General features: G+C 34.7%; 4 protein-coding genes, 1 long non-coding RNA gene, 1 other non-coding gene and 1 pseudogene across 11 annotated transcripts in view; 3 read left to right on the forward strand and 4 right to left on the reverse strand.

The window, feature by feature from the left end:
- Positions 1-2,088: 2,088 nt before the first annotated feature.
- Positions 2,089-4,005, reverse strand: LOC115966302 (putative disease resistance protein RGA3). The gene has a single exon (XM_031085556.1). It carries the CDS (start codon positions 3,964-3,966, stop codon positions 2,089-2,091), a length of 1,878 nt encoding a protein of 625 aa, XP_030941416.1. The 5' UTR covers positions 3,967-4,005.
- A 3,755-nt stretch (positions 4,006-7,760) lies between these two features.
- Positions 7,761-12,144, reverse strand: LOC115969563 (disease resistance protein RGA2-like). Its single transcript, XM_031089239.1, has 2 exons — positions 8,460-12,144; positions 7,761-8,039 (listed from the first exon to the last, which is right to left on the reverse strand). Exon 1 carries the CDS (start codon positions 11,912-11,914, stop codon positions 8,507-8,509), a length of 3,408 nt encoding a protein of 1,135 aa, XP_030945099.1. The 5' UTR covers positions 11,915-12,144; the 3' UTR covers positions 7,761-8,039; positions 8,460-8,506.
- A 22,684-nt stretch (positions 12,145-34,828) lies between these two features.
- LOC115969564 lies at positions 34,829-50,738 on the forward strand (annotated as a pseudogene). The gene is made up of 16 exons (XR_004087004.1): positions 34,829-35,493; positions 36,220-36,366; positions 36,452-36,534; positions 36,645-36,702; positions 38,764-38,823; positions 39,976-40,105; positions 41,832-42,055; positions 42,151-42,243; positions 42,320-42,391; positions 43,732-43,764; positions 45,800-45,940; positions 46,275-46,331; positions 47,853-47,948; positions 48,032-49,625; positions 49,812-49,912; positions 50,344-50,738. The product of XR_004087004.1 is annotated as a protein AAR2 homolog (transcript).
- A 3,102-nt stretch (positions 50,739-53,840) lies between these two features.
- LOC115966303 (ubiquitin fusion degradation protein 1 homolog) lies at positions 53,841-54,807 on the forward strand. The gene has a single exon (XM_031085558.1). The coding sequence runs from the start codon at positions 53,887-53,889 to the stop codon at positions 54,805-54,807; it is 921 nt and encodes a 306-aa protein (XP_030941418.1). The 5' UTR covers positions 53,841-53,886.
- Positions 54,808-56,049: 1,242 nt separating this feature from the next.
- Positions 56,050-59,765, reverse strand: LOC115967990. 5 transcript variants are annotated; one of them, XR_004086619.1, is made up of 9 exons: positions 59,162-59,765; positions 58,956-59,069; positions 58,648-58,730; positions 58,129-58,175; positions 57,990-58,023; positions 57,711-57,745; positions 56,930-56,996; positions 56,387-56,536; positions 56,050-56,226 (listed from the first exon to the last, which is right to left on the reverse strand). It is a non-coding gene; the product is annotated as an uncharacterized LOC115967990 (long non-coding RNA). The 5 variants fall into 5 exon arrangements; XR_004086621.1 differs by having other exon boundaries at positions 57,683-57,745; XR_004086618.1 differs by lacking the exon at positions 56,930-56,996.
- Positions 59,766-69,720: 9,955 nt separating this feature from the next.
- The window catches only part of LOC115966304, a 2,858-nt gene continuing 489 nt past the window's right edge, over positions 69,721-72,089 (forward strand). Inside the window, exons 1-3 of the mRNA XM_031085559.1 lie at positions 69,721-69,900; positions 69,994-70,731; positions 70,815-72,089. The exon at positions 70,815-72,089 is cut by the window's right edge and continues 271 nt beyond it. Coding sequence (XP_030941419.1) covers positions 69,721-69,900; positions 69,994-70,731; positions 70,815-72,089 — 2,193 coding nt within the window. The remainder of the gene's footprint in view (positions 69,901-69,993; positions 70,732-70,814) is intronic.
- On the reverse strand, positions 70,100-70,208 carry LOC115969710. Its single transcript, XR_004087059.1, has one exon. It is a non-coding gene; the product is annotated as a small nucleolar RNA R71 (small nucleolar RNA).

Genomic DNA, 72,089 nt, shown 5'->3' on the forward strand with positions numbered 1-72,089 from the left:
ATCAAGCAACAAAACAAATTTGCCCATCCCAAAACCAAACAACATAGGTCATAGATCTTTCTCTCTCTCTCTTTGATCTTAGTATCATGAATCTTATCTAATCTTATCTCTCTTCTTTATTCGACTATCTCAGTATTGTTGGTTTTAAGAGTTAAGAGTGAGTGTTTATGAGTTGTGAGTATCTTTTTATTATAAATTTATATTATGTATGTGTAAGTGTGTGTTTAATTCTGATTGTGATACTGATAGTGTGCATTATTTTTCTTTTTTCTTTTTTTATAATGTTGTTTGTGTGAATTTTGGTGTGTGTGAATGTGTGCGTTTATAGTATAAATATAATATAACTTTATATAATTTAATAATTAGAAAATACATATAACTATAATATAACTTTATATAATTTAATAATTAAGAAATACAGAGTGTTTGTTACATGTGTATGTATTGTTATTGTTATTATATTATAATAACTTTTTGTTATAAAGTTAGATTCAAGAAAAAGAATAGTAAAGTTAGTGATTGACGGATTGTTTAAGCATTTGATTGGTTAAGTAAAGAATTCGTGCATTTTTTTATGTATGGATGAGTGTAGCTGTGTGGATCAACAAAAAATAGAGTGCCAATGGTTTAGTTTTGTCATTTAGTCTAAAATATTTTTATAAAAACAATGACAAATAGATAATGACAATTGTATAAAATAAAAACATTATACAAACTTGCCATACCTACTCACATTAATAATAGATAATGGCAATTGAGATTGGACAAACAGGAAATCTCTAAGAACTCAAGCAAAAAAAAAAAATATCGGATTGTCCATAGCAATTTTAAAATACAATAAATATACAAATAGTAATGACAACTGACAAGTGTGTCACAAAATTGAATTGAACCTTTTTTTTTTTTTTGGAAAAAAAAAAAAGAGAGAAAAAAATCTGAACACTGACAGCAAATAAAGATTGAAGGTAAATGTACCATTGTATTGTCCACCGCAGGCATCATTAGTTTAGTTCACTGCAAGCATACATTAGAGTAATGCATATATTAATATCCATATTAAAATCCAAATACAATTTCATAAGATAAGGGGGGGAGAAAATTACCTTTATAAATAAACTTTTTTTGAAGCGTGTTAACATTGCCATTCCAGTTTTTGTAGCGATGCCCAACCCATCGATAATGGTATCGCTGAACGAGTGTAAACGTGGGGGATGTGAGATATTTTATGCCAATCCTCTCCACTGTCTTTCTTGCACCGCTTCTCCAGATGTGGACATCTTTCAATTACCAATGTTTTGAGTGCCGTAAGATTCTGTAGCTCGTCTGGTATAGACATTAGATTAGGGCACTCCCCAATTCCCAAATATGAAAGCGATGTGAGGCATCCAATCTGCTTAGGCAGAGAAGATAAGTCTTCACAGTTTGAGATTTCCAAACGACGGAGAGCAGTTAGATGTTGAATACCCTCTGGCAATGAAATTAACTTCGGACAACTGTTGATACATAAACCCTCTAGTGCAATTAAATATTGAATTCCCTCAGACAAAGAGCAGAATTTTTTGCAACTCACAATGAATAAACTCCGTAGTGAAGATAAGCCCTGCAAACCATTCATTGGCAAGGACAAAAGATTATTACATTCTATGTACAGTTTCCGTAATGAATGTAAGTTCTGGAGTCCTTCTGGAAGACTTTCGATCTTGTCACAATCTTCAAGATGAAATACATTCAACGCAGAAAGATTATCCAACTGATTAGTCAGTGACTTGAGATTGGGCATTTTGGAAATCTTCAACATTTTAAGCATCTTATGATTTTGCAACAGTCCATCTGGAAGAACTGTCAATTCATCATCCATATCTTCAATCACAAGGGAAGAAAGTGAAGTGAGATTCAGCACTGAACTAATTAACATTGCATTGTTTCTTCTTATAATCAAATCTGTAATGGAAGGAATGATAGGAATTTCAACTAACTTTGGGCACTCAGTGATTCTTAATGTGCTTACGCAGGGAAAATTTTCTCTTCCATTCATTGTTCTCCATTCCTCCAAATCACGCATATTATGGAGCCTAAATTTCACGCATATTACGCAAGGTTTAGCCCTTTCAACTCACTTACTTGATAACCTTTTTCCTTGCCAACAATGAAGAAGCTCAATGATTGGAGGGAAGTTAATTGTCCTATTCCTTCAGGCATACGAGTAAGAGAAATACATTCAGTGATCCCAAGATACATAAGGTTTTTCATGTGCTTCATTCCTTTGGGTAACTTACAAAGAGAGTAACAATAATCTAGTTTCAACGTTTGCAAGTTCAAGAGGCAGGTTGTTGATTCAGGTAAAACTTTGATCATAGACCCAGACATGTTAAGATACCTTAAATGTTTTAAATTGTTGATTGATCTTGGTACTTCCTGGACGAAAAATCTAAAACCCAATACCCGAAGATACTTTTGTTTCACGAAGAATGGCAGAGAAGCTGTACAATCAAATGCATCAATGCATGAGCGTAGAGATCGAACTTTATGTAGGTCCTCATTCAAATAATTGTCTTGTGATGAGATCATGCCAAAATACATATGAAAAATCCTGCCTTCAACTCTCACATCTTTACCGGATTCCAATGCAACGCATTCATGCCTCATAATAGATTGAGCAAGGTCATGCATAAGGTCATGCATTTTACACGTTATATAGCCGGGATACCCCTCCTTGACATCTTGAAAGAAAGACCTCCGTACTAATTCATTGAAGATATCAACACCAAAATCATACAACTCCGATGGTCCTTTGGAGGGGATAAAACCATTAGCCATCCACAGTTGTATCAAATCATCCATCTCAAGCTCACGATCTTTGGGAAATACACAGCAATAAGCAAAACATTGCCTTAGATGTGGGGATAGATGGTGATAGCTCAACATGAGGGCAGGCAGGATGGAATTCTCACTTTTCGGTAAATTCCAAATCTGACTTTCTTTCACAAATAACCATTCAAGTTTGCTTCTTTTTGGGTACACAAGGCTTCCAAGAGCTTTTATTGCTAGAGGTACGCCTCCACACTTCTTCACTATTTCCTTGCCAATTGATTCCAATTCTGATCTTTCTTCGGCCCTTTCCAACCCAAATGCACGTCCTTTAAATAAGGACCAAGAATCATCCTCTGACAAGCATCCAATGTGGTGTATAGGAAGTACTCTGGCCATCATCAGTGCAATTTTTTCAATCCGAGTTGTCACTATAAGCATACTACCTTTCTCTCCACACATCAACGTATGTTTTAGGCGGTCCCATTCCACTTGATTCTCATTCCAGACATCGCCCAAGACAAGCAAGAATTTTCTCCCACGTAATTTTTCTTGCAACTTTTGCTGTAGTGGATCTAACTCTAATAGATCGCATCCACTACCATCAATGGATTCTATGATTGCCCTCACCAACCTTCTTATCAGGAAATCATCTGATACACACACCCAAATTCCCAATTCAAAATGGCTCTTCACCCTTGCATCATTGTAGACTAATTGTGCAAGTGTTGTTTTACCCAAGCCCCCCATACCCCATATAGCATAAATGGCCAGATTATCTTGATCATCAGACACATTAGTGAGCAACACTCCAATGATCTTTTCTTTTTCCTCATCTCTTCCATAAATCTTACTTTCATTCACAAGTGAGCCAGTTTGTCTTTTTTCTACATCAAAAGCTTCCATGTTTTTATCTCCCTCTCCCAAGTGAAAAGATCTCTCCCTAGAAATGGCATCCAGTCTATTCCTCACATTCTTCAATTTATGTGCCATTTTCATGCGAAATATAAGTCTGTTTGGAAGAGAAAAGAATCTACTTACTTGGCTTGTCGCACCTTTCTCTCTCTCCACCATTCGCATTAGAGCTTCAGTTGCAAACTCATCCAGAACATTATCCGCATCACAAGCTACATCTTTGAGCTTTCCCAGCCAATCCATGATAACTTCATTGTTCCACTGCTTCTCCTCTGCATATTTGACAAAAATAAACTGAATAGTGAAATAATTTTCATTTTTTATTAGTATCTAAAAGGAGGGTATAGGGTCTCTCTTTATCCATAGAAAGTAGATTTCAGTTTTCCATACAATTAATTGCTAAAGCAACTAAAACTAAAAGATAATAGAACTGCTCCTTTGTTACTTTTTATAACCCAGTAATTTCTCCAAAGGATCAATCAACTACTCCACCAATTCTGTCACATTGGATCCATCCATTTTGATTTACGCAGAAGAATCAAGTTTGGAAAAGCATGATCAATTATTTGTTTATGAATTTGGGGTTGGTGACAGTAATGCGGTCATATTACTTTCTCTTTACCCCGTGACACTGTTGTAACTTTTGTCTTTGAGTTGTTATCCACATGCATATTAAGAGGAAGTAATGACTACTCCGATCTAAAAGAGTTTAATCAATTAGTAATTTGTTAATTGAATTGTTATTGTTGCTTTTCTTTGTTGATGCTAGCCCTTCCAAGATTTGGAATGCATAAAATTTATTTCCTCCTTTTCTACTTTGGTTTACAGTATATTCCTTCACTTAGCTTAGCCATAGTCTTTTATTTTGTGATAACCTTGTTAGTTTGTTATCTATACAATTTGTCATAGCTCTCTTTTTATTTTGTCTGAATTGCTTGGCTCTAAGATATGAAAAACAAAAACTTGATTCATCTAGTTGTGGAACCGCACTGTTGGTTTTGTCATGTATATGTGTGGAGCATCGAACAGATAGAACTTGATCCTTAGATATATAAAGAGAGGGCTAAGTAGCATTGATACGAACACTAGACATGGTTGAAACTTGCAATACAATACGATAAGGATATGGCAATATTACATTATTATTATTATTATTTTTTATTGAGAATATAAGCATATACTATAAAGTTTTAAAAAGCATTTCTAAAATTAATATTGTGGGGGTTGAGTCAACCTTGGTTGGACTAGACTAATGTTGCAATTAATTTTTATGTGGGAATGAAGGGATAGCTTACAATGAGAAATCCAAGGAGACCAAAGTTAGAAACAAGATGGTAGAGATGATATAAGACCCGAAAATACTAACATATAATACTACCTTAGTTGGTCTCTCCCTTAGAGTATGTTTATTTGAAGAGATTTTAGGGAGAATTGAAAATTGAGGAGAGAAAAGTGGATAGAAAGTAGTTTTAGTGGATGTTTGGTTAGGGGATTCAGATCATCTAGATTTCCTAGGGTACTCTATCAATAGATTTACTTAAATCTTAACCACTCTTTTATGATTTAAAGGTTTAGATTTTGTCATTTCAGCATTTCACTAATAATACTCTTAAAATAATAAAATAATGTTGCAAACAAAAAATTTAAGATAATTGTTAGTAGAATGATGACATGACAAATCCAAACCATTAAATCATTAAAGAATGGTTAAGATTTAAGAAAATTTATTTGATAGAGTACTCTAGGAAATCTAGAGGATTTGAATCCTTGGTTGGGAGGGAGAGAGAAAATAAAAGGTGGTGGACCCGGGTGTTTTCTCCTCGGGCCCACCAAAATTTTTTTCCCCAAAATGGGGAGAAAACTGAGGGGGAGGGGGGAGCTCAATGTATTGAGGTGACGAAAATGTTCATGTGCACTTGCACATGGATTTCGTCATTTCTTTGCCCATGTGCACTTTCTTTTCTTGTACTTCTCAATATTGGGTTTTTTTTTTCTTTTTTTTTTTTTTTTGTGCACTCATCTTCCTTTGGCTTGTGCTATTTATTAAAAAAAAAAAAAAAAAAATTTGAAGTGTCCATACACCAGAGTTAGACACTGATGCCAATTTATGAAGAACATAGATGAGAATCAATAGTGGACAATACCGCGGTGACACCATAATATATGTTGATTATAGTTAACACCATTAATCATGGTGCGATCAAGTGGGAGATGTTATATATAATAGTGATAGGTGATCACACGATAATATGGTGCACCCTCATTTATAAAATATCCCTCACTTGGTGGATTTTATATATATATATATATATATATATATTTTATATAGGATAAAATTATACTCTTGCTTAATCTAAGTGTATATGTATGTGAAACTCACTTCTGGAGACTTGAACGCTAGCTCTTGCTCTCCACACTTTACAAACACTTATACTTGTAGAGTGACCATCTTACCGAGGGTGTGTGGTAGTGTGGATGGTGTTACTTCACCAACATAGAGTAGAGAATTAATTAAGAGTTAGAGTTAGTTATTTATTGAAGAGTTGTGTCTCTTAGATAAGATACAACTCTTTGTAAAAAAACATATCTCTTCTCAAGAGATACGAAGGAGTCTATAAATACTAGGACTCCTCGTTCATTATTCTCATCAACTAATGCCATATTAGAATAGTAGTTCACAAACAAGAATTTCTGTTGAAATACATTTATTAAACATTAATTGAAAAACTGTTCAGTTCAAAAATACTTCATTGAAACTTTTCAACGTTTTAAATTAAATTTTTTTTAGAAAAAGTAGTTATATGATTAAAAAAACCTACTTCCTAAAACCAAATTACCCCAACAAGTGTTACTGTCAAACTTTGCTTTGCTAGCTATCTACCCAAAACCTCCCATTTGATAAAGGAGGAGATTAAGGGTACACTTTCTTTGGCATCCATTTGCAAAATAAAGTAGGTACTAATGCAAAACAAATAGAATTGGACGCGGTTTTAATTTGAGGAAAGAAATAAGAACAAAACAATGGGATAAGACATAGGAATCAATACCTTGTTTGACTTTTGTTATTTCCTATTTGCAACTTGAAAAATATTTTAGGGTCATGTTAACGGATACTTTTAGGGCAATTGTTAATGGGTTTGACTTACCTTTAATACTTTTCTTAACTGGAATCTCCTTTTATTTTAATGAGAAACTGTCATATAACCCACTAACTAAATAAAAAGTAAATATTAAAACTCACTACAACTTGCAATTGTTATTTAAAACAAAAAAAGATGTTCACTTAAAAAAAGTATTAAGGATAAACCAAACCCATTGTTAATACACCATTTTAGGTATTTTTTTTTATAACACTTTTATGGGAAGTTGGAAAGGTTATCAAAACATTAATTGCTTTTTTTCCTTTCCCATCAAATCTTTCCTAAAGTGGTTCATTAACAAATGCCCTTAAGGCATCCGTTAACTTTTTCCATATTCTTTTTCTTCATAACATTAATTAGCTTTTAGGTTCAAAAAATATACAATAGGAGAATGTGGTAGCACACGCCTTAGCTAGAAGAGCTAGATTTTATAGTGATTATGAAGTTTGGATAGAGAGTATTCCTTTGGACATTTCACACTTGTTATTAGCTGATTTACCAACCAATTGAATAAAAAGCAAATGTTTGATTCTCCAAAAAAAAAAAAAAAAAAGTTCAAAAAATACATGAAATATAATTAGATGATTATATGACTTTTATTAGATTGGTAAATTATGGGAAACCTAGCTATATATTGGTTTTTTCATTAAAAAAAATTGCAAATAATTCAAAAAGATGTTTTGTGTACTACAACTACAACTATTATAAGTTTTACTATATAGGATTTACAGACAGATGTATCAATTTTTAAACATAAAAGAAAAAAAAAATTAAGAAATTTATTTTCTATGTTGTTAATGTGGAACAAAATATTTTTTTTTTTTTTTGAGAAAGTAATGTGGAACAAATTAATCATACTAATTGTTACATTAGTTTGTAAACATTTTGTAGTTACCTTTGTATTATTTATTTATATATTATGTCATTAATGTGACACTAATCATATTCATTAACACTAGAAGTCTTATTGGGAAACACTCTTATCCAAACAAGAAGACTAGTGGCTGCACTTATGTTGGTGTTTATGACTGCTATTGAAGCGTCAACGTTTGCTGCGTAGGGTGCCCCACCACTGAAGCCCGACCAACCCATCCACAATAGCCCAGCACCAGCAAGCATAAGTAAAACATTGTTAGGAGGAAACCTCTCCCTATCACTCTTCAGCCTAGGCCCAACCTATACCAATTTAGCATTATATTAGTGTGACAGGAAAAACACGGTATCTCTTCTGATCAAATCTTGGAATTAATATCTTGTTTGATTTTATATTTTAATACTCGATTCTGTGGTAAAAAAATACATGTCACTTAAGAAAATAAGTATGATTTTGGATAGATTTAAATGACGAAAAAGAATAAATTTATCATTTTCTAATTAGTCTGTTGAGAATTAATAAATGATTCTAATTTTTTTTTTTTTTTTGATAAGGATTTGTTAAGATCTTGTGTGTGTGTGTGTAAGGATTAAGTCGATTTGGAGTATATAAGTGATCATGAAGATTGATTAATTGTATATGATTAGCTCTTAATTCTTTGGATGATCATTTTTTTCCCCTAAGAACTTAGTTAACTAAAGACAAAAGGAAAAGAATGGTACCCAATAAGCTGCAGTGGAACCAGAAATCCCAGAGGAAAGGTGAATTCTCAAGGACCCGTCGATGATGGTATCTCTGAATAAGAAATGATGTCAACGTGGGGGATGTGAGATATTTTATGCCAATCCTCTCCACTGTCTTTCTTGCACCGCTTCTCCAGATGTGGACATTCTCCAATTCTCAATGATTTAAGTGCCGTAAGATTCTGTATCTCGTCTGGTATAGACGTTAGATTAGGGCAGTTCAAAATTCCCAAAAATGAAAGCGATGTGAGGCATCCAATCTGCTTAGGCAGAGAAGATAAGTCTTCACAATTGACGATTTTCAGATAACGGAGAGCAGTTAGATGTTGAAGACCCTCTGGCAATGAAATTAACTTAGGACAGCTGTCAATATATAAATCCTCAAGTGCAATTAAATATTGAATTCCCTCAGACAAAGAGCAGAATTTGTTGCAGCTCCCAATGTGTAAACTCCGTAGTGAAGATAAGCCCTGCAAACCATTCATTGGTAAGGACAAAAGATTATTACACCCCTGTATGTGCAGTTCCCGTAATGAATGTAAGTTCTGGAGTCCTTCTGGAAGACTTTCGATCTTGTCACAACATACAAGATGAAATTCATTCAACGCAGAAAGATTATCCAACTGATTAGTCAGTGACTTGAGATTGGGCATATTGGAAATCTTCAACATTTCAAGCATCTTATGATTTTGCAACAGTCCATCTGGAAGAACTGTCAATTCATCATCCATGTCTTCAATCACAAGGGAAGAAAGCGAAGTGAGATTCATCACCGACCTAATTAACATTGCATTGTTTCTACTCATAGTCAAATCTGTAATGGAAGGAATAATAGGAATTTCAACTAACTTTGGGCAATCCGTGATATCTAATGTGCTTTGGCAGGGAAAATTTTCTCTTCCATTCATTGTTCTCCATTCCTCCAAATCACGCATCTTATGGAGCGTAAATTCCTTCAATGAGGGGAATGAAATTGCACCGTCTCCATGGAACTCATTGCCAATATATTTCACAGCATGCCAGCCAGTTATATGAAGAACCTTGAGGAAAGGTAGTTTGCCAAGAGGTGGCAAATGTTCACATCTTTCCCAACAATCTAGCGAAATTCGAACCAAATCACAAAGAATTGAATCTTGAATCCATGTTGGAATTTTTGAACCATGATAGTTGTTTATGGACAGTTCTTTCAGATTTGAATGAGGTTGGAGACCATCAAGAACATCTTCAACGTGGTCCGGTACATGGCTTTTATTGTCACTCCGCCAATCCAAACTTAGATAATGAAGATTTTTTTTTCCAATCAAATTTGCACTTTTGGCCTCCTCTGAATTTCTGACATTATCAAGTTCCTTTATTGTCAAATTGTTTCGAAGGTTTAGCCCTTTCAACTCACTTACTTGATAGCCATTTTTCTTGCCAGCAATGAAGAAGCTCAATGATTGGAGGAAAGTTAATTGTCCCATTCCTTCAGGCATACAAGTTAGAGAATTACAACCAATGATGCCAAGATACATTAGGCTTTTCATGTGCTTCATACCTTTGGGTAACTCACAAAGATCGTGACAGAAGTCTAGTTTCAGAGTTTGTAGGTTCAAGAGGCAGGTTGTTGATTTAGGTAAAACTTTGATATTAGACCCAGACATGTCTAGATACCTCAAATGTTTTAAATTGCTGATTGATCTCGGTACTTCCTGAACCACATATTTAAAATCCAATACCCGAAGATACTTTTGTCTTAAGAGGAATGGCCGAGAAACTTCACAATCAAATGCATCAATGCATGAGCGTAGAGATCGAACTTTACATATGTCCTCATTCAAAGAAATGTCTTGTGATGAGATCATGACAAAAAACATATGAAAAATCCTGCCTTCAACCTTCACATCTTTACCAGATTCCACTGCAACGCATTCATGCCTCATAATAGATTGAGCAAGGTCATGCATAAGGTCATGCATTTTACATGTCATACAGCCAGGATACTCCTTGACATCTTGAAAGAATGACCTCCGTACTAATTCATTGAAGATATCAACACCAAAATCATACAACTCCGATGGTCCTTTGGAGGGGATAAAACCATTAGCCATCCACAGTTGTATCAACTTATCCATCCTAAGCTCAAAATCTTTGGGAAATACACAGCAATAAGCAAAACATTGCCTTAGATGTGGGGATAGATGGTGATAGCTCAACATGAGGGCAGGCAGGATGGAATTCTCACTTTTCGGTAAATTCCAAATCTGACTATCTTTCACAATTAACCATTCACTTTTCGTTCTTTTTGAGCACACAAGGCTTCCAAGAGCATTTATTGCTAGAGGTACCCCTCCACATTTCTTCACTATTTCCTTGCCAATTGATTCCAATTCTGATCTTTCTTCTACCCTTTCCAACCCAAATGCACGTCCTTTAAATAAGGACCAAGATTCATCCTCTGACAAGCATCCAATGTGGTGTATAGGAAGTACTCTGGCCATCATCAGTGCAATTTTTTCAATCCGAGTTGTCACTATAAGCATACTACCTTTCGCTCCACACATCAACGTATGTTTTAGGCGGTCCCATTCCTCTTGGTTCTCGTTCCAGACATCGTCCAAGGCAAGCAAGAATTTTCTCCCACGCAATTTTTCTTGCAACTGTTTCTGTAGTGGATCCAACTCTGAAAGATTACATGCACTACCATCAATAGACTCTATGATCGCCCTTAGCAACCTTCTTATCTGGAAATCATCTGATACACACACCCAAATTCTCAATTCAAAATGGCTCTTCACCCTTGCATCATTGTAGACTAATTGTGCAAGTGTTGTTTTACCCAAGCCCCCCATACCCCATATAGCATAAATGGCCAGATTATCTTGATCATCAGACAAATTAGTGAGCAACATTTCAATGATCTTTTTTTTTTCCTCATCTCTTCCATAAATCACACTTTCATTCACAAGTGAGCTAGTTTGTCTTCCATCTAATTTTACATCAAAAACTTCCATGTTTATAGCTCCCTCTCTCAAGTGGAAATCAGATCTCTCCCTAGAAATGGCATCCAGTCTATCCCTCACATTCTTCAATTTATGTGCCATTTTCATGCGAAATATAAGTCTGTTTCGAAGAGAAAAGAAGCTACTTACTTGGCTTGTCGCACCTTTCTCTCCCTCCACCTTTCGCATTAGAGCTTCAGTTGCAAACTCGTCCAGAACATTATCGGCATCATAAGCTACATCTTTGAGCTTTCTAAGCCAATTCGTGATAGCTTCGCTGTTCCACTGCTTCTCCTCTGCATCTTGGAGAACGGATTGGATGGCAGACATCGTGCTCTTAAGTTTCTCAAGCTCAGCTCCCAAGCCCCAAGCAACTCCAAATTCTTGAAGTGCAGAAGTATTCAAGTTCCCCACCACAGTGCTCACCAAGGCAGAAAGAAGTAAGTCCGCCATATGATCTCTCTTTCACTCACTCTAGTAATAAATTTTCATAGGAATACAGGATAGTTGAAGAGAAGTGAATTGCCAAAAGGGAAATGCTTTATCAGCTAGTATTTTGCTTCAAGGCCTTTAATTTACCTGTAAGTCTTTCTACTTTTGGTTCCAAGGGCGTGGACTTGAGTTGACTATAGCATATTCTCTTTTGGATGGTATATTCCTAGTGGGATTTTAATTCATTTTTACATCTTTCTTTCCTTGTCACTTTAGCAAGCTTTTTCACATCTGGTTCCACACGGCTTTGACTACACTATTCATTAGTGGATTGAAGCAAAAAAAAAAAAAAAAAAAAACTATTCTGTTTCATATTCCATATCACTATTTGACCAATTATCATCTATATCTGTCATGCTATAACCTTCATCATAAACTATATCATCATAGTCCATGTTTCAAATTAGTGTGTGCCTAGCCTAAGTGTGAACAAGCAAACAGATGATGAACTGATAAATGTATTTATTCTCTTTCTAAGCAATTAATAATTACTGGCGGAACTATTACTAACCACTGGTATCCTTGCTATCGGGACCACCTCCTCGGGAAACTCCATTGCGGGACCACCCAAACAACGCCTGTCCGTCGGCTACAACAAAGGGGCTGACCAACGCGAAACTATGGTTTGCCAACGAGTCTCTAGGCTGACCAACGCTAACAAGGAGCAAGTAGTGGCTATGTAGTAATATGAGTTCCTAGTAACTTCTTAATTGCAAAGAAATAAAACTCATACACCTACCATCCATGGCTCTGATACCATTAACTACCCAGGAGTGAGCACAGCAGTAATATAGAAGCATAAACAATGATAAAATAGTTGATAAAGAAGAGAATAGCAAAATAGATATAGTCAAAATAGATTAAAATAGGGTATGGAATATGAAAACTGAAACAAATAAAATCTTACTTGAAAATACTTCTGTCTTTGATTAAACTTGAAAACAAACTGTCTTTCTTACAAGCTTTGAAAATAAGAGCTGTCTGAAGAGTTACAAGATTACAAAGTAAAATCTATAAAGGGTTACAAGGTTGTCTGTCTGGAGGAAGGTTACAAGATTACAAAAAGAAAGTAAAGTACAAAAGTCTTTCTAAGGGAGAATACAAAAGTCTTTCGGGGAAAGGGAAAAGGAAAGCTAAAAGTCTTTCTGAGGATTGGACCTTGGAATTGAAAAGGAAACTTAGACCTTAGAACTGGACCTTCGAAATGGACCTAAAATTTGAACCTGTAATTTTGGACCTAAAATCTGGACCTCAAATTTGAACCTGAAATTTGGACCTGTCTTCTGTCTTCGAAGTCTGTCTATTTATAGATAAAGTGAACCATGGTAAGTCTTCAAAAGTAACTTGAGTTAAGTGAAGTAAACTCAAGTTAATCTGTCGGTAGAGTCTTGAACAGTAAAAGTCTATCTTGAACAGTAATACTCTATCTGTCGGTAGAATCTTGAACAGTAAAAGTCTATCTGGCAGTCTGTCTGGGTACGCATGCTGGTGAATAGTAACTTTTCTATCTGTGAGAATCTGTGTACGAAAATATTCTGCTAAAATATCTTTCTGGTCTGTCTGCATTCTATCATTTTATCTTTTGGTCTGTCGGTCTGCCTTTTGTCTTCTTTTGCATCTCTCTGTCTTTTGTCTTATCTTTCACATGTCATAAGGGTCTTGGGAATCTTGAAATGCTTCTGGATGAGTTCTGTAGTTTGGAGAAGAGGATTCCATTACTGTGTCATCTTCATCATCTGATATTTGTGATGCAGCTTCAAGCAGTTGCTTTTTGAGCTGTCTTCTGTCTGAAACAGAGGCAAGCTGGCACTGAACTTGACTCTTTTCTAAAAAGAAATTAGAACTTTATGTCTGGGAGGAAGAGGTCTTTTTCTATAATTCTTGGCAAATATGATCAAAATTAAACTTATTGCACCATTTTAATTTAAACTTTCTGGCGAGCATAGGAAAAGGATACTGGGGATGCTTTTCTATCTTGTATTCCCATCTGATGATCCATGGGAGATCTGGAAACCTGTAAAAGAACTGTAAATGATGTGGGAAATCCCTAAGATGCAGTATGTTAGGTTCTTTCTTGAAAGTCTCATAGGCTTTTAAAAGATCAGGAGGAAGAATCATAGCTTCAGGACCATAGGAATTCCACCAGTCAATGAACCATCTTGGAATCATCATGTCTTTCTTTCTGTACATATCAAACCGGAAAAACCAAGTATGCCTGTTAATATTATTTTGGAATAAAAGGAATCTGTCCCAAGCTTCCATATAGTCATAATAATTATAAAACTGGGGCTCAAAAGGTACAGAAAAGTTCCTTGTGATCCAGGGTTGTGCTTTCCACTGAGAAGGGGTGAGAATCTGTTTTATAACAACTTTAGAATAACCAATTCTGTTTGGTTCCTGGGAACAAGGCATATGTGTAACTAAAATTGAGTCTGTATCTACTAAAATATGCTCATAAAATGTTTGGGTCTTAAAAGTTTCTGTCTTAGGATGTTCCCATCCTGGGGGTATGAGCTGTCGGACAAGGGAGAGGGTGTCTTTTATGTGCTGGTATTCTGGTTCAATCCACAAAATAAAATTCCATGAGTCTTTTGGGATTTCAATGCTGTGATCTTCTTTTGGGATTTGGGTCTGAGTTTCTGGAGAGGTAGAGTATCTGTATTTTGGCTGGTTGGAAGGAGAGGCCAAAGGAGGAAAAGAAGATGCAACTACATTAAATGGTTTCTTTAAAGGAGGGGTTGAGGAGGTTGAGGGTATGGCATAAGTCTGTTTGGATGTTGGATTGGGGCTGGGGGAGAGTGGTTGGAAAGGGTTTGGGCTACAGATTAATGGGGATCTGTCTAGAGATTTATTTGAAGAGAAAGTGGGTGAAGTGAAAGAGGGGCAAGGGAGGAATCTGCTAGGGGGACGAGGAATTGGGGGAGCAGCATAAGACTGTCTGGTTCTGGGTTTTGGGGATTTGCTCTTATCTGCAGGGGAGCTCATCTTCCCTGTAGAAATTCACGGGTTAAAAAATCAGGAATTGAATTAGTTTCTCCTTTAATATATTCAATGTCAAAGTCAAAAACACTTAAAATAGCCTGCCATCGAGCAAAACTCTGTTTGGAAACAAGATTTTGAACATCTTTCTGTAAAACTTCTTTAGCACTTTTACAATCAACTCTGATTAAAAACTTTTGATTAAAAAGATCATTTTGGAATTTTGAAATACATAGTATGATAGATAAAATTTCTTTCTTAATAGTGCTGTAATTCTGCTGGGTAGCTGACCAAGAGTCAGAATGAAATCTAACAATTTGTTCTTTAGCATCATTTGTTGCTACCTGTTTTAGGATTCCACCATAACCTATGTCAGAAGCATCTGTCTCAACAATTTTAAAAGTATTAGGAGAGGGAATAGCAATACAAGGAAGTTGCTTAACATATTTTTTTAATCTGTCTGACTATCATAGTATGTCTGTCTGTCCAAGGTGGAGGATTCTTTTCTAATCTCTTATACAAGGGTCTGCATATTTTTCTTAATCCTTGAAAATAATCTGAAACATAATTTAAACTGCCAAGAAATCTCTGTAATTGATTTTTATCTTTTATCTCATCTGGGAATTTATCTGCAAATTGAATAGCTCTGTCAATAGGGCTTAAAGTTCCCTTATAAATATTATAGCATAAAAATCGAATTTTATCTTGAAAAAGACTTATTTTAGAGGCTGAAACAACTAAACCATTTTGTTTGATTACTCTAACAAATATATTCAAATGTTTCCAATGGTCATCTATTGTTTTAGAAAAGATTAGAACATCATCTATATAAACAATGGAAAAGTCTGTGAAAGGTGTAAATATGTCATTCATTATATTTTGAAATTCACTGGGTGCATTCTTCAAACCAAAAGGCATAACATTCCATTCATAATGACCAAAAGGAACTGTAAAAGCAGTTTTATATCTATCTGTCTCATCTATCTGTATCTGCCAAAATCCACTTTTCATGTCAAATTTAGAAAATATGGTTGCTTCATGAAGTCTGTCAAGAAGATCTTTCTTATTGGGAATAGGATATCTTATCCATTGTAATGCTTTATTTAAAGGTTTATAGTTTATGACTAATCTTGGAACTCCTCGCTCCAATTCTGCCTGTTTATTAACATAAAAAGCAGCACAACTCCAAGGAGACTTGCTCTTTCTGATTAATCCTTTAGTTAACAGATCTTCAATTTCTTTCTTACAATGTTCTAATAATTCATTATTCATTTGTATTGGCCTAGCTTTAGTAGGTATCTGTCTTTCATTAAAATCTTTCTCATAAGGTAACTGTACTATATGTCGATGCCTGTGCCAAAAGGTAGTGGGTAGACTAGAACAAATCTCTGTCTCAATCTGTTGTCTAAATAAATTTATTTTATTATTTAGTATAGGGTCAGTTAATTGATCAGTTATTCTTTTGTATTTTATTTCTGTCTTTAAAGATTCCAAATGTCTATTCTTTCTGTCAATTCTTTCTCTATCAATTTCCTTTACTATGTTATTAAGTGAATAAATATCTTTTGGAATTGGTGGCAAGATAAATTTAAAAAGTATATCTTTCCCTAGGACATTAGTTTTAATACCTTCTTCTGTCGTTAAAAAGGGGTAAAGTAAAGTCATAAAGGGGTTTCCTAGAATGATTTTAGAAGAAAGGTCTTTAATTAAAACAAAAACTGTTTCAAAGCAAACTCCATCATTACATATGTGAACACTAGGTATTTTATAATTAATTATTAATTTTTCTCCATTAGCTTGAGCTAGTCTTTTAGATGATTTTTCATAATACTTTAAAGGTATTAATCCTTCTTGTATGCAGTTCATGTCAGCACCTGAATCTATTAAAGCAATTTCTGTCAAAGAAAACTCTTTATTAATTACCAAGGTAATTTTTGTATGCCATTTTTGGAAAATTACTCTGTCAATTAAACTTAAGAGATTCTGTCTATTGTTATTATCATCAAATTTTCTGTCTGGGGGATTAGAAAATTCTTTTAAGTTAATTAATTCTGCAATATTTCGCTCATTTATGTTTGTGGAGTTTTCTTCCTTAATCTCTTTAATTTCCTCTTTTACCATTTTTGCTTCTGTCATTAAGTCTTGTAGATTTACTTGTTTTATTTTCATTTTCATCTTTTCTTTCTTTCTATAATCCGTAACTTGGTGTCCATATTTTTTAGATTTATGACAAATAGTATTATTACTAACATGTCTGTCAATTTTTTCATTATTTGAAGACTTAGTTGTATTTAGAACTGTTATATATCTATTTCTGTCTGTCTGTAAGGGTGTATTTAAAATTTTCATTTTTTCAGTTAATTCTGTCAAACTGTCATTTTGGGTTTCTATTATAGATCTTTCAATTAATTTTAGTCTTTCATCTACCATTTCTTTTAAACCATTACACTTTTTGTCTACTTCCACTTTTACTACACTATCATTATTTTCTTTTAAATTACCATAACTATTTTTTCCACCATTGTTGACTTTTTCTTTTTGTCTTTCATGTTTCATCTTTTCCTCTATTTCTATCTTCCTACGTAGGGATTCTTCACTACTATTTGTTTTTGGTTTTTGCATGTCCTTTACTTTCCCTACATCTTTCCTATTTTGTTTTTCATGCAATTCTTTCAAACTATAATCATAATTTCTAGGACTATCATCTTTTCCTATTTCTTTTTCTAGCTTTCTACGTATAACATCTTCATCTTTATGTCTTTCAATTCTTTTTCTATCATTTGTCTTTATCACTTTCTCTACATCTTCACTATTCTGTCTTTCAAACATTTCTTTTATCTCTTTTACCATTCCTTTTTTTATTATTTCTTTCTCATTATCTATCAACTTCTCATGTAGAGATTCTTTCTTGTCTGTCTCTATTAGGCTCTTTTGTCTATCTGTGTCTAGTACCGAACTAGAAATTTCTTTTAGTCTGTCATTTTCTATAGTACTTCTATCTTTTGTAAGATCTTTTATTTTATCTTCTACACGTGTTACTCTTTCCTTAATTGGGTCAGTTTTTTCATCAACTAATCTGTCAGTTACTTTTAATGTCTGTAAATTCTTATCGACAACTTCTTTTAAGCTATTATTTAAATACCAATTATCTATCATAGTTTCTGTAAAAGATGATCTATGATGGGGTCCAAATTCTATATCTTTTTCAAAATGTGAATTTAAGGCTTTCATTCTTTCATAGAGGTCCAAAAAGCTATCATTTTTCTTTTCAACTTTAGTATATATAGCAAATCTGTCAATATTTTCCAAGGACTCCAATTTTCTATTAATTCTGTCTAAAAAACTATTATTGTGGTTATTAGTCTGTCGGTTGATTTTATCATTTGTGAAATTACACCAATTATTTGTGTTACCATTATAGTTATAATTATCCATTTTTCTGTCAGAATCAGAATCTGTTTCATATTCCATATCACTATTTGACCAATTATCATCTATATCTGTCATGCTATAACCTTCATCATAAACTATATCATCATAGTCCATGTTTCAATTAGTGTGTGCCTAGCCTAAGTGTGAACAAGCAAACAGATGATGAGCTGATAAATGTATTTATTCTCTTTCTAAGCAATTAATGATTACTGGCGGAACTATTACTAACCACTGGTATCCTTGCTATCGGGACCACCTCCTCGGGAAACTCCATTGCGGGACCACCCAAACAACGCCTGTCCGTCGGCTACAACAAAGGGGCTGACCAACGCGAAACTATGGTTTGCCAATGAGTCTCTAGGCTGACCAACGCTAACAAGGAGCAAGTAGTGGCTATGTAGTAATATAAGTTCCTAGTAACTTCTTAATTGCAAAGAAATAAAACTCATACACCTACCATCCATGGCTCTGATACCATTAACTACCCAGGAGAGATTTTAGGTAGGATGGAAAATTGAGGAGAGAAAAGTGGATAAAAAGTAGTTTTAGTGGATGTTTGGTTAGGAGGAGGAAAGAAAAAAAAAAAGGTGGTGGACCCGGGTGTTTTCTCCTCGGGCCTACCAAAATGTCCATACACAATTTTTTTTAATAAAAAAATTTGTTACTTTTTTATTTTATTTAATGGAGACATAATAGTAAATTTATACCAATTTTATTTTCCATCCTCTCATTTTTCTTCTCAACTAAACAAATAAGTTTTTCCCCTTATTTTCTATTTTCAAAAACAATTTTCTATTTTTGAGACTAAAAAACTTGTTTGGCAACCCAAAATTGATAGAAAACAAAAACTGTTATTAAAACTCAATTTGTGAAGGAAATTGAATACATGTAAGAGGTTGTTTTCAGTTTCTAATTTTTAAAAGTTAATGAAAACACACATTTGATTTAATAAATCTGTCTCATTTAATGAGTTAGCATTAGAGTTCAAATCCTAGGAATAACATATTTTAGTATTATTTATTTTTTTCTTCAAAAACTTATCTTTTTAATTTCAACTAATCAAATATCCAAACAGACCCTTAAGCACACACTTGTTGGTAGCTCTCTCTCTCTGAACCCCTTATACCATGGGGTTTTCCCCTATTTATACTAATGTAAGTAGTGAGCTTGTAATGATATGGGCCTTGCTCTATTAGACATCAGATTCACCTTTTGGAATCATATTGGGAGTACGTGTTTAACCCACTATTTATACTGGCCACTTCAAAAATTAATGCGTAGGCCACCATTGTCTCTTGCTAACACCACTATTGCAGCTATTCCTCGCAATTAGTGTTATATCTTGAATAATGTGCTTGTCTATGAAGCATCCCCAAGCATTGTAGTTCCTTGCCATATACCTCGAGCAAGTTCTTCTTGGCAAGTCAATTTTAGATGAAATTCTCCTCGACGAGTGACATTGAGCCAAACGAAGCTCCTTGGTATGATATGGGCTCCTGAGTGGACCCTCTTCATCAATTGGGCCTTCTCTATTTTTCATTGGACCTATGGCTAATGGCCCAATACCAAGTGGGCTATTTATTACCCCCACAAATATAAAACCATTAGATAAAATTTGTAGCTAGTGTTTGGGTTTGGCATTCATAAATATTGAAAACAGGCCATATTCATTGATATCCTAAAAGCAACATCAATTAATTTCAATTTCTCGTGGCTTTCAAATCTACTAACTATATAAAAAGCAAGCGTGAAGAGATTTATCTACAATAGTTTGGTTTGGTCAAATTTTGTCTATTGTTAAGCCAAAACAGGAAAAACTTTAATATTAAGAAATGTTATGTCCATAATATAAAACTTTCACAATAAATCTTAAGTAAAAGATTATTATCAACTACTATTGGTGGGAGAGAAGGTAATTTCAATGATAAGTTCAAATTAGAACCAGTAACAATTTACTGTTAGTACACAATTTACAGTAGAGTATTAATTAAGTGTTAGAATTTGTTAATTGCTGAAGAGTTGTATCTCTTATATAAGATACAACTCTTGGTGAACAGACATATCTCTTCCCAAGAGACATGAAGGAGTTTATAAATACTGGGACTCCTTATTCATTATGACATTACTTTTTATTATTCTCTCTCTGTCTATATTGGTGATTCCTAGTCTAATGCGTTACCATACACATTAAGGGTCCATTACTGGTATCAGAGCTAGATTTCGATCCTGGGACCTGTGGGTTATAAAGGAATGGGGATGCTCGGAGAACATGGATATGCAACTTCTGCTTTGGGGACACAATTGGTCAATATTAAGCAGAATAACATTGTATGAGAAGTTAGTGTATGAACGTAAAGTCTACTAGTGTGCATTATACATAACACAAGTTGTACAATGAAAAGTCATTGAAGTCATATGAGAAAACCTTTAGGATACTGGCTTAGAGGAAGTATCAAGCGATTTAGAGTAGGTTAACACATGTCTGGTGTGTATGGCTAAAGGACGTCGATCGGCAGTGCAGGTGTGGATTAAGATCCTTGGCTGCGTGTGGTGACAAACGTCCCACATGTTCGATGCCATTCATTTGAAATGCTAATATTTTACAACATAAAAAAATAAAATTCTAGATTATCATTATGAATACATGCTGTTATGAATTAACAAGGTGAATTTAAAACCTTAATAATTTTTTTGTTTATTGTTTACATTTTTTTACTGCTTCAATATCTCTTTGCTTAGTTTAATTGATTGGTAGTTTTATTTAATTTTAAAATAAATCATTTTTATTGAACTAGATTATGATTTATTAAATTAAGGTTTGATTAGTTTTCTTACGTTCAAACATGTCCCTTTCCATGAACTATATCCTCAACTAATAATATTATGACACATCATTAAATTTAATTTAGACTAAACATAAACCAATTAAATGTAAGAGTTCATAATCACATATGGTTGAGACATAATTCATGAAAATTTAATTTACCATTAAAACATGTTTTTTTTATTATATATATTTTTTAAAAATTCGATAGTCCGATTAAGACTCATGAACTATCATTTTGATTGTTATGAGTTCAATAGAAATCATATAGTCAAAATTACAATTATTCCTTGTTATGTGATATGCAATGGTATGCTAGATGCAATGCGAGTTAAGTTAAATGGAAATTACAAAATGGGTGAATACAAGAAATAAAGTAAAATTAGAGATTATTTTTATGAAAGAATTGAATGAATTACAAATCTAAATGATTATGGTTTTATTTTTTTGTTTTTAAATGGGCTTTATGTTGAATATTTTGTTCATTTTTATTGCTTGGTCTAATTTTGTTGTTGTTTGGGCCATTGTTGTTATTTGTGCTAATTTTTATTGTTGTTATTTGGACTTTTATGTTTTTGTTTAAGGGAATGAAGATTATGTTTGGGAAGCTAAGATTATTTTTGTGAGAAATACTACATCCACAACACCTTTACGACAATTTCTCAACAATTTGTCAGTGGTGGGCCTTGTTTAAAAGTACTAGTAAGTAGTAATATCTTGTCACTTAAGATTTTCTGTGAAAATGTTGTAAATATAATATAAATATATTTTTGTTAAACTAAAATTGTTGAGATTCTCAAGTCAAGGTGTTCATTTTCAAATACAAATATCTTGTAACATTTATTGTATTGCATTTTATATTTCACTGATCACAACTTACTATTATTCCATCATATATGAAAAATTTATTAATGAAATTATTAATTCACTGTAGTTATATTAATTTCTAGAGAAAGGATCTTTCACCTAACTGACCTAAGGTTATACATTTTTTTTTGAGAAGACACCTAAGGCTGTACATGATTTGTAGGAATCGACCAAAGCTATGGTGGATGTCCACAAAAGAATTTATCATGAACTTATTCATTTTAATAATTCACTAACCTAACGATATATATTTGATTTATTTTTTTCTTTAGGTAATTCTCTATCTGATTGTGGTTCTTTTTCCCCAGTATTATGGTTGTTAGGGAGATTCAATGCAAATGGAGGTGGTAGTGCCGACAAAAAAGTGTACACAGGTTCGGCTATAAAGATTTGAGGCATGGACTGATGTATTAAAGATGCATGTACATGTCTACTAATTAAGGCATAGGTGTCCATTGCTTCGTTATATAGAACTTAATAAAAGCTATACTTCTTTAATTTTTTGATAAAAAGTTTGAATGGGTTAAATTTAGGAAAAAAATTTATATAGAAGATGTTTAGTTAGAAGGGGACTCCCTTTCAATATATATATGAGGTCTAGGAAATACGTTTGTACATAATGACTAGTCTTTTCCATCCTTTTCCTACTACAAAGGGTTTAAACCCTTCTGTTTTCGTTGTACTATACTAATATTTACGCTAAAACTAGTATGAGACCATATGACTAACAAGTTGAGATAGAACGCGTTATACTAACCATTGCCAACACAATCACAGGCCTCATCTTTTTTGGGTCTCGCAAAGAGAGAGAGAGAGAGAGAGGAGAGAGAGAGAGAGAGAGAGAGAGTCCAATTAAAAAAATTTAATTGTAAGGATTTCTCTTTTTATTTGTAAGGACCTAATATATTTTTAAGGGAATATACTAAAGTTTAAGGGCAAATTTTGACTACAAACTTAGTTGTAGTTTAAGGTTAACACTCTCACTAAATAAATTAACATGGCAACATATTTTGAAAATATAAGTTGAATTGCATGTTCTTTATGTTCTTAAAACACATCAAATTTCATATCAATAAGATTTTATTTACTATTCGATCCATAAACTTATCTTTTATGTATAATTTTAAATTACAAAAACTCGAAATTTAAACATGACATAACTATTGATCTTTGATTTTCTTGAAATTTTGTAAGCATGGAAGATATAAAAAGAAAATGTAATCTAATTGCGGATTTATCAAAATTCATTTCCAATTAAAAAAATAATTAAGTGGAATAGTAGTCTTAGTCTACAACTAAGTTTCCTATCAAACTTTATACAAAGTTTAATTATGTTAGGCCTAAAAAAAAATGTAGGGTGAAAAAAAAAATTTTCTTGTAAGGGCAAAAAAATCATAAAATTTAAAAAATTTATATATACTAATAATTATTTTTTTCCACGTCAGGGTGGTCACAGGACCACCCTACCTTTAATGTGGAGCTGTACCTGTCTAGGAATACGAAATAATTTACGTTAATGGGAATTGTAAGGTCACGTTTTGCAACCCAAAGCCTAAGGTGTGTGGGATCTTGGCCTAGTGAGCCCAGTACAATAAATTTGTAGAGAGTGGGTTAATGAACTAGGCCCTAATGAGTTTAACAACAACTAATATCGAGTTAGATGACAATCAAACACGAATAAGAGACACTGATATGAATGTAATTGCAGTTCGAGGAGGTATCTTTTTATAATTTAATAATAGTTGGGTACAAATACAATTTTGATTGTTATAGTGTTCTTTCTCTATTTTTCTGATCCCCTTCTCATGGAGGGTTTCTTACACTATATAGGTCTCTTTGGACCATCCTAGTCTTACACTTGTCGATCATTTGAGTCTTTACTTGAGTGTTTGTCCCATCAGACACCCTCTTTGGCTTTCTATGAGTTGTGATAGCCAAGGTAGCATTGTTCAGGGGTCTTCTCCATATAAATGCGGTCAGAAAAGCAGTTGCAGTGCATTCAACGTGGTGGTAGCAGCTTTCCCTTAGATATTTCTGAGTTCCTTTAGATATTTCTGAATTCCCTTCAACCTTGTATTTTTATGATGCACGTCTCTGTCATTGGAGCTTCTTGGAAGGTCACCATAATTATCAGGATACACACTAGAGTTGTTCCCAATTTATCTGAGGAGGCATCCCTCCTTGGACTACCTTCCACTCATTCCTCACTTATGAGACTCTAAGCTGGAGTCACCTATAACTATTTGTTCCTCCTCGAACCATTCATGTTCTCAGCTTGGGCCTAAGGCCCAATGTATGATTTGGGCCCTTAACCCTACAATAGCCCCTCAAAACTTTGGTTTTCTCCTCTCGCCCGAGAAGAAGACTGGGGTTTTGATTTTTTAAGAGTTAATTCCACTTGATCTTTTGGCTTACACATGTGGGAGTGTCGTTTTATGTGCCTCATAATTGTTACTAACATTTCGAAGCCTACGAAGCATCATTAATTGCTCTAGGCGGCGTTTTGTCCCCCACATCTAATAGTGACGCGCAAATCTAATGGTGGATATTCCTCTTAGAATTTTGAGCGGGATAACTCCCACTCAATTCCATCCCCTATATAAAGCTTTGAGGGAAATCTCTTTCCCCTCATTTCACAAGTCTTCAAGCTTTCAGAGATTTCAAACACTTAAACTCACAACACTCTCTAAACTTCCAAACCTCACCACCCCCTTTTCTTCGAGAGATCTTTGAAAATCTTTTCAAAGATTTCAAGGACCAACACAAGTACTTATTCTCGTAAGTTTCCATTTCTTTAAATTCTTCTTCTTCTCCTCAGCTAACCTCCTCGACCTTCTTTCTTCCCAAAAAATTTCTTTCATTTCCCCTTAGTTTGTTTAAATGGGTAGATTTAAGCACCTAGTAGACCCCCCTACCAAAATAAAGGCCTTTAAGGATAAATACCACATACCACAGGGGGTTGCCCTTCAATACTATTCCCCAGAACAAATAGTGACACACAGAGAAGAGAGGGAAGTCGTCATCCCTATGATAGCTTTCATAGAAGGGGGAATGATTCTCCCTATGAGTAGGATAACGCGGGATTACCTCATCAACCACAGGATATGCCCCCACCAATGTGCACCCAAGCTATTTAGGGTCTTAGGTAGTGTTGATGCTCTCAACGAGCATCTGCACTTAGGGCTCACCTGGCATGATGTGGTCCACATGTACGAGTGCTACTCCCTTAAAAACATAGGATATTACCTCAAGTCCCGATCTGACATTGTCAAACTAGTATCATGTCTTCCCAAATTTAACAAGGGTATGAAAGACGACTATCTAATAGCTTTGGGTGCATGGCATGATGGCCTTCACTACCCTGTCCGAGAGGGAGAGCCAGGTGGGATACCTTAGAGATAGGTTCCTTAGCAAGAGTTTTAGATTCTTTAACCCTGACCATGTCATTATTTTCCTTTCACCTTGCTTTCTTTTGATGATGGATTTTAACTTTCTAACCATGTTTTGCTTCTTGGCTACTATTGCAGATAAGAGGCACGTGGCACCTAGGCTCAGTCTGACCAACGTTAAGGCTCTTAACTACTTGCTAAGGTCTGAGATCTTTGTAAGTGAAGACGGGCAGTTGAGAGCAATCCACTTAATTTTGGACTTCGAGCCTATCTCGGAAATATACCAGGAAATAGGCCGCGCCATAAAAGCCGGTGACCAGCTGCTGGCTCGGATTGACGTGTCACACCTAAATTTCCTAGCCCAAGATGATCTTCCACGGGTTTTGCCTGAGGTAGCAACACCAAGAGAGGAGATCGCCTCTTCACGCTCAACACTTGATAAAGAGATAGACAACTTTCGTTTCAAAGAGGAGGAAACTCTAAGGGCCCAAGTAGTCCACCTCTCGAATGCTAAGGACAAGCCTGACAGGCAGTCTGGTGTTCATGCCCCAATTTTAGTGATTGCCCACCCAGAGAGATCCTTTGAGGAAGAAGAAGACAAGATGGCATTGAACAAGAGGAATAAGAGCCTAAAAGACCTTATGGCTACAAGGAATAAGGGGTCAACTTCGCAAGAGGTTCCCAAGTCTCAAGTTCCTCCTGCTTTTCCCCCTCTTCCGCCTCCACTTCCTACTGATCTCGAACTACATGCCAACCCGAATCTGAAGAAGAAAAGGCCTGTGTAGGAGCTCGAGGAAGGAGAGGTGCTCGCTCAGAAGGGCACCAAACAACATAAAATGACCAAGGATCCCAAGGACAAGAGATCCACTTCTATGGACAGCCAAGAAGAACAGACCCTGGCCGAGGTGTGTCTTCAACAACGTACTTGGTCTCCTCGGCTGGAAGTGGAGAGGGTTCCTATCCCTTGGAACGCTACCGTCCAGGAATGCCAAAGAGGTCATTCCCAATACGCAGCTGAAGCCCTGAAGCAGCCACTCCTTTTACCCAAGGACATGGACTCTGTTAGGAAGCTGAAGCAACAAGACCTCTTTATGTCCCTAAAAAGGGACCTCGCCCTGGTAAGCCCTCAGCCATACATTTTATTTGTTGTATTACTAATAAGTTTTTTTTTTTTTTTTTTTTTTGTTCATATGGGGTTGTTATGTTGTTCTTGTGCAGATTACCCAGGAGGTCTATGTGGCCGAGGAATAGGTCAAGGATGCCTGCAATGAGGTGAAGAACGAGGTCCACCTCCGTGTCGAGACTGAAAAGGCCTTGGGGGCCGTGAAGGAGGAGAATAAGGGGCTACTCTCCAAATTAGTTGCAGAGGAGAGAGAAAGGAAATTTGCTCAGGTAGGGTTAAAGAATGCCGAGGCCCAAGCTAAGGATCAGCGCAAGTTGCTTTATCAAACAGAGATAGAGCTGGCCACTTCAAAACAACTTGTGCTGGATCTAAGGGTAGTGTTGCAACAAGCTAAGAAGACAGCTTAACTGGCTAAGGAGGCAGCAGAGGCTGAGAAGTAGGCGTCCTACCTTTTCGACGTGGAAGAAACGCAAATCAGGCTCACCGAGGAGCTATCCAAGGTGTGCAGGGATTATTGCGACGTGACATGGGCAGAAGCCCTCAACGTCGCAAAAGTCCTTGCAGACTCGGAGTGGAGGCAACTGGGAAGGACATATTACCATCCTGATATCCGTGCGGTCTCGGATGCCCTCCCTTCTTCCTCTGCCACAGTTCCAGAGTCTTCAGAGCAGCCTCCCACTACTCAGGCTGCTCTCACCCTCCCTGAGGCTGCGAAAGAACCTAGTTGAGCTAGTGATCAAAGCCAAGGGGTTGAGGGGGCAAAGGACAAAGGAAAGGGTGAGGAGACTAAGCCCCCTGCCGAAGCTAAGGACGCTGCTAAGGCCAAAACACAAGAGACTGAGGCCAAAAATAAAGAGATTGATCCCAAGGCCAAGGATGTCCCTCCCTTCGAGCCGAGCCAAAAGGAAGACCCCCCATGGCCAAGAAGTAGCTCTTAGGATTCATCCCGTAGTTTCCTTTGTTATTCTGTTTGTTGTTTTTGTTTCTATAATAACAATCTACCTTTGTATATAATGTACTTTTTATTTTACTTAATGAAAATAGTGCCCCCCTTTTTTTTTCTTTTTTTCTCGCACTTTTACTTTATGTGCCTGGAACCTTATTACCATGGATAGCCTTGAATAGTTGCCACTGTGTCTTTAATAACAACTAACTATAATACATTGCTAATACTTCAAGCAATTTAATCAAGTACCAGCAATAAAGCGGTTTACCATATATCTGCATTGAGAATGGAACCCTTCGTAATGAAAGTTGAGCATAATGGAGATACATAATATATTTTGTAAAACATAAAAGGGACAAACAACTATCATCCTGCTTACCACTCAGGTAAATAGCTAAGTATTTTAGCTTACTCAAAGCCACCAATCCGAGCAGTTGGTCATAATCTTAGATCTGTCTTGATACTTATTGAGAAACAAATAGATATCATAGAATAGTAATTTCCCAAAAGTATGTGGTCCGAGGATCCATACGTGACTAAGGTTATCTTTAATACTTACAAAGATGTCATTGAGTGTTAATTTTACCAAAGTATGTGGTTCGAGGGACTTGACATAACTTAGGTTCTGTTTAATCACTTACAAAGATGTTATAAGAGTGTTAATTTCCCTAAAGCATCTAGTCCGGGGACTCAGGCATGACTAAAGTTCTGTTTAAACACTTGTAGAGATGTCATAGAGTGTTAATTTCCCTAAAGCATCTAGTCCGAGAATTCAGGCGTGACTAAGGTTTTGTTTAAACACTTGTAAAGATGTCATAGAGTGTTAATCCCAAAGCATCTAATCTGAGGACTCAAGCATGACTAAGGTTCTGTTTAATCATTTACGAAGATGTCATAAGAGTGTTAATTTCCCCAAAGCATCTGGTCCGAGGACTCAGGCATGACTAAGGTTTCATTTAAACATTTGTAGAGATGTCATAAAGTGTTAATTTCCCCAAAGCATCTGGTCTGAGGACTCAAGCATGACTAAGGTTTTGTTTAATCACTTGTAGAGATATCATAGAGTGTTAATTTCCCCAAAGCATCTGGTCCAAGGACTCAGGCATGACTAAAGTTCTGTTTAAACACTTGTAGAGATGTCATAAAATGTTAATTTCCCTAAAGCATCTGGTCCAAGAATTCAAGCGTGACTAAGGTTTTGTTTAAACACTTGTAAAGATGTCATAGAGTGTTAATTTCCCCAAAACATCTGGTTCGAGGACTTAGGCATGACTAAGGTTTTGTTTAATCACTTACGAAGATGTCATAAGAGTGTTAATTTCCCTAAAGCATCTAGTCCGAGGACTCAGGCATGACTAAGGTTCTGTTTAAACACTTGTAGAGATGTCAACACGTATTAATTTGGCCAAAGCATGTGGTTTGAGGAGCCAGACATGACTAAGTTTTTGTTTAATACTTGGAAAGAATGAATGGATGTCATTAAGTGTTAATTTTACCAAAGTATGTGGTTCGAGGAGCCTGACATGACTTAAATTTTGTTTAACACATATAAAGAACAAGTAATGGGAAGTACAATGCCTTTATACAACAAATGAATATATTGACAAAGGAAACTTTCATTAATAATAATACATTTTCAGGTTGTTTACATTCCAAGGGCGTGGTATTACATGCTCATCTAAGTCCTCCAAAAAATATGCTCTTATGCCAGCCACCGAGGTGATACGATATGGTCCTTCCTAATTAGGCCCTAACTTTCCCCATGCCGAGTTCTTTGTCGTACCTAGAACTTTTCTCAATACCAAGTCATTAGGTACTAATGGCCTCAGCTTTACATTGGCATCGTAACCTTGCTTGAGTTTGTGTTGGTAATATGCCAATTGGACCATTGCACTTTCTCTTTTTTCTTCAATAAGGTCTAAGCTCTTTTCAAGCAACCCATTGTTATTGCTCAGATTAAAAGAACTTGTCCTCAACGTTGGGAATCTAGTCTCTAAAGGAATAACAGCTTCGACTTCATAAGTCATTGAAAAGGGGGTTTCTCCTGTTGACCTACGAGGTGTAGTTCTGTACGTCCAGAGGACATGTGGCAGCTCTTCTACCCATTTTCCCTTCGCATCATCCAGCCTCTTCTTCAGCCCATAGATGGTGCCGATTGTAAGATCACGTTTCGTAGCCCAAGCCCAAGGTGTGTGGGATTTTGGCCCAGTTAGCCCAGTACAATAAATTTGTAGAGAGTGAGTTAAAGAACTAGGCCACAATGAGTTGAACAACGGCTAATATCGAGTTAGATGACAATCAAACATGAATAAGAGATACTGATATGAATGTACTTGCAGTTCGAGAAGGTATCTTTTTTATAATTTAATAACAGTTGGGTACAAATACAATTTTGATTGCTACAGTGTTCTTTCTCTATTTTTTCGATCCCCTGCTCATGGAGGGTTTCTTACATTATATAGCTCCCTTTGGACCATCTTAGTCCTACACTTGTCGATCATTTGAGTCCTTACTTGAATGCCTATCCCATCAGACACCCTATTTGGCTTTCTGTGAGTTGTGATAGCCAATGCAGCACTGTTCAGGGGTCTTTTTCACATAAATGCGGCCAGAAAAGCCTCTGCAATGCATTCAATGTGGTGGTAGCAGCTTTCCCTTAGATATTTCTGAGTTCCCTTAGATATTTCTGAATTCCCTTCAACCTTGTACGTTTATGATGCACGTCTCTGTCACTGAAGCTTCTCGGAAGGTCACCTTAATTATCAGGATACACACTGGAGCTGTTCCCAGTTTATCCGACGAGGCATCCCTCCTCGGACTACCTTCCACTCATTCCTCACTTATGAGACTCTAAGCTGGAATCACCTATAACTATTTGTTCCTCCTCGGACCATTTATGCTCTCACCCTGGACCTAAAGCCCAATGTATGATTTGGGCCCTTAACCCTACAAGAATTTATTCTTAGAATTTTATTTGTGAGTTCATGATAAGGTTGTGACTCAAGTTCAAGAATATGCAAGGACACCAAGATTGGCTTCCTATCCTAGTTCGAAGGCATTATACATGCACTTATTGATGCACCAATAACCCTAGTTGATAGTAAAAGCCTTAAAAAGTGGAATTAATTTTTTTTTTTCATCTATTCTCCCCCAATTAATGTGAGTCTCCTAGGGTCAATTCATTTTGAGTGTTGGGTAACCCGTATCAAAACCTTATTCATGTAATTAAATTGTAAATTTTAGTGTCTAAATGCGTGTATTGAAGATCTGCATTAAAATATTGAATACACAAGAAATTATCTCAAAATTTGTCCCTTGAAAACCTTTTAATATTACTAAGGGCCTGCTATTTGTCTTTGCAAGTGATATACATTTTTTATTGTTATTTTTGGAGTTTTTTTGCATTCTTTCTTCATTGGCCCTAGATATCGAACTAGTGACAAAATTTTGGTTCTATTGAGTTTAATAAATACAAAGTCGTACTAAAGCCAATGATAATACAAAATGGAAATAAAATTAATGCCATATGTACGATGGATAAATATGAACATTAAATAAATAAACTACACAAACAATTTTAGTGGACTTCTTCACAAAAAGAAAAGAAAAAAAAAAATCAGTGGACTGATATCGCATTTGAAGCCGTTTGAATTAACTAAATGCTTGTATTTTTTTTTTTTTTCTAAAATATCTAACAATACATGCTTGTGAATATGAACAATGGCAAGAGGTCAACAAATTTAATTGATATAGTGATTTGACCTAATTCCCTAAAGAGGAGATACTATTAATAACAATCTCTCACAAATCATTATTTGGATATTATTAAAAAATGTTTTACCCTTGATTTCTTCTAATCTAAATTAGCCAACTTGATTAATTAAATCAATTATGCAATGGATTCTAATTTAGTGAACAGTGGGCACAACCATAGCATGATTTAATAATGTAGCAAAAAATAAATTTGATACATTGATATGGTGGTTACGAAAGGAAACAGTGATCGGAAAAACCCTTTGTGGGTTTGTCGAATACCACCCAATGGAAGAATTTAAAATAGTAGAGTGGAAGTACAACAATAAAAATATAACCTGATCCTAGAAATTCTATCTATAGTAGGATGTACTCGTGTGACCACACACACTCCAACATGATTGAACTCTTCTACCTTGTGAATCTTTACAATGCACAAAGACCCAGTCCGTGTCAAACACAACAATACAACTTGATTGAAGAAGGTTTATGCTGCAACTTCAGTTTGAAAACCTCAAGATCTTTCAATACGATCTTGGAGACGATTCTCAGAACAAAACCCTTAGTGCACACAGTTGCAACAATATCTCTCTCTCTCTCTCTCTCTCTCTCTCTCTCTCTCTCTCTCTATGTTTTCCCTATCATTATGATGACCTAAGATCAATGAACTTCTCTACTTTCTGGAACCCTATGGCACAAATCCCAAGGCCAATTTTATCATGGGGCTAAATCTGAGAACTCAATTTTGTTGCGGTTCGACCAATCGACTGGTGTTGAGGAATGAATCAATCTATAATGAGCCTTAGTCAATTGAGTTGCAGTTATGGCAGCTAGCAGACACGATTGTTTCTTAAAAAATTCTTGAGAATTTTCTTGTGTCTTGAAATGTGATCTCTATAAGTGATTTTCTTGAAATGTGATCTTCAATCACTTAACAAGACACTAAATACTTACAACTTAAGTTACATTTGCACATATTTTGAGAATAGTTTGCCAACATTCATGGACACATAACATTAACAATTTTCCCTTTGACAATCCATAAAATACCTAAAACATAAGGAAAACCTGACAGATTAATTATATAATATCTTGTAATCTATATTTCTTCTAACCACACTTTATTAGCCTAGACTTTTGTCCATTTGGCAATTTTATGTCTTGATTTTTAATTAATCAACATCCGTTACTTTTAAGAATGAGATCTTACCAACAAAGGAGTTGTCAATTTATTAACACTACATATTCACTAAAAATTATACAATTACAAGGAAATAACAGCAATGTACTAGATTCTCCAAAAAGAAAAATACAAACACAAATACAAATGTACTAACAATTTTAGAAGGAAGTTAAATATGGACTAATGAACTAAGTTATTGTGTCTAAAGAAGTATTAATAACCTTCTATATTGTGTTATTATGTAGGTTTTCTACTATTTTAAAAACCGGATCGAACTGAATGGTTGAGTGAAAAATTAGACCCAAAATTGGTCTGATCGAAATTGGGAATCGGTTTCTTTTTCGGTTTTTTTACTGTTCCAATGATTAAACCATGAGGTTTTCAACATATATTTCTAAATTTCTTTGGTGTACTCTAAAATTTTCCAAATCAAGATTTATTTTCACCTATTTAGATTCGCTCCCAATACATGTATTTGCAAGTACTGTGTAAGTATAGCTTAGGGCCAATTCCACGATTGACTAACAAAAAGTCTCCAAATATTAGTTGAACAAGTTCAAGATTAAGTGTAAATGGAAGGCTCAAAGCAATTTGTGACGATATTTCTCTATTGATCTTAACTTTGGCATTTGTAGCTTTTGTTGGAAGTACAAAAGGGCGACCAATATGTTGCTATCGTGATCCCTCTGTTGTAGGAGCACAAGAGCCTTATGTTAAAATCCATTAATTGTAGTCCTCCACGACGCAAATAGGTTTCATTATAGCCTTGACATTTGCAAAAGCATATAAAATGGATGAATAAATTATTTTAATGTATTGATAATAAGTACCGGAGGTCATTCAAATTTCAACGTTTTGGTTGGTTTGCTACATCTCTCTCTCTCTCTCTCCTATTTTCTAGTAACTAGAATCATGTTTTGCAAATAGCCTCTTGGATCATTGACAGTGTAAGCTCAAATAAATACCGGAGGTCATTTGAGTCCTCTCTCTCCCCTTTTTTGGTAAGCTCAAATAAATAAATAAATAATTAAAAAAATGATAATAAATAAAAGCGTTATAGACTTATAGTCATGTTTTATTTTTGGCATTTGTCGATATCCGATTCCTCATATGAGTTCTAGGAAATACGTTTGCACATAATGACTAGTCTTCTACAAAGAAAAGGATCCATTCCTCTCTATGTTTCACTGCAAATAGATCCTTTTCCTACTACAAAGGGTTTATACCTTTTGTTTTCGTTGAACTACACTAATATTTAATTTAAAACTAGGATGAGATCGACCATATGACTACCAAGTTGAAATAAAAAGCGGTTTCCTAACCATTGCCAAAACAATCAGAGAGTTCATCTTTTTTGGGTCTTTGGGAGAGAGAGAGAGAGATATTATCTAGTGCAAATTCATGATTATCAAGGGCCTAGCATGAGAGATACAGGGAGCGAAGGGAAGCCAAGAAAGACTTAGCCAATGGCCGAGCAAAAGCATATTGCTTGCACAGAAAATTTCGGTAAGTCATCCCTGGCTCAACTCCACACTTTATCTCTTCATGCAAGACACATAGACAAATTTCACTGATCTTCTATATATATACCAGTTTCATGTCTTTCTTTATTTTAAATCCTTCGGCGTAATTGACATATATATAGGCAGAGATATATCCTTAGAGTTGCACATTGTATTATTGATTGGTTGGAATAGAATTTGGAAGATGACTGTGTGATGGGAATAAATGGGAATGTTGGGATATGATGCGTCAACGGGAATTTGTTCTTAGGATAAATAGTCATGATAGGATTTTGATATAAACTTACAGGTCTTAATGCAAGGACGGACTCGAGATTTCAAGTTGGGGGGGGCAGGAGATTAGAAAAAAAAAAAAAAAAACTTCAAATATGCATCCATATATTATTAACAAACTATCAACCAATACAAATATACAAAATAATTGTTTCTTAACATGTAATCATCTATCAACAAAAACAAAAGACACAAAATACTTTTGTTTCTTAATATATTATCTATGAAAATGGAACTTGACACTGAATTTATTATGCACTACTTACAAGCTCTTTTCCTAACCTTACCATTTTTATTCCTTAAAATTTGAATCAATGTTCCTCTTTACTTGTATCTATTATTGCCCATTTTAGGGTGTTTCAAGATTCTTAATATATATATATATATAAAATAATTGTTACTTTTATATAAAATAATGAATTTAATTTAATTTTTTTTAGAAATCTTAAATAAGGTGGGATTTAAAAAAAAATTTATTTATAATCTTATTCACATTTTACGTAAGATTTTTAACTTACTATTTACTTATGGTAATCTTGTAAATAAAGAAGAATATAGGATTATTTTTTAAGTAGGAAGTTTCCTAGAAGTTTCCTTAATCTCTCCACTGCTCAACACATGTATTACTTTTACCATCAGATCTCTTTTCTCTATTTTCGCAACCAAATTTCTTCCTCACAGTCTCTCACCAAGGAAGCAATGCCAGGATCTCAAATTAATTCTTTACTCAAATATTCTTTCATACTTTTAGTCTTCATCATTTGACCGTGAATCCTTTTTTTTTTTTATTTTTAGATGAACCAAAAAAAAATGGGTAGGGGGTGACTAACTTGACAATCTTACCTGGCCGTGACCATAGTAGTATCCTACCTGCTGGGTCCGAGCCTTGCTGGGGTGCAGGGGACGCGGTGAGCCATAGCTTCCCAACCTCACGAGGGACACTAATTTGATCGTGAATATGAGCACTCTTCTCTTCTCCTTCTCAGCATCTTCTTCTTCACCTCTGTGCTACAGTAAGACAAAGATCAAAGAATACCATAAGTAAATAGTAAGTTTGCCCTAGTTTCAACTCGTTCAAGAAGGCCAAATCTCAATATGGGCGAAAAATGAAGAAATTGACTGAAACAGACGAAACGAGTTGGAATGGGTCTCGCGTGGTGGTGCGAACTGTGAAGGCTGGAGCAACAAAGTTGAGCTAGGCTGATCGAGCAATTGGCAGGAAGAAGGGTCTCCCGTGGTGGCGCGGGCGTGAGTGCCTCTTGGTCTATCTCGCAAGAATTAATTTTGTTTCTCTGTCTCGACTATTCTCTATTTTTATTTTTATTTTTCTTTTTTCATTCGTTTTCTTTTTTCTTAATAAAATTTGGATTTGATTTTTTTTTTTTTTTAAGATTTACATGGGCTGAGTTAATGGTTCATGATTTTGGAGGGGGCAAGGTAAGGGGGTGCCCAAGTATGTATATATATTTTTACTGAAAATTTACCTACTAATTTTTTTTTTTTTGGGCCACGGGGGCTAGGCCCCCTTGGGCCCCCACCTGAGTGAGTCCGTCCCTGTCTCAATGGCTAATATGTTGGTTTTCTGACCTAATTCTTTTGCACTCACTGCATAATTTCTAGAATTTATGTGCCTTTAGATAAGAGGGTCCCAAAATAATTGACTATGAGGAAAAAAATTCCCCTATATGTTCTTTACATATTTAACCTCCTCGAATTCGACTCTAACGTACCTTATGATATTGTGTTACTCTGGCATGGTTTAATAGAATATTGTTGTTGATTTAATTAGTGCAAATGGCGTGCTTGTTTCTCACGTTGGATTCTAGAGTCCACAAAAACAACATTTCTTGGAAACTTTAGGAGAAATAACAAAAACAAGCATTGGCTCAAATTCACTCACTGTCTTCTCATGCATGACTCTTAGATAAGCAGCAATGAATAATGAATATTGGATATTTGTATTATGCAATGCAGTTGAGGTATTTCATTATAGGCAAACTCGAAGAATTTCACAAAAGCTTCTAGCCTTCCCCGAACACAGCGTTAGAGCTCGTAAAGCAGGGCGTTACACTTCTCCTCCTCGATGTTCCTCAATACACTCTCGTCGGCATCGATACTCAGGTACTATATTCTTCTTCTTCTTCTTCTACTTCTTTCTTCTGTTTGGTTTTACTTATATTTATTCATCAATCAATCAATGTGGCAGATGTTTTCTGTTGGGCCTGATTTTAAGGGCATCAAGATGATTCCTCCTGCTTCTCATTTTCTTTATTATAGTTCTTCCACCAGGTCACTTTAATTGTCAGAAATCTTTATGTTCTTGTAATTTATTAGTTATTGTATTTTCATGCGATTTATGTTTGTAGAGCAATTTTCTAATACTTGTTGCATATACGCAGAGATGGAAAGGATTTCTCACTAATTATTGGTTTCTTTATCCACGCTGCTCCTTCTGAGGTTTCAAATGCATTTACTTTATTTCCGCCTTTTCTACTTCAGTTTATAGTCTGTTCAATTTATAACAGTTGCCATCTATTGCTGTCTTAATGTCAATGCCATATAGGAAACAGAAACTTGATTAATCTAGCTGTGGAACTGTGCTTCTGGTCTTGTCTTGTCGATTTGTGGTGCATCGGACAAGTTGGAACATGATCCACAGATATAAATAGAGGGCTAAGTAGCATTGATACCAACATGAGAGACAGATGCAATACAATACGGATATAATAATATGTGAGTTAATTGACTAATCAAATAATGTATATTTCTGCATACGTATTTCATTATTTTTTTCATTACTTAAAACTGATATACAACCAATAATGGATATGGAAGAACAAAGATCTCGGGCTAGCATTTATGTTTAGAATAATATCCACAACATAGATAAGAATGCTTCTGTGGAATCACTGTTGGAGAGGCAGGTGGAGGGGCAGAGTAGGAATTGGCGTGTGGAATTTATAATAAATTTTAACAATTGGGAGATTGATGAGGTGGCTTCATTTTTCCATTTGTTAGACTCTCATACTACCCTTGGGGAGGGGAATGATAGGATGATGTGGAAGTTAAAAAGTAATGGGGAGTTCATTTTGTGATCTTTTTATGAGAAATTGTGAGGGCTCAGCCCCTATTCCTTTTTTCTTGGAAGGCCATATGGAGGACCAAAGCACCTCGGAACAAAATTCTCCGCGAGAATCTCATCAAGGTAGGCTTTTCAATGGTGAGTAGGTGTTGTATGTGCCACCGTAGCGGGAGACTATGAATCACCTCTTGATTTGTTGTAGCATAGATTTTGAGTTATGGAGTTTTATCTTTAGGATGTTTGGGGTTAAGTGGGTTTTACTGAAAAAGGTTTTCGATTTATTGTGTGGGTGGCGATGTCGTGGACCAAATTTGAAGATTTGGAATCTTATTCCTTTATGTTTGACATGGACTACATGGAGAGAACAAAATCGGCATATTTTTGAAAATGTGGAGTGCACATCTTCTCAAATAAAAGCATCCTTCATTAGTTTTCTTTGTGAGTGGTATTTTGTATTGGGTCTTACTGATAGTAACTCTATTCACTCCTTCATAGAATCTACTCATATGTAGATATTATCCCGTTGCTATACTTTAGGCCTCTTCTTGTTTATTTTCATGACGTATTCTCTTTTCCACAACATACGCTATTCATTCATATCCCTGAAGCAACATCATTAGATGTGTTATTCGTTACTTCAAAATATTTTTTAAAAATAAAGCAGTTATATCCTCTTTGTCTAATATTTGAATCCCAAAGTATTTTAAAGAGTATTTATAAACCCGGTTCTTATTAAGAAAATTTCATTATAGCCCCAAACATGTCATGGCTGTGTCCTTGTTGTATCACGGAAGTATCCTCGATGATCTGAATGTATAGGACTTGTATATGGTCATGTTGGAGCTGTTTCTGGGTGCAAAACATACCCTAATTGTACATTTAAACCATTTGATGCATCCATGCTCCTAGATAGAGGATCTAGGTCTTTTCCAATTTCATTAATAACCATTTTCTCTATGTTTGAAATGAGGCTTTGATGGAATGTGCGTTTGAATTGTAAAAATAAGAGGCCAACATGATTTTTTATACAAATAATTAGGTAAATCAGCCCATGTTATTAAATGTTCAAGAAAGATGAAGAGAGAGAAAAACTTCTTTTTGACACAGTTTGTATAAAATTGTGGCTGAGAGAATAAAATAGAAACAAGTAATTGACATCTTTATGTTATCATTTTCAACATAGTTTCCTACTGGCATCCTGCCATTCTGTAACAATGAGGTTATTGTGTGCTTGCCTTTTTAAGCATGAAAGCTTAGATAAAGCGAGCTTTTTTAAAAATGTGATACACCCTTGTAACTGGAGAATAATTGATTAGATTTAACCAAAGGCCACTTCATTTTGCCAATAATTGATTAGATTTAACAATAAGCTATTTTCAAAAGAGCTGGAAAATTGGCACCAAGAATGATGTTCCTCATGTAAATGGCTGCAACAGGTAATTGTTTGTAGGTGGGATCAACAGCAGGAAAGATTGGTCAAAGTATCCGAAGAAGAGGTTAGTAACCATTTTAGTTGCACATACCATTTATTTATTTATTTTCGTACCTGATGCATATAGCTACTAATATGGGAACTGAGTCAGACTGATGTATTTTGCAACCCGTGTGGATTTGAGTTGTGGCCTTAATTCTTGACATTAGTTAGGGAACTTGTGCCCTTTTAGGATTTGGTAAAACAGAACTTGCTAACTTGCTGCATTTTGGAAGCGCTACCAAGCAAGAAAAATCAATCAAGCATCCATTTTAGGAAAACGTGATTCTTTTCCCCTCTTTGCAATCAAATACTTATAAAGCTTTGCAATCTTGTAAGGAAATCAAAAGATGGTTTTATTTAAAAACATTTGAGCATTTGACCAAGTATGTCAGATGAATTATAAAGTTGACTTAAGATTTAGTTGTCAACTAATTTTCCAATAGGGGTTCAGACAGGATGGTTACATCTGAAAACCGGACTAACTTGATGTCAATTGATTGCTTAATGCAATTGCACTATTGGTTTTCTTCTTGTCTTATTTCCTTAAATTGGGTTAATATCTGTTTTCTAAATCAGAGTTAACTTGAGAAATGACTGCCCAAAAACATATTATAGCTAGTGTACAGTTAACAACGCGAGTTACATTTGGTGGCGTTTCTGACATTTCTGTTTCATGTCATTTTATTGGAATGTATTAGGTTACATGTCTTAATATGAATTCTAATATTTTTCTGACCTACTCTAACCATACAAAAGTTGTGGAGTGCCAAGGGCCTTGTAACTCAACTAGTACTTCTTGGTGATTCCAACAGAGACATTAAGAGTTCAAATTCCCCCTTTCTCATTGTAACTATCAAAAATACAAAAATTGTGTAGTACAGTGAGAATTCCAACTTGACATAATACTTTCACATGGTTATGTTCCCCTAATTAGTGGATCCTATTGTTCAAATTTATACAAGTGGATGTTCAGCCCTCATAATATATTCTGCTAGGAGATCACTTACAAGATTTATAGCTATTATGCCACTCAGTTTCACCAAGCTGTCTACTTTGAAGCTTGAAACTTTGCTTTTGTGAAGAATGCTGCTGAGTCTCTAAGGTCTAAATTTAAAAATCTTATTGATCTGTAACTGTGTTTGTTTTTTCTCTCTCTCACTTTTCCTATTTTAAGGAAGAGAGATATTGTCAAGCAATTAAAAGTTTGGAGTTTGACAGACAACTTGGTCCTTGCAATCTAAGCCAGTATGGAGATTGGAAGCATTTATCAAATTACATTACAAAGGGCATTATTGAACGGATTGGTAAGTTCCATCAAACTACACTTGAGGTTCTTAATACTGCAATCTATTATGAGTTTCTTTACAACTGTCGCTTGTGTTTGATTTATTATCTATTTTCCATCTCCATATATGTTTCTTTTTCAATCAATTTTAGTTTTTTTCTCTTTTCATGCTGTGTGATATTTAGATGCTTCTTGCTCACTGATTTTCTATCCTAGTTATGTTTCTTATGAAAAATAGATTAAACAGATTTGAGACTAGACTTTGAAGTTGGAAAATGGTAGACTTTGAGATGGACTGGCACTAGGCAAATGGTGGAAATTAAGCTCATAATTATCTAACTAAAGCTTGGAAACCATGTAATAGTAGAAAGTTTCAACGATTCAAAGCAGTGTCATGCTATGGGATACATGTTATATGTCTATAGATGTGTGCAATTTTCTCATCGATTTCATTTTGTGTGGAGGAATTATCATCTAAGAAGAGAGAATTAACCATTTCTTAGCAGGAGTTCTGTTTTCCAATATGGTTTATTGTAGATGCCCTAGAGAGTGAGAGATAAAGGTATTCTGTCCTTGTGTTCAAGAACAGGGTGGAGGATGAGATTGGTTCAAGACTAACTAGGTGTGTGTGCAACAATGAAGAAATATGAGGTTTTGGTCATTTTTGGTGAGTGGATATCTTGGTGGTTTCACAATTGAGAGGCACATGTAGTAGTTAAAGTTGAATGGAAAATTTTGGTCTGTTGCCAGGAAAAAATATACTAGGGCCATGGTCCCCAAGCTCCTCAAAGATTACATTTAAGTAGTACAATTTGGTACTATTCTAATTTTGCCCTTTAAAAATAATATCCTGGCCTACCAAGCTTTATGCAATTTATTTGTACCATCATATGTTTAAACAGTTCTACTCCTTTTGTAGGCCCCCTTGAAAGGTTTCCATAGTCCATCCCTCTGAGTGTATCAAAGGTACAAATGTGTCTAGAATTTGTCATTTAACCATTATTCTAGTATACATCAACTTTCAACTTTGTCCAACGTAACTCTTACATGATATGAACTTTGACACTGAACACTCAAAATATACATGGATTCTTTATTTTCTACGCCTTATGAGGGACTAAAAATGGGCGATGGGCTTTCTATAATGATCCTTTTACAGCCTAGGATTTGGTGGTGTGGGAAAAAATTTATTGTGTGTTGGTGTTACATGTGTTTGAGGGATGGAGAAGTATTCTTGAACTGCCCACTTAAAAAGTCATTTGATCCTTTGATTTTTCCTTATTTCGTATTTATTGGTTTTTGCCTAAATTTTGGGGTAGAACTTACTGTGGCTTGTTGGGAATGTAGGCTTGCGGGGGAAGGTTTATTATGGCTCGGACACCAGTTTCTTCTTGTTTGTTATATAACATTTGCAAGACGTGTAAAGAAAGGGCATTTGATTGGGTGGAGTGTTGCTTTAGTAAGATAAATGGCTTGTGCCACTTAGAAACTTCAATAGTGTTATCTCTTGTTTATACTGCACCTAATGTCTACCATTATATCATTGTTTTGATTGGTTTAGATCGTGAATTTTATTTTATTTTTTATACCAGTTATCTTCAGTTATCTTGATTCTTTATTTACTTTGAATCTTTGGTTTAAATTTTGGGACTATGACTTGGTTTTTGTTTGAATTTATGGTTTGTGTCTTTTGATTGTCAATTCTGCATAAACTTTTAAATTTAAATGATTCATTCAACATGCAGAACCCATTGGAGGAGAGATCACTGTTGCATGTGAATCAGGGATGGTTACAAACACTCCTAAAACTGCAATGGAGAAAGCAGTAGATGAGCAGATGAAGTCTAGTAAGTTCTTAACATCAGTGGACAATTCTCAAAGCAGAAGATGTTACTATACATCAATTCCCCGTGTTATCAAACAAAAAGGAATACATGGGCAAGAACTTACTTCCTTGAATATTGACAAGGTAAGAGATCTTAGAGACTTAGACATGACCTCAACAGATTTTTCTACCATTTAGCATTTGCTGATTTAGGTTTTAAATTCGACTCATCTGTTCAGACACAATTGTTAGAAAGCTTGCTGATAAAGGATTATGGAGGTTCTGAAGATGTACTTCTTGGAGAGCTGCAATTTGCATTTATTGCATTTTTGGTATGTGTAGACCTTTATAAAACTTTCTTTATGTTGAAATTGCCGTTAGGTTTTATGACATCTGAAAATTCGGCAGATGGGACAATCACTTGAAGGATTTCTACAGAGGAAAGCTTTGGTTAACCTTCTATTTGGATGTATTGAGGCTGTAAGTATTCATTTGGCTAATAGTTTTCCATTGATTTGTTGAACAATTTTGTGAGATTGAATTTGTTCTGATTGTCCTAATGTTGTGAGTAAACTTGAAAGGTGTAGGCATATTGGGTCCTTTTGTGCCACATGTCATCATATGCTTTCATAGCTTTGGTTTAAAGAAAGATGCAAAAGATGATGTGATGATTCTCTTCAGTGCCAAAAACTTGACTTAATCTTTTGGTATAATTGAAAACATCACCCTGAAATACACACAATTGTCATTGTTTTCATTGATCTCAGAGCTTCATTTTCAAAAACATGTGTGGAATATTAATTGATTTAAAAATACCTCAAATCCATGTAGTTTCTTGTTACTTTGTGTAGGAATTCTAAGTCACTTTATGCTCTAGGGCCGAAGTGGTGGTTTTGATGGTGCAAATTGCCAAATTTCCTCAACGTTTGTCATTTAGTTGAACAAATGTGGTTAGAACGCAAACCTTTTCTTTTAAATGATCTATCATACAATTGACTTTTCTTAGAAGTTTCAGAACATCATTTTCTTTTGGTATTTGGACTTTAGGTCATTTCAGTGCTTTTATATCATGGGACATCAATCTGTTTGTAGATTTTACGATGCAGGAGCACAACCAGAGATTAATTCAATATTTACTTTTGGATTTTCATTGTATTACTTCATATTCTAAGTTTTCATTTATTTAGTTTGAGTTATGATAGAGATTAAATTTCATCTTCTTAGGTAGGGATCAGTTTAGCATTTGGCTTAGTATTTGAGTTCGGTTTGGATTCATTTCATGGATGTTTGTCTTTATCTCCTTATTTTTCTGGAAGCTCTATAAAAGCTCTAGATGATTTATTTTGTAGGCAGACTATTGAGACTTGATTAATGATATTTATTCATGCAAATTGCATCCTTGTTTGGTCTATGATTCCAAACAACCCTTAGGTGGTGAAGTCTAGGCTGTCTTTCATAATTTTGCTATTTGATATTGCAAACAGCATTATAGTAATTGCAGCATTGGTCATTGAATAGTGATACCATCATTGTTAGAATTAGAATGGCATAATCTTTGTTGGAGGTAACTCAAAACATATTCGTTGATGCTATGTTGGGGAAATTTTTAATATCTATTTATTGTAGAAAATTTTACTTTGTTTCTGAAATAATTCATGGGTGATATCATGGTTGTGTGTAGCTATATACTTAACATATTATTATGATATTGCTTTGAGTCCTATGTGGTTTATATTTAATAATTTTATTTTAATTTTTTAAATATTGGGAGGATTTTATTTTTGTTAAAATGCGTGTCTGAAAGTTTATATTTTTTGCAGCCTTTTCGTACAAGGACTCAACTATTCACAAAGGTAATGCTCTTTTCTTATTTATTTATTTAAAAATATTATTATTATTATTATTATTTTTGGCAAATAAAAGGGAAATTGGTTAAATTATTATTATTTTGGTAATTAAAATGAAAATTCAATTTTTTTTTTAAATAAAATTTTTGATTATTCGATAGTTACGATGGGGGAAGGGGATTTGAACATTGGCTGTTTTCATTTAAAACACCAAGAGGTGTTAGTTGAGCTACAAGACTTTTGGCTATTTTACTATTTGATTAAATATGCGGAGCAGTGGTAGCTTGGGTAGGGGTGGATCTACATGTTGTTCAAGGGGTATTGGGAAGAATAATTATCTATATAAAATTTTTTTACTAGTTTAATTTAATCTTAAAATAATTTGCACACCCTGACTTAAACCCTGAACGCCCTGAACACCCTAATCGCATATTAGCCCAACTCAAAACCAAACAACAACACAAATTTGACCACCCCCAAACCAAACAACATAGATCATAGATTTCTCTCTCTTTGATTTGATCTGATCTTTGAACTTAGTCTCATGAATCTTATCTCATCTTATCTCTCTTCTCTATTTGTCTATCTCGGTCTCTCTACCTCTAAGAGTAAAGAGTGAGTGTTTGTGAGTTGTGAGTTTCTCTCTTTTTATCATAAATTTGTATTATATATGTGTGAGTGTGCTTGATATTGATTGTGTGCATTATTTTTCAAATTCTTTTTTTATTGTTATAATGTTTCTTGTGTGAATTGTGGTGAGTGAATGTGTGCGTGTATAGTATAAATATAATATAACTTTTTATAATTTAATAATTAGGAAATACTTATTGTTTGTTAGATGTGTGTGTATGTATTGTTGTCGTTATTATGTAATAATAACTTTTTATTATAAAGTTACATTCAATAAAAAAAATAGAAGAGTTAGTGATTGATTGTTCAAGCATTTGATTGGTCAGTAGACACTTAGTGTATTATTTATGTATGGATAAGTGTGCTTGTGTGGATCAACAACTAATAAAGTGCCAATGGGTTGAGTTTTGTCATTTAGTTAAAAATATTTTTACAAAAATAATGACAAATAGATAATGACAACCTACATACAAATAAAAACATTATACAAACTTGTCACACCTACCCACATTGATAATAGATAATGACAATTGATTGTAAAACCTGTAGAAGAAAATTGTAAAACTTCATGTGTGTGTTTTTTTATTTATTTTTTTTGTGTTGATAATTCGATATATTCAAGTTCTCTTTTTATAAAATTTTGTTTTCAATTTAAATTTTTTAATGACCCCTTAAAAAAATTCTGGGAGCTGCCATTGAGCTTAGGATGTAACTATTGAGGCATATCCAAGATGCAAGTCAACCCTACAAAGCCTCTGGCCCTTTGCCAACTATCTTCTTTTTGTGATTTTGTTTTTCATTTCATCATTGTGCTCAATGTGGGGCCATTTTGTTTGATAGACTATAGGACCTTGTTACTTCGTTAATAATAACATTGATACACTAAATAAGAAAGGATAAGGTTGTTTGATAGTCTGGCCAAATTTTCAAAAGCTTAATCAGTTTCAGTTGGCCTTTTGTTATATGTTTGTGTTATCGAAAGTTCTTATTTTAGTTACTTCTTTGAAGTCCTCTTCTTGCTGAAGGTTTTATTTCTTATGTAGTCCCTTATAATTTGAAGTATTTAACTATGATATTGGGCATGAAATAAGCTTCATTGGTTTATCAGGTTGTGACTATATTTGCAACATCTGTAGTTAACTTGCATAGAATTTCCTAGTATGTTTGATTTGCCAATTTTAAAATTTTTGATGCATTGATATTTGGGAGTGGTGATTTGAACTCTGGATGTTTCGGTTGGAAACACTAGGAAGTGCCAACTAATTAGCTACATGGCTCTTGGCAATTCGCCAATTTAAAATTGCATTTTCTTTCTTCATTTAATACTGATTCACACTCAATAAATGCAAGTGTCCTATTTTTGCTGTTTAGTTTTATATAGAGCTCTGACAACTTATAGAATTCTATGCAGTTCATTAAGGTTATCTACTATTAACTGAAATTTGGGCTTGAGAAAGATCATACAGATACCAGTGGTGCAGCAACCGGGGTGTCCGCACTATTGGATGATTCATGGTTATCTGCTGATAACTTTTTGCACCGTCTTTGCAAGGTACCTCTCTGAGGTTACTAAGTCATTGTTTAAATGCATGATTGTGCTACCATGCTTAACGGGCATTTTTGCAAATTTACAATTTCCCTTGTTGATATAACTTTTATTGGCAAGTCAGATTTCAAGGGTTTCATTGATTGAGTGAACTCTTTACCTACTCACCAACATTTATTGGTCAATTTGAGCAACTTGCTTAAAAAGAAAAAAAAAACATTGCTTAGTCAGTTTTAATCACATTGATTGAATTATGTTTCCATAGTAACATTTTTACTTGTTAAAGAAGAAATGGTAAGTTCATCACAGATTGTTGACTAATTGCTGAATGGAATTGCAGGACTTCTTTTCATTGATGCTAGATGCCTCATCTGTTGATGGACATCTGCTGTCATGGGTATGAACACTAATCCTGCTTCTTCATGTTTGATTCTCTGTTGGTTGGGGCTTGGGGCAACTTGCCAGGCTTTCATTTTCTCTTCATACACTTTCCTTTTAGTTATTAGCAATTGATTCTCTGTTTTGGTCTGCATAAGATATGGATTTTTTACTCTGCAAATTAGATGTTGTATATTTATTACTTTAACTAGTTACATATAGATATAGAAAATTCATGTCAAGGAAATTTGTTTCATTCATAAAACCAAATATTATTTCGTTCATGTTATTTACAATTACACAAAAAAAAAAAAAAAAAAAAAGAAAAAAAGAAAGAGAAAAAGAAAGAAGAAATCTCTCATTAATTCCAACTCAATCATTTATGATTTTAAATTTGAATGTTTAATTTTTGTCTCTTACCAGTTACAAGTTCATATCTCTAGTGTCATTTGATTCATTTCATACTGGATAGCTAGATCTTAATACATTTATGGAATATTGAAAATTTAAGTATGTTTTAGGATGATATCTTGCAAATTGAAGTATGCATTTTTTGATTTCCCTGAATACGGATGTTTACTTTCTTATTTTTATTAGATAGAGACAACTCACGTATTTTTATAAGATTGAATCAATGACTGCAGCCTCCATATGCTTTATGGTGGTAGACATACAATCAAGGCTAAACTACCATCTACACTTTGTAAGTTTGGGGTTGCTGTCCATCGACAATGAGAATTTGTAATTTACACCCTCAAGTATGAAATCAATGTCAATGTGCCCCTTCCATCGTGGTTTGTCTCATTTTCGCTATTAATCCACTCAAATATGACATCATTACAGGGTGGTTGCAGTGATTTTCCCTGGGTTAGCCTTTAAGTTTTTTGTTAGGTTGGCCATACACAGTGGTGATTTGGTTAATTTCGTCTCCTTATATTCAAAAGGGCGTAATTATTTGGTGGTTTAGTGGCAAGAATGAAAAGACATCGAGGGACAAAATGATAGCGACCCCAAACTTAAAGGGTGTATATCATATTTTAGTCTAGAGTCAAATTTTGGTGGTTACCTTGGAAAGTAGTTGATTTGTCTTGGTTTCGTGTGACCGATAGCCCGATATGAATTTGTGATATCAATGCCATACCTATAATGGCTAGTGATGGCTGAAATGCATGATATAAAGGCCAATAGTGGTCAATATTTGCCATCAGGTATAAAGGCCAATAGTTGTCAATATTTGATATTTTTCAACAGTCTATGGTAGTAGCTTTAGCTGGTTCTGGTAAAATTTTGTGTTTGTGACTCCCAATGTTATGTAAGGGCCAATACACTCGATTTGAGCCACCACATTAGTTTTAATGCATTTTAACGCTTTGGTTGAAGTCACTTGGTCCATGGGCCATAGGAAACGAGTTTGTTGAACCTTCATTTGAGTGAAACTTCCCATAAGGGAATGTTAAGCTTTCACTTCATTGCAATTTGCAAGTAGTTGCTTTCTGCTGATTAAGACGAATTGTAATGTCCTCTCTTTTTATTATTATAGACGAGGAAACTTAAAGAGCTGCTTGAGAACAATCTCGGGTGGGAGTTTCAGCTGGACAGTGCAGTTGATGGAATATACTTTGAAGAAGATGACGAGGTTAGTGTGTATCCATATTAAAAATTTGATCTATGAACTTTCTCGCTCATGATCTCATCTTTGCTCATTGTTCAACTTTGTAGTTTGCTCCAGTAATAGAGATGTTGGATGACCCAAGTTGTAATTAACTTCGGCAATTGAAGATAGGGATTGTGGTCCTCTATCCCATTATTGTAAACGAACTTTAGTGATACCTAACTTGGTTTACAATATTTCAATTTCTTGCCAATTTTTAAGGCAAATTCTTTTCTGTTTTCATTGGTGTAGAAGATATAAGTATTTTTGTATATTATGAAAAAAAAAGAAAAGACTTTTTTTTGAAGCGTGTTAACATTGCCATCTCAGCGTTGACCAACTTAGCAACATTTCAGTTTTCGTAGCGATCCCCAACCCGTCGATGATGGTATCTCTGAATAAGGATCAATCTCAATGTTGGGGATGTGAGATATTTTATGCCAATCCTCTCCACTGTCTTTCTTGCACCGCTTCGCCAGATGTGGACATCCTTTAATTGTCAATTTTTTGAGTGCCATAAGAATTCATATAAATGTGGGGGATGTGAAATTTCAAGCAAATCACAAAGAACTGAATCTTGAATCCATGTTAGAATTTTTGAACCATGATAGTTGTTTATGGACAGTACTTTCAGATTTGAATGAGGTTGGAGACCATCAAGAACATCTTCAACATGGTCCGGTACATGGCTTTTATTGTCACTCCGCCAAACCAAACTTAGCGAATTAAGTTTTGTTTTCCGATCAAATTTGTGTTTTTGGCCTCCACTGAATTTCTGACATTATCAAGTTCCTTTATTGTCAAATTGTTTCGAAGGTTTAGCCCTTTCAACTCACTTACTTGATAGCCATTTTTCTTGCCAGCAATGAAGAAGCTCAATGATTGGAGGCAAGTTAATTGTCCCATTCCTTCAGGCATACGAGTAAGAGAATGACAACCAGTGATGCTAAGATACATAAGGCTTTTCATGTGCTTCATACCTTTGGGTGACTCACAAAGAGAGTCGCATTCATCTAGTTTCAACGTTTGCAAGTTCAAGAGGCAGGTTGTTGATTCAGGTAAAACTTTGATATTAGACCCAGACATGTCAAGATACCTCAAATGTTTTAAATTGTTGATTGATCTCGGTACTTCCCGAACCACAAATTTAAAATTCAATACCCAAAGATACTTTTGTTTTAAGATGAATGGCAGAGAAGCTTCACGATCAGATGTATCAAGGCATCAGCGTAGAGATCGAACTTTACATAGGTCCTCATTCAAAGAAATGTCTTGTGATGAGGTCATGCCAAAAAACATATGAAAAATCCTTCCTTCAACCTTCACATCTTTTCTGGATTCCACTGCAATGCATTCATGTCTCATAATAGATTGAGCAAGGTTATGCATAAGGTCATGCATTTTATAAGGTCATGCATTTTACACGTTATATAGCCGGGATACCCCTCCTTGACATCTTGAAAGAATGACCTCTGTACTAATTCATTGAAGATATCTACCCTAAAATCATACAACTCCGATGGTCCTTTGAAGGGAATAAAACCATTAGCCATCCAGAGGTGTTCGACAACGAGGTCGTTCCTTCTTCTCTCGCCTCCATCGCTCCCATCCTCCGTGTCGCCACTGAAATCGAAACTGAGCGCCCTCGCGTTGCCTATCTCTGTAATCTACTCCTCCTCCTCCCCCATCTCTATCCCGATATATATATATATATATATATATATACATGCATGCACATATTATTCTCTAATGTATTATCTTAGCTCTTAGAGATAGGGTTATAATTAGGGATGAATTTTTGGTTGTTTGAGTTTGTTTTTAGCTGAAAGCATTTGGTGATTTTGGAAGGTCGATTCTATGCGTTTGAAAAGGTGCACAGGTTGGATCCAAGCTCGAGCGGACGTGGTGTGAGACAGTTCAAGACAGGGCTTCTTCAACGATTAGAAAGGGTAACACTAACACGCAAACATACAGACACCTTCTTTCTTCTTCTTCCTTTTTTTTTTTTTTTTTTTTTTTTTTTTTTTTTTTTTTTTTTTGCTTTTCTTTAATTTTTGCTTCACCCGTTATCCATTCCTATTGAAAAAAGGTTACTGCATCTAAATTCTTCATGCTTTGACTAGTTTTACCATTAAAATCAATCTTTAAAGTCATTCTCTGATGCATATATTTGTTGATCTGTTGGGGAACGTCAGATTTGGTTTATGAAGTGAAACTTTTGCATCTGTGTGCCTACAAAGTAAAAGAAGAAAAGGAAGACATTTGTAGAGGAACCATTACTTTGAGATTATTAAACTATGGCTTGCAGTTACCATCTGTAATTGGATTCAGTTGTTGCACAATTGTAAATTGATTGTTGGAGTGTTTCCCATCCTTGCAGGCACTTCTGCAGAGGACACTGAATGACTATAGAACCAATCAAGTAGTTTGGAGATTCGTTTGATTCAAAGCCAGGATAACATTCGCAATCCACAAGTTGCATTCAAAGCTGAAAAATTCAACTAAATGGGTGATATGCGGTGGGGCATATTTAACAATCATGCTTATCTAATACAATTTAGCATTATTTATAAAAAGAAAATGTGATTTCATCCTCTCTCTGTCTCTCTCTCTCCATCCCTCCATAAACAAAAAAGTTACTGCTGATTAAAAAACTGATCACTGACGTGTAAAATTAAAAAAATAAAAGAAAAAAGAAACAATTTTGCCTTGATTAGAAAGACAATTGAGGGTTCTTTTGTAAATTAAAGAATTCATATTACAAATAATCTTTCATCTTGTTTGTGGGGAGAGAGAGACAGAGAGAAATGCTCTTTTTTTTGGTTGCCCTCTAGCTGATTATACCAGAGTAAGACATAAAGGCAGCCAGTATTAATTAACCACGCTGCCATTATGCTTTAAACTTGCTTCACTGCATTCTGGTACATACTGCATGAGAGGCCAAATGGGGTAAGTTTAAGGGCATGGTTATGCAGCGATTGTAATGCGAGTTTGTAATTGGTTTCATAGGTATAAACAAAAAATGAAGATGAAGGTTGATTTTTTTGGAGTACAGATATATAATGTGAAATTGTGAATTTTCAAACTTACGGCCAATATACAGCTATAATATACTTGTAGCATAATTTACTTCGACTTTTAGGATCAGATGCGCATAAACATATCATGAACTTGCGACCTTTCCTAATCTTGAACATTCAACTTTGACTGACCATACATTGGGGATGAGTTATGTATTTTATCCTGATGAGTTCTGCTACAGCTACCAGATATTTTAATGAAAAAATTTACACGGCATCTCACTAGGCATTTCACTGGGGTCCACTACACAATCATTTCAATGTTTTTTGTTTTAGCTTTTTTAGGAATCAGTTCAATGTTTTAAATGTGGGTATTCTTAAAAAAATGTGGATATTGCTCTTGAAATTGTGGATTAATTGTCAAGTGGAGTGTACCTTAACAAGTGTCAAAAGATTTATTGTTGTTTGAAAAGGATAGTGTCTTCTCAAATTTGACGGGGCCACCTTTTTTTATGGATAATAATCATATAATTTATAAATTAACTTTTCAAGTAAATCAATAACACGAGGTAAATATCTTTCAATTTTTGTCTGAAAAAGTTCAAGACTGGAGTGTAAAGTTTATAATCCTTAGGTATAGGATAGTTGCAATGTTTTCTCTTTGGTTAAAATGTAGCAATTAATGGGATTGAATTTTTGTAATTTAATTATGAAAACAATCTGTAACATCTTCCATTGTATTTCTATCTTTTAATATGCTGATTATGAGAGCATACTCACTAGATGATGGTACTTTTTTGCTTTTGTTTCGATAATAAGAAGAAAATGCATTAACATATATTGTTCTGTTACAAAGAAAAAGCTTAGCCCTATCGAAGCTAGCAAATTTACCACCATAGGAGGTGGGTTAATATGCAAAATATAACAAGTTGCATCAACATATTAGTTTGCTTTATAGAAAAATGGCTCAATTGTCTTGTTTGAGGTTTGCTCTAGCAGGTCCTACAATTTGAAAAAATAGGTTCCATCAATACATTGGCAATATATTGCAAAGAAAACAAGTTTGCTAATAGTAGTATCTTATGGTTCGTTTGGATTGAGGGGAAGAGAGGAAGAGTAGATGGGAGTTGGTTGGAAATTAGCCTAATTTTTAGCCAACTCTACTCTATTCCCCCTTACTTCTCATTTCTCCCCCCTCAATTCAAACAGGCCATTAGATCCATCCTTTTGTATCTTGTGTGAAGGAGGCAAGGTCTACTTGCTAGCAGACTTGCTGGTCCTAATGATAGAGTTCTAGCCCTTGGCTTTGGTTCTAGTCTTGTCTTGCATTCAAGCAAGTATTTTATAAAGAATGACTCGGTTTTATACTTTCATGTAGCTACTATAGCTCCTGTCTTATGTTGCTCGGAAATGACTAAGCCTTTTTCAAGAGGCTTTCACCATTAAAACTGAACTAGACCTATTCCCTCTACCTTCATTCAATCTTAATCTTGCTGCATAAATGCACTATAAGACTGTGGATGTCCTCAATGATCCATTCCTCTTCCATAAAGGCTTTCATCTGCACTAGCACTAGTATGAGAAAGACTTGGTATGTAATTCATGCCCTCGTTCAGGCTATAGTCCATTAGCAAGCGAGTGAGGGTAACAGTTTCTTCTATTTATTTAGTAAGGATGTACAAGCATTACGAGGACTTTCTATTTTTTGTTCAATAATATGAACATTTTCTATCTGTTCTTATTTTCTCTACCTGCTTTAGAACATTCACAGTAGGGTTGCTAAAATGACTAAATAGTCATTTTAACAATCAAGGCACTAAAAACATATACTACATCAAAGAAGGTAAAGTTAAAAATTTTTGAGTGTGTTACAGTGAGCTATTATCTCTAGTAGCTCATTGTAGCTGGATGTTAAAGGAAAAAAGAATTTTTTATTACTGATGAAAAGGCAGTTGACGAGGATAATGCTAATCGATCTATGCGAGGAGGCTGGCGAAGGGCAGTTTTGGGTGTGGAACAACTTGGGCGATGAAGGCATGGTGGTGGTGGTGGTGGTGTGAATCTAGAATCAAAGTCTAGGAGGAGTAGGAGGGTGCGTGGGGTTCATGGGTCGGTGATGGTGCTTTGTGGATCGGTGATGATGGTTCGTGGAGGTTCGGATTTGTAGGCTGTGGTGTTGGGATATATTATTTTATTGTATTGTTATATTATTTTAATTTTTAGTGAATTGTTAAAATAGATAAATAAGTTTTTGAGTTGCTAAAAGCTATATTTTTTGAGAACCTTGCTATGATTGCTTTTAGTATATGTATAGTATCTATCTGCAGTTAAAAATAAAAAAGTCTAGGACCTCTTTTGGCTAAGATCAAGTGTAGTATCTTCACTAAAAATTAAAAAATTAAAAAAATTGTGTGCAGCAATCAGCTGCAAAAGTGATATCAGTTGCCAGGCCCCTGATCAAGTAAAAGACCGCTTGACGATGCCTGTTCTTACTGACAGAAAAATTGGGATGGGAATATTTATTTCTTCCTTAATGAAATATAGTAGGTTACGTCCGTCAATGACACCACTGCCTATAATTCTTGCTTCCTACACTCCTATTCATGATTCGGAACTAATTTCCTTTCACTTTTCGGAAACCATACTTGATTTACAAGTAAAAAAAAATCCAAACCTAAGCCTTAAAACAATAATAAAAAAGAAATCTCTCTCTTTCTATTCCTAATCCTATTCGGAAGAGTTCTCCTTACACGTTTTGGAAACAAATTCTTCTCTCTTGCCTTTATATAAACACGCATACTTCAGGCCCTAACAATCAATCTAAAGCTATTCTTCTTCTCACTGCCTTGCCCTCAAAACCAATTCCAAGAAACTCATCGCTGTGTTATTCATCGATCCTCCCCATGGATCAATTTACTCATCATAGACTTCATACCCGCTTTCCACAAACTTATCAATGTTACCCTCTCTCATACTGCAACAAATCCCATCTAGAAAACGGTGGCAGAATCATCATGCCTGCCTCAGCTGTCAGTTTCCTTGCATTCACAGTTTTCAAAAACCCCATGATGTTCAAGTTAACCAACCCTAAAAATGGGGAACTCACGCATTGTGGAGTTGAGGAGTTTGATGCCCCTGAGGGTTTTGTTTTCATGCCAAACTGGATGATGGAGCACTTGGAATTAGAACAACGAGACCGTGTCAATGTCAAAAGCATACATTTGAAGAAAGGAACTTACGTGAAGTTACAACCTCATACTAAGGATTTCTTGGAGATTTCCAACCCTAGAGCCGTTTTGGAAACAACACTGAGGAACTTCTTTTGTTTGACAAAGGGTGATACCATCATGATCATGTATAATGACAAGAATTTTTACATTGATGTGATCGAAACAGCACCGTCTCATGCTATAAGTATTTTTGAGACAGACTGTGAGGTGGACTTTGCTCCACCTTTGGATTTCCAAGAACCAGTAACAACAGTAGTGAAGGATATCATGGCTACGAGGAAAGTTGAGGAGCAAGCAGTAGAGGATGATGTGAAGTTTGAACCTTTTTGTGGCGAAGCAAGGCGCTTGGATGGGAGATTTTCAATGGAGTCGGTTGTATCGGATTGCTCTGCGAGGTTGAAGCAAATTTCTGTAGATGAAGTTAATGAGAAAAGCAAGGCTACTCAGTACTCCAACTTGAGAAGTAAACCAGGAAAGCTAGTCTTTGGTTCTAATAAGGAATTGGAAAAGAACTCTAAAGAAGATGTGGCATTGAAGAAAGGAGATGAAAAGTTCCAACCATTCACCGGTAGGAGTTACAGGCTGACAGACTAGTATTTGTTTTCAAACTTATTAAATTTTTAGTGTTTTTGTTTAAAGGTAATCAACAAAAGTAGAGATAACCAATGAGAAAGACATATAATGTGTGGCTTTTTTCTGTTTTGATTCTAGTATAATATGTAAGTTTGGATGATGAAGCATTGATTTTCAGTCATGGAATCATTGTTTACTAAATGAGAGAATGGATGCTGGATTGCTATTGACTGTTGTGTCACACTATTAATATATTTACTACTAGTCGCTAACCTGTACTATGTACGGGAACCTATCTATTTGTGAAGTAAACTAAAATAATTGTCTAAAATCTTAAATTAATTAAGAAACTACACTATTGCATGATTTGCTCTTGTATGACTTCAATTTGTGTTACAATTTGATGATGAAGTCATTGCTTGAACGTGCAATGACTTGCAAATTTTTTTTTCAGATAGTTTCAGATACTGCAAAAAAATAACTCAAAAATTTAGATATTAAAACTTTTGAAAGACTAAAAAATATTAAAAAACTAGATGATTCACTGCTTAGAAATTATTTAAATAAAACAAAATATATATGACTAAATAATAGAGAAATATAAGAGAAATATGATTTACATTCAAAAGAATAATTTCAATTATTGCAAGCTTTTTAATCTTATAAAAAATGGCTAAACACTACAACAAAATGTATTTTCACTGACGAAAAAATTCGTCACTAAAAGTCCAGTTTTTCATTACAAGGACCTTTAGTGACGAAATTGGACTTTTAGTGACGAAACTCATTTCATCACTATAGCCCCGTCACTAAAAGTCTTTTCGTCACTAAAAGTCCGATTTGATTTTAAAAAAAAAAACTTTTAGCGACGAAAACGTTTCGTCACTAAATGTTTTCCTCACTAAAAACACTATTCAGTGACGAAAATATTTTGTCACTAAAAACACTTTAGTTTACTGAATCATATTTAGTGATGAATAATTTCGTCACTAAAACTATGTTCGGGTACATATAGTGACGAAAATTTTTGTCACTAAAACCATTTCCTACAAAGTTTTGCTATATTTAGTGACGAAATTTTCGTCACTAAAAAAATTTTTTGTTGCTATATTTGTGATGAAAAAATTCATCACTAAAACTTATTTTCTGTTTTTATTTTTTTCATAACTTTGATATTAACTTGTAACCTGTCATTACATTATTAAAACCTCACATTTGAATAACACATTTATTTCAACAACACATTTATAAAAAAAGATCCATACATTCCACAAGTAAAAAATAAAACAAGTATCCAATTCAAACTACTTCCATACAATAATTGTTTGCAATACATACAATAACTCTACCTAAACCCTATTTTAGACCTAACAGAAGATGTCCTCATATGTCTTCAAGTAATGCCAAGAGTAAATCCTCTAAAAGCTACCAATAAGAAATCTGCACAAATTTAAAAACAATACTTCGTTAAAATCGTAAAATAAAAACATTAACTATGCTATAAGAAACATTTCTAACAATGCATTAAGAGTAACCACACCAATAAATTAAAATCACAACTCCTAATGTATAAGTTGTAGAAAGCAAATAAAGTACTAACCAAAAAGTGTTTTAACTTGAAGTTGAACCATCCCCATAAGTAAGAGCATCATCATAACCTTTGCTCTCCAGAAAGTTAAGAATATTCTTTTGGACCTCATCTTGCTTAGTTCGTGCTCTTGGTCCTTAGCTCGCTCATCTTGGACCTCATCTTATTCATGAATGCACAAATCTATATTAATACTTAAACAAATATACATTGCACACATAAATATACACTCCTAATATGAATTTAAACCACCTTGTAATACCATACAAGCCACCAACTTGCCCAACACAACAACCCACCACAATTTCCATCACAAACATCACAAGTATATAAGGTTTTCAAGTATTGAAATCAATTAAAGTACTATTCGTCACATCTAATCAACAAGGTCCATTCACATTTGCAAGAAACTAAAAACACTTCCAATATGTATTTAAACCACCTTATAACACCATGCAAGCCACCCGCTTGCTCCAACACAACATACGACCACAAATCCAATTTCCAACATCACAAGTATAGAGTTTTATAAGTTTTTAATTAGAATTTACTTACTTTGCTCAAGCTAATCTTACAACTTTCAGAAAAAATCCAAAGTTATTGTAAACAATATGTATTTAGCCTACATAAGAAGAGTTAAATTTATAAGTACTTCAATCTTGAAAATGATACAACTACCAGAAACAATAAAAAAGATTGAATTAGCAAACAAATGTTACTTCATAATTGTCAATCCAAAAAGCTTACCAAACACAATATGTTCATATGTTCCTAAGAAACACCATTAAACTTCACAACTGAAACAACAAAAACAACCAAGAAGCAAGAAGACAATATTTTCAACAAATAATAGGTGAAAGGAAAGGGAAAACAAGTTAATAAAAATTGTTTAAATTCTTTTCTTAAGCAAATAAAATTAAAAATAAACAAATATATAATTAAATCTAGATAGATCTTATGGAAATAAAATAAAATATTTCCATCAACAATAACAACATATGTCAATAACAACAACAACAATAATGATCCATCACCACCAATCCCAATCTCTTTCGTTTTCTTCGTGTATAACAATTAATCAAACACCATCTTAAAAATATAAATATAAATATAAAACCAAAAAAAGAAATTAAACAAATTAACCCCAATTCGGTGGCACTAGCCCCTGCACCAAAAAATAACACTCACAAACAGTAGCTGCAACCTAATATGCTAGCAGTTGGAATGCATTCCAAATTTCACATCAATTAATTTTCAAATTCCATAGTTTTTCAACCATTAAACACCATAGCATCTCTTTAAACAAACCTTGAAGAAAACGAAGTAAGGAACCTACAATAGTTTTAAGCTTCAGATATCTTCAGCTTCAACCTACAATAGTTTTACCCAAAATTTCCAAAAAATTAATAAAAGGAGAGTAATTGACAAGCAGAAGGTAAACATTTCAAAAAAAATTAAATAAATAAAAGGATATGAATTGACAAGCAAAAATATGACAATGACGACAAGCCTCATCAACAGATGAATAGCAAGAATTAGCTAAAAAAAAAAAAAAGGCAATGACTTGAAAAAAAATTAGCTTCCAGGGAACCAAAATTAGTGTCAATAGCCCAACCTAAGGAACCATGCGGGGGCTCACCACCTCCTTCCTGCCATGTATAAAAAGCACTTGGTAAAAGAAGTTTCTTAAACATATTAAAAAAAAAAAAAAAACAATTACTTGAAAAAAGAGAGAGCTAAAGACATAAACTTACAGAAACAGGAGTTAGATTCTACCAGAAAATTGAGTGGTTGATATGACCTGCAAGGAAAATAAATCATTACAATGCCCATGAGGAAAATTAAATTGGGTTAAGTTTTGATCATCTAAAGACATGAAAATGCAATAAAAACAAGCAAATTCTTGTACAAAGAGTTTAACTTTTACTCTTTCGCTACAAGAATCAGAAGGATGAAACAAAAGCAAAGCCCCTAGGAAGATTTCATTGCATCAATATCCTAACGATTTTACTTTTGTTTATTAAACTAATTGCATCAATAATTATCAACATCCATTAATAAAAATTCTCAAAAGATATACTCCATTAACAATCTGATTCTCACAAGTCACAACAAAAGCTTCATAAATTCACAACAGTATTATTAAAAACAATTAAATCATCCAAACATATAATAGCATCAAATGAAGCAACCAACACAATATCCTAACATTTCGTAAAGAAATCAAAACAAATAAAAATAAAAATAAAAAAGCGAGAGAGAGAGAGAGAGACCTCCGCCATTGAACTTGATGGCGCTCTGCAACTTAACGACAGAGGAGGAGTCGCCTTTAGCGACGACGTCTTCCAGTGGCAACCTAAAGCATCAAATAGGTAGTCTTCAGATAAATAGAATAGAAAAAATAGAACTCCAACTATGCTAATGATTTTGTTTTTGTTTTTTTGATACCCTAGGGAACCTTTCTAAAGAAGAGTCCTTTGGACCCACCCGTCAAAACCATTCACGAGCTAAGCTATGCTAATGTTAATAGTTCTAATTTATCTGAAACCAATTCAACAATTATAATATAAAGGAAATTCACCTCCCACAAGTAAATATCACCAGATACGCCTCCACCAACAATGTATGTGCCTTCGCGGTTAGCAGCGATTGGCTGTAATGGTTCCGAAGGAAAGCTCTTAACTTCTACTTGAGGCTATACACATAAATAAGACATGTATTTAGTTTGAGCGTTCATTGAGGCATATTGTCGAACAGGTTGTGTGCATAGTTTGAAGCGAAGTGTACCTTGGACTAGGACCAGTAGAGGATGTAGCCAGAGTTGGCGGAGGGATCACGGAGCTGAGAAGAGGCGAGGAAGCGTTGGCCAACGCAAGCGAGGCCATGAGGCGGAGAGACGCAAGTCTTGTAACGGAGTTGCTCCGCGCCGGTATGGACGTCCCAGCAGCCGATGCCGCCGTCGATGGAAGAGGAAGCCACCATTACTTCCATTGCTTGTGGGAGGCGAACGGTCAAGCGAAAGGCGAGATCGACGTCGAGAGGTGGAAGGCGAACGGTCAGGTGGAAGGTGAACGGTCAAGCGAAAGGCGAGATCAACGGCGAGAGGTGGAAGGCAAACGGTCAGGTGGGAGGCGAATGGTCAGGTGGAAGGTGAACGGTCAGGCGAAAGGCGACGGCGACGTCGATACCTGGGTCAGCGAGCTCAAGCGACGGCGGTTCCTGGGTCGGTGAGCTCGCCGATGAAATCGTCGACGCTGACGATACCGTTGACGATGTCGGCAATGCTGACGATACCGTTGACGATGTCGGCGATGCTGACGGTACCGGTGAAATCGTCGACCTCGCCGGTTGAAGTTTTTCTGGTGAGGGAATCGGGTGAGGGAGGGAAATAGAGAAAGAGTGGGAAGTGAAACAAAAAAAGGAGGGGCTGAATCTGATTTAGAATAAAACTTATTGTGACGACTTATGTTTCGTCACTGTTGGCCACCTATAGCGACGAAATTTAGATTCGTCGCTGATAATAATACTGATTTTTATGATTTTGTTTTTAGTGACGACTTATTTTCGTCACTATTTATCATATTCAGTGACGAAATGTGTTTCGTCACTAATAGTGTTATTAGCATCACCTTTAGTGACGAAAGTTTTCGTCACAAAAAACTTAAACTTTTAGTGATGAAATAATTCGTCACTGTAGATGAATTTAGTTTGGTGCTAAAATTTTCGTTTGGCGCCCATAGTTCAACATAACATATAGTGACGAAATCCAATTTTCGTCACTAAATGTTATGATTTTTTTTATAAATAGTGACGAAATATAAATTTCGTCACTATATGGTACTTTTTTGTGACGAAAAAATTTTCCTCACTAAAATTCGTCACTAAAAACACATTTTGTTGTAGTGAAAGAGAGTTTGGTGGTTTATATACGAAAATTACTTTTTAAGAAATACATGAAAAACCATAAAATAAATTTTTTTTTTTTTTTAACAAAGTAGAGGAGAAGAAAATAAAATAAGAAGAGTTCATAACTCTACTCGATTCAAAAAAAAAATTATATATATATATATATATTGGGGTTTGCATTGCTTTTATAGTGTTCATGATTAACCTCGCAAATTTGGAGATAAATTATCAACGCTTGAGTTTGAATTTAAGTTAGATTTGTTAGAAAGATAGAGTTTCACTCCTTATTAAGTTTGGATTAAACAAAAATAATTTTGTTTTAACAAAATGATAACGATGAGTTTGAGTTTAAGTTGGACTTGTTAGAGAGATAGAGTTTCACTTCTTATTAAGTTTGGACTAAACAAAAATAAAAATAAAATGATAATTTTATTTAAATATTGTGCTGACGTGAAAAATTGTGAGAGTTTCAAAGGTTTCGGTTTTATACACACATACAGACACCCACATACATATATATAGATTATTTTTGAATGAAACATCTAATCAATATATATTATATATATAAAAGTACAGACCTCACGCGGAAAGCATAAGGTTTTGCCAACTGGTGCATTCTATGCAAAGAGAATTGAAATATTCTCAAGTGCAACATTAGAGATAAGAACAAATTAACTATTGACATTTTGTTTCATTTGATTCAATATTTTAAGACTTTTCTAATTAACAAATAAATACTTTTTGTATCTTTTTGGTTCAATGTTTCAAGACTTCCATCTCTCATACATATACACAAAACTCATTGCATTTTAATTTACCATTTTCACCTCTTGCACTTCTACCCCTTTATATATACCTACCCATAAACCTTCATGTCATCTCATGTCAAATATACACAGACAAAAAATGATGTCATTTACCTTCAATCTTTTGACGACACCTACCTAACTCTAACATTGTTGTCTCATCCAATCTTAACTCATATGAGTTGGCTACAACTAAGGAAGGGGGGCCTGCATTTTATATTGAATAATAATGACAATTACGATTTTGATGTTAAGGTTAGACTTTGTGGATTTGTGCGTTTTGTAATTGATGTAGTTGATTGTGGGTGTTTGGGATATGTATTTTGTTTTAAAATTAAGGAGAAAGAGAAAGATACATTCTATATCAACTTTTATTTTATAATATTCCAAAGTTTTTTTTTTCAATTTTTTTTTTTATATAAATTTCTTATTATTTCAATTGAATAATTATAATGGATATGTGTGTGCAATTTATAATTGTTGTTTTTTGTGATGAACTCATTTCTAATAAAGTTCTATAACAATTATGCTATAATACATATATAACATTCTCTAAAACCATCTTACATAATACATTACAACATTATCTATGCATCGCACGGGTAACTTACTAGTTAAGTAGAGATGCGGGGCCAAATTTGCCATCTAACACCCATTTTCAAACATATTCATTAGTTAGCATAGTTTCCAAACTTATTGACAAACTAATGTCTCTCTATTAAACTTAAGTTCACTGTAGCAAATCAAGAATCTAATTTTTGAGTTCCTGCTTTGCACAAATTAAAAAAAAAAAAAAAGAAATAGAGGAAAACGAAACCTTCGCCTAAGGAGAAAAACCTCTGCACAAATCCTTCACCTGGAGCCTTCGCCACCCCCGCCACCTGGGTTCAGTCCCAGTCGAGGGATTTGGGTTAGGGAGATGTGGGGGGTTTAGTCCAAGCCTTCACTGCCTGGGTTTCAAGCCGCCGCCTGGAGCCTTCTTTGTTTTTGATCTCTCTGGGTTTGGCTTTGTTGTTGATCGTGTTTCTGTTTTTGATATGGGTTTGGCTTCGTTGTTGATCTTTCGGTTCGACTTCATTATTTTTGTTGATCGTGTTTCTGTTTTTGATCTGGGTTTGGCTTCGTTGGTTCTATTTTTGATTTCTTTGTTTCTTTATGGAACTCGAATCTTAAAGCCTTGAGTTCCACGTGGATAATTTTCCAACTTGAGTCTGTAAGACTCGAATTGTTACAGTAAACTCGAGTTTAATTAAAAGACTCAAGATGTTAGTTTACTAATAAGTTTGGAAACAATGCTAACTAACAAATATGTTTCAAACATGGTGTTATATGGCAAATTTGGCCAGAGATGTGGTATTATCTATATAAAAAAAAAAAAGAAAAAAAGAAAAAAAGGCATAGATTCTTTAATTAGTTGGATAATTGTTCAAGCTTTTCAATTCTTTCACAAGTTGAAGTAACATTTCTAAGGATTATGACAGAACACTACCAAGTTCTCTCTAGATAGTGCTCTACCAACCGCCTTCTTGATAGGGTTAGATAAGCCTTCTTCCAAAATTATTTACATGAATGTGATCTTTATTGAAAAATCATAAAGAGGGCATGTTTATGTTAAAAATAACTTTAATTCAAAATCCACAAAACCAAATGAGCAAAGGATCTTTAACACACTCTAAAGTTACTACCATATATTTGTAACAAAATAAAGGAGTAGACCACACCTGATTAAAGGCTCTCCATGAGAGCAAAAGCAAGAAGCCACCTGATGAGGAGCCATGCTAACGAGAGGAATAAGCTAAAGTTCCTGAAAGGTCAAGAATGGTTGTGTGAGATAGAAAAGAAGGAGAGCTACTACACCTCTTCCTTTGCTTCTCTCTTCATATTCGGGTAAAGCAACCATCAAGATACCAATACAATATGTGTAATATTTATATAAGGGTGTTGAGAGTATCACAATGTTTTGGTTTTAAATTTTTAATGCGCCAAACTCATACCTTAGCAAGTAGAGGGCAGGGACATTTCCATGGTGAGTACTTAAAATGCAAGCCCGTCCCATTAAAGGTTGTGTTTAGCCAAATAAATTACAAAATAATAAATTCATACCATTAAATAATAAGATGCACCAAAATGACCCAATATTAACAATACAAGTTCCAAACCCACGTGTCACAATACAAGTTCCAAACCCACGTGACGCGTGGGAATAAATAATTATTTTGTAATTGTAATATAATATATAATTTGTTCTCCCTAAAAATTAAACAATTGCTATTTAGTTCAATTAGGTCTACTTCAGTCCACTTTGGTCCCATTCGGTCCAATTTGGTCCACTCGGTCAATTTCGGTCCCTTTCAGTTTATTTTGAACAAATTGGGACTTAAATTAATTCTTTTGTAGGTTTCCTTTTCAATTTTAGCTCAAAAATTCATTTTTTTTCCTTAATTTTTGGGTTGAAAAGTATGAGATTTTATTATATCTGGGCTAAACTCTTTAGTTTTGAATTAAAAAATACAAACACTAAATCTTAGAAATTAGAAATATGAGCCCTAAAAATGCAATAAAAATGATAATTATTCAAAAGTATTATTCGGTCCACATCGGTCCTATTCGGTCCACATCGGTCCTATTTGGTCCTATTTGTCCACTGGGTCCTATTTAGTCGACATTGGCCCTATTCGGTCCATTGTGATCCAATTTGGTCCTATTTGTCCTACTCGGTCCACAATGTTCTATTCAGTTCAATTTGGTCCTATTCGGTTCTCCTTGTTCCCATTCGGTCCACTTTGTTCTATTTGGTCCATTTGTGTTCACTTCGGTCCATTTAGACCACTTCGATTCATTTTGGTCCACTTTAGTCTATTTTTATACACTTGCATACAGGGAAAAGACATGTTTAGGTTGAGAGTACCTATTCTAAATCCAAATTTATTTTATATATATATATATATATATATATATCTCAAATTTGTAAAATCTAAAATTTAAAGTATAGCATTTATTGTTGCAATACTTTTGTTGAGCTATATTAACATAGAATTTTAGTCCACTTCAGTCCAACTAAATTTAAGTGAAATCCTTTCTAAATATTAAGGCTGTTAGGACATATGTAAATCATGTTAGGAACATATGTCATTATAAAAATTGGCTAATCCTTTGACAAAACGCACTTTACTTGTAGTTGGATAGATCTAGGATGTGTTTAATACTTCAAGGAACAATGTCTCAAGTTCAAGTGTTAAAGCCAGGCAAGTCTGTCCAAGAATCAAGTGAAGAAGTGCTGGATTTTAAAACTCGATAGCTAATATCTATCGAGGTTTAAAAGACTGTTTAAGCCCTGTTAGGGTACTTTTTTTTTTACACCTAATTTTATTCGAGTACCACTAATAAGTTATTGGGTTTTTCCAAATATTTTTTACTCTATTATTATGTTAATCATGAATGTTTCATATCTCATTATCTAAATTGGGTTATGATATAAAACATCGCAAAAAAACCCAATTCTCATTGGCAATATCAAAACCCAGTTCTCGCTGGCAATATTTAAAAGCCTAAGCTAACTACTTGGCACTATTCTATCAAAAGCCCAAGGCTATTAATACTTGGCAAAATACTATATCATAATTATTTCACTTAAAAGTCCAATGATCAACAATGTTTTAAGTTCTTATAAACCTATTACTACAATATTACAAGCCTATGAAATCTATCTTATAAAACCCATGGTAACCATTTATGTTACGTGACACTATTCATTTTTCTAAAACCCATGGCAAACATACATCAAGCCCATGGAGAATTATGAATTTGTGTTATTAATATAAAAAACCCATGGAAAGTTATGATTTATTTTAAACTCATAATATTTATTTATTTCATACCTTATTATAAACCATGGTAAGTATTTATGTTACGTAACACTATTCATTTTTCCAAAACCCATGGCAAACATATATCAAGCCCATGGAGAATTATGAATTTGTGTTACTAATATATATAAAAGTCCATGGAAAGTTATGATTATTTATTTTGGACCTATGACATTTATTTATTTCAACCATAATATAAACCCATGGAATTTATATAAGAACTAATGGTCACTATTTATCTTACATCACAACATTCATAATATTTATTACCAAAACTCATGGTAATTATTCATCCTACATGTCCATTATGATTGTCTATAGAGAAACTATACAAGTTGTTATTTAAAGCCCATGAAAATCAATACCCAAAATCTATCATAAATATTTCATAAAAGCTCATGGATTCATTTTATTTCTACTAACAACTAAAACCCATGAGGAGTAAAAAACCCATGGCAAAGCATGTCTTTAATGCCCATTTTGTAGGCTCAAGAATCTCATGAAGTAGGGAACAAGCCCAAGCAAAGAAAGGGCCATGTGGCCCAACTAAAAGTGCTAAAATGGAGAAGAGTTCTAGCCCAAAAAGGTCCCCCCAGCAAGAGGCTTGAAAGTGGGCGACTAGCTCTTGTTCATTCCTAACCAAAAAGAGCAACTAGGTACTCATACAAGGGAACCAAGCCTTTGAGAATGGACTAAGGGCAATCCCATCAGTTTTTTGCCACCCCCCGCCTGACGTGAACAGTGCCCAAGGGCTGTCATATCAGCTGAAGTCAAAAGGATGAAAGGACTCCATCATCTTCCTCAAGACTGCACCTCCAGCGAAAGGGGAGCTGAAACCAAACCTCAACAAATTGATGTTATAAATGTTAAAAAAATTCAAGACGTGATTCATGTGCCAAGCCCATGAATCCTAAAGGGGAAAAATTGGGAACATGTGATTTGAAGGGCATAATAGGATCTCTAGCGGAACCCCCTGAAGTGGACTTAGAGTTTGTCACCTGGCTTGAGGTGTTGAATCTTACTTCTTGGGGGACCAAATCTTAGTTTGCAGCATTAGGATTCGTTCTTGATACACGCCATAATCATATTGATTCAGCTCAACCCCATAAATCATAACATTAAATGCAAAGCACTCTAAAATCCCATCATTACCCAAAGAAGCAAGGCAGCCCCTAAAGTGAATCTCTTACTTCTGACCAAAAATTCTCAAGAAGCTTAACCTTGATTCATCACCCCTGAGTAGTCATACATTTTTTGGATTCTTGTCAATTAATGCTTCCCTCAAGCTCCATTATAAAAACATACACACCTCAGCTCACAGGGGGAGGAAGCCTCTCTAAAAATTTCTGTCATTGGCTACACTCTGCAAAAATTCAATCCCTATTTTCTTTCTTTAAGCTTCCCCAAGCTCTCTTGAGCTCACTCACAACCTTTCTCAGCCTATAGTCACCATAACACCAACATTCACCACCTTGCTTACACTTTCCTACTCCATAAACGTCCCATAACTGATCAAGACAGCCACTCCCTCTGAAACCCTTGGTTTGTTTACTACTTTGCTCGTGGTTTAGTTTTCCTCAAGCTCGCCACTCATCATCTTTAGCCCACACTCATCTAATCTCAGATACTCTTTTCCCCTTTACATAACCACAGCTCAAAAATGTCCTCCAACTAGACACAAACAGCCCATTACTCACAAAAAGCTTCAATCTCAGTGTTAATCCCATCTCACTCACTCAAAATAGCCCACATTCACCTCATTCATGCCTTATAATTATACACTCACCAAAATCTTAGTTTAATACTTGCTGCACTGAGTTGGGGATCTTTCTCTCCCTTCATTCCATCCTATTTTTCCTCTTTTATTTCTAACTATGAAGCCTTTAATCATTGTTTATTATTATTATGATGAAGGATATAATGTATTTGTAACAATTGAATTTTTCCCTCACATTGATGTAATGATGGCTGAGAGTACTATACATTCCCCTGACCAAGACACACAAGGACCCCCAAGAGTGAACACTTTCCTAAATTTATTTAATCATTGACTGCTGGACTCTAAGTATAATTTCACCCCTACCGCTGGAGATAATACCGTACCGCTAGAGGACTGATTTGAACTATGACATCGTAAAAAGACTGATAATATAACAAACTAACAACACTAACGTGTTTATTGGGCTTTATTGTTGTCTTCTTGTTAGGGTGCAGCCTCTATCTCTTGCTTGGGCAAACTTACACCACACCGATAGCCTTTGAGCTTTATTTCAAGGGCCCATCGTCGAGTTTCAGCTTGGGTACCCCATATTCTATTTGGGAATATCAAAATTTTCCCCTCAACAAGCCCGATGCTCGACAGATGCTCAATAGATAGGGTATCTATCAAGGTTTAAGAAAATCAAATTTTCAGTTCTGATTTTCATCCAATCCATGTATAGATGTTTGGGCTTTCTTTTCTCACAATCCTAAACATATATAAAGACTGTTTTAAGGGCTGTCACAGTTGATGCACCTCAATGCAAAAGTTTTTCACAAGCATATTGTGAACCGGAGACATATACCCTAGTTCATCTTTCTCTTCAAGAAACTACTGTGTTTATACACCATAGGGTTTTGTAACCAAGGAGGTTCATGATCTTCATCGTGTGATGAACTGAAGAACTTTGTAGCCAACATCTTTCTTAAGTTGGTGTGTAAGTTGTGTACTGGGATCTACACATTGAATTGGTTAGTCACGTACTAGAAGCTGTGCATTGAAAGGAAAAATTGTTACTATAGAACAAGTCCAATTGGGTATTGGGGTAAGGGTTCAACTATAGGTTGGTATAAGGTACTGAGATTCCTTTACTTATAACCGTTTGTTGTGATAATAGTGGATTCTCGGGAGTGGTGACCTCAAAATCACCCGGTGGGTTTTTTGAAGTGTAGGTTTTCCCCATTCGTAAATAAATCATCGTATCAATTTATTTTCCATTGCAGTTTAACTTAGTTGGTGATTTGTTTGTGCTACCACGCTTATTGCATGCTAATTGAATTAATTAATTAACTTGGCTAATTAATTGGTTAATTCATTACAAGGGGTCAATATATTCTTGGCCTATCAAAGGCTATGAATATACAAATCTAATATTTATGGCAGTTACTCGTTTATTTTGACATTATTACTTTTAAATGAATTGCATGGGGGTTGATTATATATTCAAGAAAAAATAATAAAATAAATAAATAAATAAATGTGTGTGTGTGTGTGTGTGTGTGTGTGTAATGATATGCATGAAATATATACAATAAAGTACTCACATATCTACATATTTAGCCTTACTTTTATGTTATTTTGTGACTAATTATATAATATCTTTGTGTTGTAGGTAACAAGGGTTTTACATGCAAAGTGGGGCTAAGCCAATTGAATCAAGCCAACTTACATTCAGCCAGGCATGAATCCAAGAAAACACCAAATCCAAGTCCAATTCGGATTAGGATTCCAGATTGCACATCAGTTAGTATTTTTGGCATAACTTTCGGCTCAGATGTCCAATCGAGATGATTCAAGTTGGGCTGGAACGATAACTTAAAGGGCTACAACTTTGTAGTTTACCAAAAGTCCAAATTCTGACGTTAAATGGGCCAAAATAGTCGGTTAAGTGAAGTCTAAAAATCTGGAATTTTCTCCAAACGGGAATTCAACTTGTAATAGGATTCTTTAACCTATTTAAAGGCTCTTTAGGGCAAAATTCAGGGAGGCTGAGTGCTAGGGCTGAGGGCTGAGGGCTGAATGTGTAGAGAGTTGCAGCTACTTCTTCCATGACAGTTAGTTTTATTTTATTTGTCTAGTTTAATGTTTAGTATTTTATTTTTGTGTTTTCTTTCAATTACTATGAGTAGCTAAATTTATAATTAGGGTTGAGGATGAAACCTTGTTAAGGATTATCAGTTATATTTATGTGATTTGATTTTTCCCACAATAGTTATTCTTTAATGATTTAAATTGTTCTTGCTTCATATCAATTAACTAAGATGAGATTCTAGATACGAGTTCAATCATGTTTTTCTCATGATTTAGGATTTGTCTTAATTAATTGAATGCTTGGTTTATTAATTCTTGATTATAAAATTGGATATCACTTGTGATTTGTCTGTCAATGGATACAATTTATAATTTGATTTTTAGAATTGGATATATCTTGTGATTTGTTTGACTACGGATACAATTGATGATTTGATTTTATACTTAAGAAGCGAAGAAGAACATGCTTTAGATTTTTAAACATAAGTTTTAATGATGATATTTTCCATGATAGCAAGATTGATTTCTAGATTATCATGTAGTGGTTGGGAAAAATTAATGATCATAAATATATGCTGATATGACTTACAAGGCGGATTCCAAAACCTTAATTCCTTTCTCTTGATTGTTTACATCTTTTTCTTGCTTTATATCTTTTGCTTAGTTTAACTATTTGCTTAACTTTATTATTTGTTTAGTATATTTAATTGCAAAAAAAAAACAGTTTTTATTAAACTAGATTAGCAAGTTTTTGGCGCCGTTTCCGGGGACTTGGTTAGGAAAATAAATTAGGTCTTAATTGAATTTTTCCTTCTACTAGTTGTAGTTAATTTTTTTTAAAAATATATATATATATATATATATATATATAAAACAAACAAAAACAAATTTTTTTTTTCTTTTCTTTGTGCTTGGTGTATGAGAACTTGGATACGTAATAAAGAAAATCGTCTTGTTAGTTTTGATTATTCATCCACAATGGGAGAAACTGGAGATGATTCAAAAACTCTTAGGGAGTTGTTCTCACCCATAACCACCAACCCTCCATCTTGCATAGTATTGCCTGCAACCACTGCTGCACATTTTGAGTTGAAACCACAGATAATCCACCTTCTTCCTACTTTTCATGGCTTGGATAGAGAAGATCCTTATATGCATGTGAAGGATTTTCTTGAGATTTGTGCTACTTGTAAGTTTTAGAATTTCACTGATGACTCTGTTCGCTTGCGTTTATTCTCTTTTTCCTTGAAGGATAAGGCAAAAGCATGGCTTAATTCTTTGTCACCTAGATCTATCACTTCATGGGAATTGTTGGTCACAAAATTCCTCTCTAAATTTTTCCCAATGGCCAAGACCAATGCTTTGAGGAGAGAAATTGCAGATTTTTATCAGGATGAACAAGAGAAATTTTATGAGAGTTGGGAGAGATTTAAGGACTTGATCTTAAAGTGTCCCCATCATGGTTTTGAAACATGGAGACTAGTACAATATTTTTATAATGGTTTGATTCAAACAAATCGTAACATGATTGAGTCCATGAATGGTGGTGGATTTTTGAGTCTTGTAGATGATGAGGCATACAAATTTCTTGAGAATTTTTCTGAAAGTTCACAACAATGGGATTTTTCCAATCGTAAAGAGAGATGTGCCCCTGCAATTAAGAAAGGAGGATTGTATGAAGTCAATGAAGATTTAGACATAAAAGCTAGGTTGGACAATCTCACTCGTAAGGTTGAAGCTTTAGCTTTAGGTAGAGGGATGAATTCTGTCAATCAAGTTCAAAGCGAAACATGCTCTATTTGTGCTAGTCCTATGCATACAACACAAATGTGTCCTTCTGCAGCTGGGTACCCTGATTTTTATGCTGAGCAAGCAAATGCATTGAATAATTATGGAAAACCATTTGCTAGTCCATTTTCAGAGACATACAATCCAAATTGGAGGAACCATCCTAATTTCTCATGGAGGCAAAGTCAGCCTCCCACAAATGTAGGTGGACAACAAGTGCATCAACAAAGTCAATTTCGTCCACCTACTCAAGCATATCCTCCATTCCTCAATCAACACCTCAGTTTGTAGCACCACCAAGACAACAACCATCTTTGGAGGAGTCTCTCAAAACTTTCATGCAGTCAACTAGCCAAGCCATTCAAGAGATGAAAAGTTCCACCCATTTGAATACTCAAGCTATTTCAAAGTTGGAAAATCAAGTTGGCCAATTAGCAACCCAAGTTGGAGAAAGGGAAAAAGGAAAGTTTCCTAGTCAACCTATACCTAACCCAAAAGGGCAGTATGCAATTAATGGTTCTTCTAGTTCTACTCATGCACATGAATCTGTTCAGTCTATTACTACCCTTAGGTCTGGTAAGCAAGTTGATAATCAAGTGAAAATACCAGAAGTGGAGGATGATGAAAATATTGTGTTAAAGGAAAAGGGAACTCATAGTTCACAGGATGATCATAGAGAAAAGAAGGGCAACTCAACCTCAATTCCAATTCAGGATCTTAGTTCTCCCCTTGATAGGAGGTTTGTTCCTAAAGCTCCATTCCCTCAAAGTTTAATCAATCCTCAGAAAAGTGCACAATTTGGAGATATTTTAGAGGTTTTTAAGCAAGTGCAAATTAATATTCCATTTCTTGATGCAATTCAGCAAGTTCCTGCTTATGCTAAGTTTCTAAAAGATCTTGTGACAATGAAGAGAAAGACAAATGTCCCTAAAAAGGCATTTTTGACAGAGCAAGTTAGTTCAATCATTCAGAATAAATATCCAGTGAAATGTAAAGACCCTGGATCTCCTACAATTTCATGCAGGATTGGGGATCATCTCATTGAGCGAGCTTTGCTAGATTTGGGGGCAAGTGTGAACCTAATGCCATATTCAGTATACTTACAGCTAGGTTTGGGGGAGTTGAAGCCCACAACCATGACACTTCAATTAGCTAATAGGTCTGTGAAAATCCCTAGAGGTATTATTGAGGATGTGTTGATTAAGGTGGATGCGTTCTATTTTCCTGTTGATTTTGTTGTGTTAGACACTGAGCCTACTCTAAATGCCAGTACACAAATCCATGTCATTTTGGGTCGCCCTTTCTTGGCCACATCCAATGCTTTGATCAATTGTCGAAGTGGTGTGATGAAGATTTCTTTTGGGAATATGACTGTTGAGCTTAATATTTTTGACATAAGTAAGCAAGTACTAGACAATGAGGATATATGTGAGGTTAACATGATTGGGAGCCTAGTCCATGATACTTTCCTACAATCAAGTTGTGAGGATCCCCCAAACGCTTGCTTAACCCATTTTGATTGCAATTTGGATACTGAAAAATCAATTGAGGAGGTCAAT

Source organism: Quercus lobata, chromosome 11, assembly GCF_001633185.2.
Source record: "Quercus lobata isolate SW786 chromosome 11, ValleyOak3.0 Primary Assembly, whole genome shotgun sequence".
Classification (NCBI taxonomy): Eukaryota; Viridiplantae; Streptophyta; class Magnoliopsida; order Fagales; family Fagaceae; genus Quercus; species Quercus lobata.

What these genes read in the sequence shown, in the direction of transcription:
- LOC115966302 (XM_031085556.1), bottom strand. Translation starts at nt 3,966, where the DNA reads ATGGATTGGCTGGGAAAGCTCAAAGATGTAGCTTGTGATGCGGATAAT.
- LOC115969563 (XM_031089239.1), bottom strand. Translation starts at nt 11,914, where the DNA reads ATGGCGGACTTACTTCTTTCTGCCTTGGTGAGCACTGTGGTGGGGAAC.
- LOC115966303 (XM_031085558.1), top strand. Translation starts at nt 53,887, where the DNA reads ATGGATCAATTTACTCATCATAGACTTCATACCCGCTTTCCACAAACT.